Source organism: Euprymna scolopes, chromosome 26 (genome assembly GCF_053919585.1).
Source record: "Euprymna scolopes isolate OS-2025 chromosome 26, ASM5391958v1, whole genome shotgun sequence".
Lineage (NCBI taxonomy): Eukaryota > Metazoa > Mollusca > Cephalopoda > Sepiida > Sepiolidae > Euprymna > Euprymna scolopes.
This window is the reverse complement of record NC_136507.1, coordinates 57,154,342-57,226,430: the sequence shown is the minus strand read 5'-3', so window position 1 is coordinate 57,226,430 and position 72,089 is coordinate 57,154,342. Positions and strand designations below refer to the sequence as shown.

Sequence of the window (72,089 nt, the reverse complement as noted above, 5' to 3'; positions counted from 1 at the left end):
ACTGCAATATAAGAAACCGATAAAACTGTATTATTCCATAAATTTTACTTTTTCTGATAATTATTTTTTTTACTCAATAATTTTTTGGAATTTCTGGAATTTTTACTAATTTCGACATGACATAATTACATAATAGTGTTTTTTTACTTAAAATACATTTTTTTATATCTACGTATAATGCACAAGCACTCAGCATTCACCTAAGATTAGTTGAGCTGGCTCCAAACAAGTTTATAGAGTCCCATATCAAAGCAATCCACCCCCACCAATCGACAGCTAAGTCCTTGAAATACTTCAATCATTCTAAGTTCCAGCAATGAACACTAAAATCGAGGATGTCACTCACCAATTCCATGTCACATAGTCCATATTACCATGTCTTCGATTTATCACAACTGCATTTCCTCCAACCAGTGGGTGTGATCAAGGCTACTGACTTGCAGATGTTCAAGAAAGTGACTAAACCAGCAAAGTCTCCTTTTCAGAAGAGTCTCTTATGGCTGAACAACTGTATTGTGCATATCAGTGCTTGGTATATCTTCAACTTTGTGGAGAGTTTTATCTCTTCTGGGGACCACACTTTACCCTGGAAGTGTCAGAAGACTGTGCAAATACTAAGTCCCCATCATTCTAAAAGGCATCATAGTTAAGTCGAATAGTTCAAGTATCTAAGCTCAACCTTTATAGCCACAAGGTTAGGATGAGGTTGTCAATCTTTATAGCCACAAGGTAAGGATGAGGCTGTCTACCTCATCCTTACCTTGTGGCTATAAAGATTGAGCTTAGATACTTGAACTATTCGACTTAACTGTGATGCCTTTTAGAATGATGGGAACTCAGTATTTGGCTGACAGAACCATAAGTTTAGAGGGTGATCATAAGAGCCACGTTTGGTGTTGGTGTTGACCTTATTCAATGCTTGCTTGTTATCGAAGTATGTTTCACCAAGAATGGCAATGCCGTCTGTATAGTCCAGGTTAGAAATGGAACAATTGCATCCAACTTTGATGCCAGCAAAACAGGAAAATAACATAACCTTGGAGGAAGTGACTCTGTATACTAAAGAATTTTGATTCCCCTCCGTAACAACTGACTTTTATTTGAGTGTATGAAAGAAGGAAATTCGTCACGGCTCATTATCACTCAAAATGATTGAGCAATATATTTTCTTGGAAATTTTTACTTGATGAGTTTTATTTTTTAAAAGTTGGCAAAATTTGCTGTACATCCTTTATGACATCATTTATTTTCCAAATAAATACTTTTATTTTGGAAAAACCATGATTATCAATCGATGCCAAAATGAATAAATTCTATATTTAATAATATACTAAGTGTACTATTCTAGTAATATACATTTTTATATATATGTAGTAAAGATTTAGAAGGCTGTCACAATGCGAAGAATGAAATATAGTCATTGTTGGTAAAAGTAGACGAGAACAAGTGGCAATTTACAAATCAATAAGTACATACACATATGTTTATATATACATATATTTATTCAGTTGTATTAGGTACAAATGTCTTACTTGTTATGTTTGCGACAATATCCATTATTCATTATTGGAAAAAAATTCCCTTTTCAAATGGTGAACGTAACAGATTGATTCAAAGCATGCTAGATGGTGGAGCGGAATGTTTATATATAAATATATATATTATTTTGGGTTAATCTTATGTATATACAGATACATAAAAATGATAAAAGAATAACACTACTTCTAGATGATGAAGCAAAAGAAGAAGAAAACCCTTGAATGTGGATGCTTATGAGCCACTACTACAGAAGTAAAACACAAAGTAACACTACATGAAATCAAGGGAACTGAAACTGTATAATTGTAAGTTACCCCCTCTCCTGTCAAGAAAAATGTGTCAGTATCAACCAATACCACACCAAATAATTGAGGAGGTCGAGGAGCTTGGACTGAGGAGAGAAAGCACGAACCAGACCTCCACTGAATGAGTGCGATAAGAACTGGGACCCTGGGTAGGCTTATTGCCACCCAAAATCCATTGAAGGCGAATGGTTGCTAAAAACGAGAAATCAATGGTAAATGGCTGTTATGATAATGTAAATTAATGTGCAACTGTTATTGAAAGCTGTGGAGAGTACTGGAAATCTAGAAACACTTATCACTCAGACTCCAGGTAACACTACAGACTGTTCTCAAAGAGAAATCTTTGATGATAACCTGTGTGAAAACTCCTAGTGAGTGAATAATAATAATAATAATAATAGACTTATTTTAGTTATACAAGATGAATGTCTTAACAAATATGTCACAATTTCGAATGAAATAAAATTAGAATACATAGTGGGAGTGGTTATAACCAATGGATATATATATATATATATATATATATATATATATATATATATATATATATATATATATATATGAAAGTTGACTGCAAATGAGAAGTGGGAGGGTTCACTTTTGTTTGTATTGCTTCATTTACATTTATCACAATAATAAAAAAAAAAAACATGTCCCTGTGACTCAGTGTATGAAAATAGTAATTTGGGGCAATAAAAAACACACCTACAGACAAAAACAAAATGGTTGACTTAAAAAAAAAAAAAGAAAGAAAAAGCTTTCTAGAAAATGGAGAATATTTTATTTTCTAATGAATGTGATTTTCAGACAGGTTTGAAATCAGTAATGGACAAGTAAACATCTAGGTTTATACCTTAAAATTACACCAACTCCAATATATATATATATATATATATATATATATACACACACATGACATTATATATATATATATATATATATATAATGCTGTGTGTGTGTGTGTGTGTGTGTGTGTGTGTGTGTATATATATATCATCCACATACAGTACTGTACAGCACAATCATGTTGACACAGCGGTTCTCACCAGATCACCAAAGTTAAGCAATGTTGAGCCTGGCCAGTACCAGATGGGTGACCATTTGGGAAGGCTAGGCTGTATGTACCTTCTGGGAAGATTGGGCGTGGGGCCAGCACCCTAACCCTGTGAAAAGAACTCCTCGCTACAAAAACATCTACAAAGTTGTAGATGGCCTATGCCCATCCAGGGGCTCAAGGGCTATGGATGGACATACAGTACTGTTTCGCTGTTTCACAGCTCATCAATGCGGCTAGACAAGCAACTACTTCAAGCCAGGATCAAAACCCGACCACCCAAACGGCAGTCGGAGCATCTAACCATTGAGTTATTCAGCTGCTGCTATGCGGGCAGTGAATTAACAATGTTTTAACATTGTCCAAATACTTAAGCTTAATTTGTTTACACAAAAAGCATCGCTTAATATGCTAATGGTAATTTGTATATCACTTCCCAATATGCTCAACTCAAGATGGGGGGCATTATATATATATATATATATATATATATATATATATATATATATATATATTTAAAATGATGGTTGTGTAGTTCCAACGAGAGAAAAAAATGTATATTTAAAAGAGTGTAGCCATCAACAATTGTGTTTTTTTTTTTTAAAGGTTTTCATCATATTTTTATTTTAAAATATTTTTATAACGCGTTTTGAGCTTAGGGTGTGCCCTCTTCAGATGTTTTTGTAATAAGTTTTTCTTTAAAATGGGAGTTTGGAAAGTTATTTTTACCTCCGCTGATACTAAATGTGTTTTTCAGAGTGATGTGTGGTCTCAGACATTCTGTCTCCAACCGTAAGTGTTCAAAGTGTCCGGTCAAAGTTAGATTCAAAGAGGGCGCTTTTGGTCCATTTGGTGAAGGTTTTTATGTTTTTTTTATGTTTTTTTTTTAAAGACTTTCTTTCCCCATGTAAAGCACACACTCACACACAATCACACACGCATACATATACATACATGTTAGGCACACACACATACACAAACGCATATACATAGAAATATATGTAGGAGCATACATATATACATACCCACCTTCACACTCACACATTCACCACTAACACATCAGGCACATATTGGTTAATTATTTATTTATTTTTTTTATTTATTTATTTATTTTTATTTTTTTTTATTTATTTATTTTTTTTTTTCACCCAACCAAAACCCGCATGTATATATGCGCTTAATCATTCAGACATAAGTACATGCACACACACACACAAGAAAGATGGAGAATAGGTATATATATATACTAGCGGAGGTACGCCCGGCGTTGCCTGGGTTTTTAGAGGTGTGGGGTGGTAAATCAAAACAAAATGGAAAATAAAGAACAAGCAAATGTAATAACCCTTTTTAAATATTATCAAAAAAAAACAGCAAACGTGATGCAAAATAAAGAATAAGCAAACGATGTTAAAACTTCTTAAAAAAATCAGAAAAGCAAAAACAAAAAAAAACAGCGAACGTGATGGAAAAATAATTTAAAAAAAAAACAACGAAAAAGTGGCATAAATAACCCTGTTTCAATATTAAATTGTAAAAAAAAAATCTGATATCCAGGCTCGAACGTGCAATCTTAAAATAATGATGCTGCTAGTATACCAACTTGTCTATGACCGCGTGAGCAAAATAAGATTTTTTTTTTAATGTTTAAACTAATTCAAGAAAGAACATTTTTTGCGCACGTGTGTTTGGCTAAATTGTCATGAAGGAACAATTTTTTGATATCCCTCCCTGTAGGAAAGTGGCCAGTTGAGGGTGAAGGAATTAATGATTTAGCCAATTTTTTGATATTTGTTGTCTGAAGGGTCAAGCTTCAAAATGATACTGATCTCGTGAAAATCCGTTGCCTCTGTCAAAAGTTTTAGGCAAACATACAAACATATATATATATATATATATACATACATTTAAACAGATTAGCGAGGGTGCCTGACGTTGCCTGGGTGTTGGTGTGTGTGAAGGAAAAAAAAGTGGTAGGCTCGAACACGAACAGCAAAGGAGGAAAAGAACGTGAAAAAAAGAAAAAAAAAAAGTAGCCAGATAGGCTCGAACCCGAAGGCTTGTCAGCGAAGTTGGAAAAGAAAGTGAAAGAAAACGTGACATGTTACCGCTACGCTAAGAGGGCAGAGGAAGTGTGAATCGTTCAAATTAAACGATTAAAAAACGCAGGTGCATAAACGAACGTCTGCTTTTCTCGAGCGTTTAAATTTAACAAGGTCAAACATCGTGCCACAAAGAGGAGCATGTCGAAATGAATAGCATTGTCTGATACGAAGGGTTTTCCCTACATTGATCAAAACTGAACGTTCCTGGCACAAGTGGCAGGTAGATGCATTTGCTCTGGATTCAGTTTCGCTTTTATACGAAAAAGCCAAACAAACATGTGAGAGGAAGAAATAGCGTACATTTGGTAAAAGTCGCTCAAATAAAAGATAGAGACGACCTCCTTTTGTAAATCGGATATATTATAATCTAGCGAGGATATAAAAAGTTCTAAAACATAGTAACCTCTCCCCCCCTCCCGAGCCCCACCCCCTCAAGACTTTGCTGGACATACAAAAATGCGCGCACCACTTTTGCCTTTTATATAAATGACATATATCTATATATATAAAAGCGAAAATGTATGTGTGTATGTATGTTCGCTTTTCCTCGATGTTCACGAAAGGCTTCTTTCAAAGAAGCGCTTGCTCGCTTCACAACTTCTTTTTATATCATCTATAAATTGTAATATCTCAGAGTTATCCACGGAGCTCGCCTGTCTATTTAATTTTATTGACTTTCAAACGTTAATTATTCCACATTTCCCGCATCGGCACGCGTTACATTCGGTTTTCGGTATAAAAAAAAGCGAAACTCGACTCTAACCACAGGCCGAAAGCTAGTTGTCTCAAGAGAGCGAAGTAATGTTTGTTCAATGTCGACTTCGTCATATCAGACTGTAGCTTTCATTTCGCTCCTCCTAATAAACAGGGAGCAGTATTTTAAAAACAAACAAACTGATTTATTCAAAACTGTCCCGCACAAAATCGTAACTGCTAAAACCTATCACCGTCACGTCAATCAAAAACACGCATCTGTTTGTTTTTTTAACACTTTACTATTTTCCAACTGCGCGTCGTCAACGCTTTGGGTTTTTTTCACATACCCCGAAAAACACCCGGGCAACACCAGGTACCCCTTGCTAGTCTATAATATAAATCACCTGTCTCTTTAAATGTATGTATGTTTGTTTGTTTGTATGTCTGCCTAAAACTTTCGACAGAGGTGAAGGATTTTCACAAGATCAGCATCATTTTGAAGCCCAATGTCTTGGACAACCAATACCGAAAAATTGGCCAAAAACATTCATTCCTTCACCCTCAAATGGGCAGATTTCTACAAGGAGGGGTCGATTTTTTGCAAGTCATTTTTGCAAGTCATCGTATCAGTTGGATTGACTTTGTCTAATTTTAACTTTCCGAACTTCCGGTCGCGTCATGGAGTAATGGTAAGATGTCAAATTTTCTTTTACTTTCTTTTTCATCTTCATATCACGGGTTCGAACCTGCCTGCCTTTTTCTTTTTTTTTTTTACTCAACACAGACCTCCAAATACCTGGGCAATGCTGGGCACCCACACTAGTTATATATATGTCATCTATGTCACATACACACACACACACACACGTATATATATATATATATATATATACATATATATATATATATATATATATATATATATATATATGTATGTATGTAAAAGGGGATTCCTTCAGGCTTTGACAAACTATGGATACTCACGAAGGCATGCCTGCACATGAAATTTTTGTAGCAGGAGATGCACAATCTCCAACCACACCTCTCCTGAATCGACATGGTTAAATATCAGTGGCAATTGAAGTGTATGTACAGGACGACTGGAAACAAATGGCGAGATAAGCGGAGAGCACATACAGTGCCTAGAATTCCCAAATAGTCACCCATCTGGTATTAACCAGGCTAAACGTTCGCGTTGACACACTGGTTAAGCAACACTGAGCCTAGTTAGTACCAGATGGGCGACTAACAAGAATAACAAGAAATATTACGTAGGCATGCCTTCCTTAATTTAAAAACCCGATACTATGACCACAAAAGTACATTCAACAATAAAAAACACCGTATAAAACAACACTAGCGAATAAATACTGGGAACTTAAAGAAAGCGGACATTCGCCGGTAGTCGAACGGAAAATAATAAGACAAGCTACCACGTGTAGGCATTTAGACGACCCATGTAAATTATGCCTTCATGAAAAATTTGCTATCCTGTACTTTAAAGAACCCCAAAATCTATTAAACTGTAGAAGAGAAATAGCAAATAACTGTGTTCACAAAATAAAATTTACTCTAGGATAGCGATACAAAATAGTTTTAAAACAAACAAAAACAATAGAAAATAAACAAATAAATAAATTAAATAAACATGAATATACATAAACGATCACACATATATGTATGTATATATATATATATATATGTATATATATATGTGCATATATGTATGTACACATATTTATTTTTATATAAACAAACAAAAAAAAATGTCTGCCTTAAACCACTAACCTAGTTTTAAAACAGATCCTTTGATTGATAAAACGCATGCCCATTGGCTGATAGGAAGTGGCGTGGTGGATACTAGAAAGCTGATTGGCTAACTAAATCCTCAATAGAAGAGGACCATATAAAAACTAGAAACAACCACAGAATTTGCGCATAAGCCTGAGGAATCCTAGAGTGGATGAAACGCTGAATATTCAGTGTAGCTTAATCGCCATATATATTTTATAAATTACTATATATATATATATATATATATATATATATATATATATGTATCTTATATATATATATATGTATCATATATATATATATATATATATATATGTATCATATATATATATATATATATGTATCATATATATATATATATATGTATCTTATATATATATATCTTATATATATATATATCTTATATATATATATCTTATATATATATATATCTTATATGTATACATATATATCTTATATGTATATATCTATATATATATATATATCTTATATATATATCTTATATATATATCTTATATATATATATATCTTATATGTATATATATATATCTTATATATATATATCTTATATATATATCTTATATATATATATCTTATATATATATATATATATCTTATATGTATACATATATATCTTATATGTATATATCTATATATATGTATATATCCTATATATATCTTATATATATATATATATATATATTATATATATATCTTATATATATATATATATATCTTATATATATATATATCTTACATATATATATATATCTTATATATATAACTACTTCATTTACTCAGATAAAATTAATATACAAAAGTATAAATTTATGCGTAAACTTTAAGTATTTACTTCAAAAGTGCTCAATATGTAGGTAGAGCTAGTTAGTTATAAAATATATATAGCGATTAAGCTACACTGAATATTCCGCATTTCATCCACTCTAGGACTCTTCAGTGTAGCTTAATCGCCATATATATTTTATAACTAACTATCTTATATATATATATATATATATATATATATATATATATATATATATATGGTCATCCACATACAGTACTGTTTCGCTGTTTCACAGCTCATCAGTGGTGCTAGACAGGTAATTACCTCAAGCCAGGATTGAAACCCGACCGTCTGTACATCAGTCAAGGCACCTAACCATTACGCTATTGGCATCTTATATATATATATATATATATATATATATATATATATATATATATATATATATATATATATATATATATATTATTTATATATATATATATATATCTTATATATATATATCTTATATATATATATATCTTATATATATATATATATCTTATATATATATATATCTTATATATATATATATATATATCTTATATATCATATATATATCTATCTTAAATATCTTATATATATATACATATATATATATATCTTATATATATACATATATATATATATCTTATATATATATCTTATATATATACATATATATATATATCTTATATATATATACATATACATATATATCTTATATATATATACATATATATATATCTTATATATATATCTTATATATATATACATATATATATATATCTTATATATATATATATACATATATATATCTTATATATATATACATATATATATATATCTTATATATATATATATACATATATATATCTGATATATATATACATATATATATATATATAAAATACCAGCGGTGGTTTACGTTATGTTTTGAGAAAAAATAGAAAAACCGGATGAAATTATTAAAATAATCAACGTTTGTGTGTGGGAGAGAGTGAGTGAAGATGTCCTCTGAAATAAGGACGAAACGTTGATTATTTTAATAATTTCATTTGGTTTTTCTATTTTTTCTTAAAATATACATACATATATATCATATATATTCATATATATAAGATATATATATATATATATATCTTATACATATATATATCTCATATATATATATATTATTTATATATATATATTATTTATGTATATATATATATATCTTTATATATATATATCTCATATATATTATATATATATATCTTATATATATATTTATATATGTATATATGTATTATATATATATATATCTTTATATATATATATATCTTATATATATCATATATATATATCTTATATATATATTTATATATATATATACGTATATATGTATCTTATATATATATATATATATATATATATATATATATATATATATATATCTTTATATATATATATATCTTATATATATCATATATATATATATATATATATCTTATATATATATTTATTCATAACAGTTATATCTACTCAACATTGCTCAGAATTCATCAATGTAATTTTAGCATAAAATCTTTTTTGTTGCATACTTTTTAAGTTATAAAGTTAAAGTTGTGGTGGTTGTGCAGCTGCAAACTGGAAAAAATTTGGCATTATGAATGGCGTCTCAGATTGTTTTGCCATGTACAGCATGACACCACTTGAATCAATTTGATAGCATATCTGGATATGCCAGACACAAGAGAGCATGGCAGACTGATGAAAACGAGGCTTGAGTGCATAAGAAATGATCGGTTGCATTCAACCTTATTGATATGAACCCTTTGTATTAGACCGCACGGAGAATGGGTGTGGGACATTGCTTGGTTTTGGTCACTTTGGAGTCTGAGAACACTCGCAACTCCCTGCATACCAATACTGGATAAAAATAAGAATAATAATACAAAGAAAGAAGGGAAATTTAAATTTTTATTGCTTTATTATTTCTATATGTCAGTTTCTATATATCCGGCTAGCACCTGTGGCTCATATGCAGTAGTCTCTGCATTCAAGGGTTCTCCTTATTATTATTAATCCCAATAAAATTTAGATATTAAAAGTAAAAATAATAATGTAAGTCACGTATATATAAGAAGTATGTGTGTGAATCCTTCATATTTTTGATTACAGAATGGTATTAATATAAAGGAGAAAATGTATAACATCTTGAATAATAACTCAAATAATGTAAGGTAGATAAATAATATTTAAGCTGCAAATATTTATATCCCTTACATTATTTTTATTATTTAAAATTGCCACCATAGTAACAATCTTCCTAACATGATTTTTTTCTTCTTTTTTACAAACTAAACCAAAAGACATTTTTTTTAGTATATGAAAGAGACAGTTGAAAAGAAGAAAAAGACAAACTGGCTAGGAAGAATCAAATATTGATGTATCAGATACAATGTTATTAGGGTATAAATTCTAAAATCCATTTGGTTATTTTGCTTTACGACGTACCAACCCTCTTTGGGTTATTGATACTAGATCCAGTAAGTTTGGAAAAGTTTTTTTACGCTTCAAGATCTTTATATCTTTAAATATTCATTTATAGTGTTGTTTGGTTGTTTTTTAGATGAAAATTGTTTTTGCTTTAGACTTAGTAGAACATGATTGAGTTTTAAAAAGAGAAAGGGAAAAAAAATGACATCTTTTGTCAGGAAGTCAATATTTTCACAGCCTGATCTGGTAGCACTAATTAAAAAAATATGACAAGATAACTTTATGTAGTAAATTTTTTTTTTACAAAGGCATAACCACTTATCAAGGCCTAGAGGCCACTCGAGGATAAGGGTTAAAGAGTGTACAGTAATCAATTGGACAATAATAGTAATCGTTAGTAATGAACATTCGGTAAATTTGTTAACTTAAGTGGAACAGCCCATCAAAAACTTGTTTACGTTGGACTTGAAGACAACCATATTGTAGCCAGCTGGAAAGCAGGAAAACGGAAGACAATTCCATAGGTGTGCAGTTCTAAGAAAAGAAGCTTTGTTCATGGAATCTACGTTTAGGTTTAGGCACAGATAAAGAGTGTGGGAATTATTGATAGTGTTTTCAGCTAGACGTGTTTCTTATGAAAGTTTGGCGAGAGGGGACCATAGATTGAAACTCAGTCGAGCACTTGCCATGAAAATAACGATAAAGCAAAGACAAACTCGCAACATGAAATACAACATGATATACAATCAACATGAAATACAACATGATATACAATCAACATGAAATACAACATCATATACAATCAATATGAAATACAACATCATATACAATCAACATGAAATACAACATCATATACAATCAATATGAAATACAACATCATATACAATCAATATGAAATACAACATCATATACAATCAACATGAAATACAACATCATATACAATCAATATGAAATACAACATCATATACAATCAACATAAAATACAACATCATATACAATCAATATGAAATACAACATCATATACAATCAATATGAAATACAATATCATATACAATCAACATGAAATACAACATCATATACAATCAACATAAAATACAACATCATATACAATCAATATGAAATACAACATCATATACAATCAACATGAAATACAACATATACAATCAACATGAAATACAACATCATATACAATCAACATGAAATACAACATCATATACAATCAACATGAAATACAACATCATATACAATCAACATGAAATATCAACATATACAATCAACATGAAATACAACATCATATACAATCAATATGAAATACAACATCATATACAATCAATATGAAATACAACATCATATACAATCAACATGAAATACAACATCATATACAATCAACATGAAATACAACATATACAATCAACATGAAATACAACATCATATACAATCAACATGAAATACAACATCATATACAATCAACATGAAATACAACATCATATACAATCAATATGAAATACAACATCATATACAATCAACATGAAATACAACATCATATACAATCAATATGAAATACAATATCATATACAATCAACATGAAATACAACATCATATACAATCAACATAAAATACAACATCATATACAATCAACATGAAATACAACATCATATACAATCAACATAAAATATAACATCATATACAATCAACATGAAATACAACATCATATACAATCAATATGAAATACAATATCATATACAATCAACATTAAATACAACATCATATACAATCAACATAAAATACAACATCATATACAATCAACATAAAATACAACATCATATACAATCAACATGAAATACATCATATACAATCAATATGAAATACAACATCATATACAAGCAACAAGAAATACAATATCATATACAATCAACATGAAATACAACATCATATACAATCAACATAAAATATAACATCATATACAATCAACATGAAATACAACATCATATACAATCAATATGAAATACAATATCATATACAATCAACATGAAATACAACATCATATACAATCAATATTAAATACAACATCATATACAATCAATATGAAATACAACATCATATACAATCAACATGAAATACAACATCATATACAATCAATATGAAATACAATATCATATACAATCAACATGAAATACAACATCATATACAATCAACATAAAATATAACATCATATACAATCAACATGAAATACAACATCATATACAATCAATATGAAATACAATATCATATACAATCAACATGAAATACAACATCATATACAATCAACATAAAATACAACATCATATACAATCAACATGAAATACAACATCATATACAATCAACATGAAATACAACATCATATACAATCAACATGAAATACAACATATACAATCAACATGAAATACAACATCATATACAATCAACATGAAATACATCATATACAATCAATATGAAATACAACATCATATACAAGCAACAAGAAATACAATATCATATACAATCAACAAGAAAATTATTCATACATCAATTAAATATTTTTATTCATTCCTCACAAGTCAATACTTGTATGATTCAAGATGTTTGTTTAGTTAATAAAAACAGAATGCAAAACTTAACTTTCATAAACTAGATTAATATGATAGGTTAAATACAACTAATTTGACAGACAAATTATATAAAATGGGAAAAGACAAACTTATTTATATATTGCTTTAAATTGATTGGTTCATATAACTTATAAGTAAGTTACATAATTATTTTATCAGTGAAGCCATCTAGTACAGGGTTTCCCAAACTTCAGAACACCATGGAGTCCCTGAATAGGGCAAAGGTTTTTCATGGGGCACTAACAAGATAATTTCAAACTAATCATAATGTTTACAACCATTTTCTTGTTTTTGATTAATCAAAAATTGTTGAATTTTTTGTCAATTTATTTTATTTACTTTTTCATGAATCATCCTGAAACTTTACACCTGTAGTTAAAAAAGATCAATCATTAAATGTCTGCAGCTATTTGATTTTTTCATATAAAGTATTTGGTCCTCTTTAAGGAAAGGGCGTGCGGAGCCCATCAGCCTCAAGAAATAGTTACAGTCAATCCATCACAAGGAAATAAAGTACGTTTTGACATGATTAAAATCCGAAAATTGGAAGAGAAGCTGTAAATACCTTATATGTTTCCATTATGGCATTTTATTTCCTTCTGACGGATTGATTGTTACTATTTCTTCTGATGAGTTAAGGGCAAAATAGATTCACTGATTGATATGATAATTAAGCGATTGATTTTGAGCTACAAAACAGATACTGTCAAGAATTGTAAATGCCAACTGAATTAAAGGAATAAATTATAAGATGGTCAACATCATGAATTTTGGAATATAGTTTTTTGTCATTTATTCTCTATATTGCTCTGTAATTACATTGAGCTTCTTAAATAAGGATTGATATATATTATAAGAAAATATATTTCCACAACGGTTAGAAGCTCTGACTGTCGTTTGGGCGATCGGGTTTTGATCCTGGCTTGAGGTAGTTGCTTGTCTATCCCCACTGATGAATTGTGAAACAGCGAAACAGTACTGTATGTGGATGACATGTATATATAGATAGATAAATATAAATTTTGTTTCTTTTAAAACTTTTACACATTTTTTTTCTAGGAGGTGTCAGTGATAAAGTGGATACCAATTCTATATTTTATTTTTATTTTTTGGAATTCTTTGAAATGAGGCTTCATCATTTTTGTATTTATCCCTTTTTTTTGTGGATTGTTATCCTCATTTTCATAGTTGTTGTTTTATCACGTTTTGCCCAACTCATCCTCTGGCCTTCTTTAGCATTCCTATCCCGTTGCAGTTAACCACCTGAAGAAGGCGAGAGAATGAGTTGGCCGAAACAAAAACTATGAAAATGAGGATAACAGTTTGCAAAAAGACTAAATTGTGGACTACCAAGTTTGAATCCTATCGATTCCATAGCATTGCTTTTACTATGGATGTTGGCAACTTTCATGTAGTCTATGTAAGTACCTGATTCCAGAGAGAACTGAGGAAATCAATTTCTGAATGTTTTTTGAGATAAGTATTGGTTATTCTTATTATTTGGATTCTTTGAATTACTGTTCTCATCTTGAGTGTTATTTTCACAACGTTACGGTTGATGTAACATCCAACTTTCTTCAGATGTATCTTGTTGAACTCTGGAATGTTTTTGTCAAACTCGGGAATTTGGATGGAATTTCGAACAGAACCCATTATTTACTTCATGCAGATAGCATGCTTTTGTTCTGTCAGCCATGACTGGATAGAAGTCCCAAGTAATTTGCAATTGTATTTTTTGGTCATCCACACTGAAAATTGAACCTTCAACCTACAAAAAAATATTACTTTTACAACTGATTTTTCCAAGTACTCTAACCATGAAAAATACAATTGCTAATCATTTAGGACCTCTATCCAGTCATGGCTGATGGAACAAGAGCATGCTACCCCTATGAATGAAGGGTACCGTTTGAAATTCTGTCCAAATTCCTGATTTCAACAAAAACATTCCCGTGGAATCTCTACAGTTCTAGATGAGAATTGTCTGAAGATAACAGTTTCAATCATATCCAAAGCTGGTCAGAAGCTTACTTGGCCAAAACATGGTGAGATGACAACAACTATGGAAGGCAGTAATTGCTGTGGATGCAGTTAGGAGATTCGGAGTTCCTATCCGTCATGGTTACCACCTGACAAAGGCCAGAGGAATAGTTAGCCAAAACGTCGTGATGATGAGGATAATAGTCTGCAATAAATGAATTAATAATACTCATCTCAATAATGAATTGCAATTAAATTATGCATACGAGAATTCTTGTTGAACAGTATTTCTAAGTCTCTAATGGAGTAGTACTGAATAACACATGCGTTATTATGTGGTAAGAAAAGATGATTATCGAAAAGACCTCGGTACCTATTGACCTTAGTCTTGAAAAGACCAAGGTTATAGGCAGGAGAGTTTGACAAGCCCACGATTTTTGGAAAGAAGATACTGGAATAGGAAGCTGTTTACAATGATGTATCAAAACTGCAATTTGGTGATGACTACTAAACCAACATGTCAAACAAGCTGGAACAAATGAAGCAAGGAATAGATCATAAAATTCTGAAGAACATCTGCTATAATTATATTTATAGAAAATACTGAGACTAGCAACATCACGCCTGTGAGAGAGAGGATGCAGAAAAGAAAGAAAAGGTGGGGTTAAATTACAAATAACGTTTCAGCATCTTATCAAGTATGATCAAATGGGACAGAGATTCATCTCGTTGGTGTGAAAATTGTGTTGACACTCGACTTAGTGGCCTATGCGTTTTGTGCCCATCAAAGTTAAAACTGGCATTATATGCATTGTTCTAGTGAGCAGTGAGTGTCTGAGTATATTTGAGGGATCCGAAACTAGACAATTTTACATTTGTGATCGCATTTAAGTTCTAAATGTCGTGACTGTAGATAACAATCTTTGAAAATGGTAAGGTTACAGAGAAACGAAACATGCCCAACTAAAGATTCCCCTACGATCACGGGAGGATGAAATATAGTATGGTTTGTCAATTCTCATAATTTAAAAAAAATAAAGGGTTATGCCACACTTTGGAGAATTTTTACTTTTGTCTCATCCAGAGCATCTCTTTTGGAGGAGCTGAATATCTTTCACATTAAATTGAACTTGTGCCACATTCAGCCCTCGTAGGGAGGCAGTAAATAAGGGAAAAATAATATCAAAATTGTTATGTGCAAACATCGTTTCATAGAAATAAGAAAAATAATTTAAAAAAAAAAGAGCAAGAAATATTTTAAAGCATGTCGTACAGCTTTAGTTTATTTAAATGTTCATGGTGCGTGCCTAGACCACCTGTCTAAGTCATGTCTTTTCTCGTATTTGCTAAGCTCTTAATTTCTTCTGCTAGGAGGATGTCTAGAACTTTGTACCCACGACTTTTTTATTGGTTAAATTCTATTTTCATCATCCAAATTATTGAAAATAAATTTGGCTTAGGTGTATTTCATCACAATTCTCAAAAAAGTTATTTCATTCATAAATTAGTTTGTAAGCTGTTTTTTTTTTTTTTTTTTTTAAATAATTTATAAATGAAATGACTACAAAAGGAAAGTTTATAAAATGATCCATATTTCTATCCTGATTATCTAACTGGAAGCCGAAAGGAAATACGCAACATTTGCAAACAGCTAAAAAAACTTTATAATATTCAAACAAAGAAGCTCTTGAATAAAACCCACAAAACAGACGAATCGTCAAACATTTTCTTTCTCCTTTTCCATTTTTAATTTTGATAAGTGGTGACTTCTTTGTAAAAAAAAAAAATTTTTTTTAAATAAAAATAAGGGCTACATCATACCACCTCACATCTTCTAAGCCTGCTTGAAAGTCAACACAAATGTGTACCTGGATGTGCTGAAGAGAGCGATGGTCCCCTGGTGCAATCAGGTGGGCGCTGGCAGATCCTGAATGTGGCAGCAGGACTCATTAGCAACCCACAAGTCCAAAAAGACCCAAGCTTGGCTTCAGGAGTGCTACAACTTTGTACCCTTCTCTCACTGTCCCCGCCACCCCCGACCTGAACCTGCTGGACTACTTTGTTTGGTCATACGTCGAGAACATCACCAACATGACCTCCCACAACACCAAAGCCAGCCACCGAGTATTCACTGAATTCCCGCCACCACTTGTTAAAAAAGCATGCTCCCAGTTCAGGACCTGTATCAGGGCGATAATTGAGGCTGAAGGTGGCTACATTGAATAGATGTCAGCTCAACTACATAATCAAGTTACCTGAATTGATTTTTTCAATAAATTTTAAAATAAAGCTGTAGTGCTGTTTTCTTTAATGCAACAATTTTTATCGTTCCACCTTGTAGATTGATTTGATTGATTGCTTTCTCTTTACAAATGAAATAACTACAAAATGGCAACAAAATGATCCATATTTCTATCCTGATGACCTGACACTCACTGGAAGTCAAAAGGAAAACTTGACATTTGCAAACAGCTAAAAAGATGTTACAATATTTTTGGACTGTAATGGGGGCATGATCCCGCATAATCGGGAGATTTTATTTATAAACGATGCTGCTAGGAACTGACAGATCAAATTAATTCACGTTTTGCTACCAACCAATCAGAAACCAGAATTGCTCCATAAGTATTAAACCTTTCTGTAGCAATTTTGCATATGTTTTTTCTGTCTCAACTTTGTGGATTCCAATTCGAGAACTGCCTACTGCAAATCAGTCACCTCTCAGGCCTTGTGTAGAACAAGGAACCATCGGAAACTGTTCTGAAACTAAACATGGCTTACACTTCTAGAAAATAAGAAAAAAAAATTATATGCAAACCTACAATCTCTTGAATAAAACCCATGCAAAAGATAAATCATTAAGCTTTTTTGTCTTTTCTTTTCCATTCTAAATTCATATTGTAGCGTTTTTTATCCCTTTATTATCACATCTAACAAATAAATGACAAAATTTATATTCCAAATTTCATGACGTTGACCATCTTATAATTTTTTTTTTTTTTACATAGGCATCACCACTTATCAAGGCCAAGAGGCCACTCAAGGATAAGGGTTAAAGAGTGTACAGTAGACATTGGACAATATAGTAATCATTAGTAATGAAAATTTGGTAAATTTGATAACTTATATAGAACGGCTCATCAAGAACTTATTTACGTTAGACTTGAACACAACCATATTGTAGTCAGCCAGAAAGCAGGAAAACAGAAGACAATTCCACAGGCGTGCAGTTCTAAGAAAGAAGCTTTGTTCATGGAATCTACGTTTAGGTTTAGGCACAGATAAAGAGTGTGGAAATTATTGATAGTGTGTACAGCTAGATGAGTGTTTCTTGTGAAAGTTTGGCGAGGGGGGACCATAGATTGAAGCTCAGTTGAACACCTTCCATGAAAATAACGATACATCAGAGACAAACTCACAACATCTCTTCTGTGAGATAGAGGTTGCAAGGAAGAGAAAAGGACATCTCCTACGAGGCTACGAAGTCTATTTTGAACTCTATCAAGGCAGGACAAGTCCTTTCTAGCAGCTCTTGCCTAGATGTGGCAACAATATTCCATCCTTGGACGTACCTGGCTCTTATATAGATAGAGAATAGCATCAGCAGTGAGATATTTACCGGATAGATAGAAAGATCCCACCATTTTTCCAGCGGCCTTGGCAACAGATTTGATGTACATGTTCCATTTAAGATCAGGAGTAAAGGTCAAGCCCAGAAGCTTGTCAAAACTTGAGGCCTCCTGAGGACGAGAGCCATTCATTTCAATTGATGCCAGATGTGGATCAGAATGTTGATGATGTAAAGAGAGAAGCTTGGTTTTAGATGCATTAAAAGTAACCAGCCACTCCTTTCCCCATTATACTACGTGCTCAAGATCAGAGGAGAGAGAATTGGAGAGAACTTGGTCATTTACTGTCTTAGATGTGCTACCATAAATGGTAGTGTTGTCAGCATAAATGTCTACCAATGATGTAAGGATATGATTTGGAAGATCATTAATGTAAATCAGGAAAAGAGTTGGGCCCAGGATGGACCCCTGAGGGACACCGGCATTAATACTGTGAGCTCCTGATTTTTGTCTCTCAACTACTACTCTTATGAACCTATCAGAAAGAAATGATTTAATAATTGAGAAGACATTTCCAGCTATACCATAGCTAGAGATCTTATGAAGTAAACCTTTATGCCATACCCTATCAAAGGCCTTAGATATGTCAAGAGCAATTGCCCTAGAAAGGTGGCCTCCGTCGAGAGATTTGCTAATCCTATGAGATATAACTGTAAGCACATCTGCTGTAGATCTAGCAGAACGGAAACCTTTATTCCTTTAAGCACGTTGACATTCATAATTCTTGACAGCAACTGTTTCGCAGCGCAAAAATCATTCATTTAATTATTATATCAATCAATGAATCTTTCATCCATAACTCCTCAGAAGAAATGATTTTGCGCTACGAAACAGTTGCTGTCAAGAATAGTAAATGCCAACCTACTTAATGGAATAAATTGTAAGATGGTCAACATCCTGAAATTTGGAATATAAACTTTTGTCATTTATTTGTTATAAGCTCTGAAATTACATTGAGCTTCATAAAGTAAGAATTAGTATAAATAAAAGGTGGAATATAATTGAAAAAAAAAAAAGCATATTTCCACAGAAATATATATATATATATATATATATATATATATATATATATATATATATATAAATCTCATTCAGCATTTTGGTAACTCCTCTCCTCTGATGAGAAGGAAAGTATTTATTTTGGAAACTCAATGGACTAAGGACAATTCATTCGATTGGTATTTCCTTTCCGAAAAGTAAATGTTTTTAAAGTGTCTTTTAACATATTTTATTAATATGATAAGTTGTACATGATGAAACATGTGTCAGTGGATGATTATATTTTGAAAACAATATGTATGCCACTCCCCATATGGGGGTACTAAATTGATTAAAGGGAAAATTATTCCCAACTCGCATTTAGGCAAAAATGCACTTTTGTAAATAATTGAATTCATTCAAAACGTATCGCAAAAACAAAAACAAATAGCATCTACATAAATCGGGATATATCTGGTGGATGAGTGATAAAAGTTTAGGATTCTTACCATGGGGTCTCGATTTTGAATCTCGCTAGATTCAGCCACTCTGATGAGTTGTAGACGACAAAACACGTGTCAGTAGATAATTATATTTTAAAAACAAATTATATATATATATATATATATATATATACCCTACCCCCTCTTCTTCGGGGCCCGGGTCACATCCGTCGCTATCCTGGTTCATGGGAGCATACTTGTGATGTGGGAGCATACTTGTGATGTTCTGGCTGTGTTCGTCGCTCCCAGCTCACAGGACCATAGATGCAACCCAGCAGGGCTACATTCTTACTTGTCTAGTGGTGGACCCCTCAAGGGTGACAAGACTCTCACTAGTCACTGGAAAATATCTTCTGCTGCTTAGGGCACGCGAAATGTGCATGACCCTAAGTCCGGGGGGCAACATTGTCGATTTCGGCCGTCACTCTGGCTTTGTGCTGGATCCAGTCTGTCTCCTTCATCATCTGGCGTCAGGGGATATCTGAAACAAACTGTATCTTCATTCAGGCCGGCAATTCGAGAACAAGGAAAAACTCTGGGACATTTTTATACAACGAAATAAAATAATTATTCATAAATCGTTTTACACTTGTTTAGTCGAGTTCTTTGATTCAAGCTTCATGATGCAGGTTGCATACTTAAGTTCCACTAATCAATTCCCCAGCTAAGAACAAGAGCTTTCAACTTAGCTCTTATGAGGGTTTCACCCCCCCCCCCCACATTGTTTCTTTAATAATTTGAATCGTTGTTCTAACCTAAACCAGAAAACGACCCTGTATTGCTTTTTCTGCCAACTCGAGAATCTCATTATCATCTTTATTTATTTATTTCCCATCGAAATATTCACTATTTCTTCTCTCATTGAAATATTTACTCTTTTCTGTGGACAGGAATCTCATAAACATCTGTTTTTCCTCTCCCATCTTCTCTTCCTCTATTTGAAAAGCAAGATCATCTGGTGTCGTCAGGAATCTCGTCATATATATATATATATATATATATATATATATATATATATATATATATATATATATGTATGTATGTATAAACCATAGAGCTGTTTGCATAATTATGGCATCATTCTGACCAAATGTCACATTCCTAGGTTTCACAAACATAAAAAGTTCAGGTTAGGCGACACAGAATGATGTAATATGTTGATTTGAATTGAATCAGGAGTGTCAGGTCAGAATTGCTTGATTAAATTTGAAAAATTTCAAAATATTTTTTTTCAATTGATAATATCTAAAACTAAGATGGAGTGGCAAATGAAACATGAATAAATAAAATTGTTTCGTACTAGCCGTCTCGACCTGGCCTAAAAATGCCTTCACTGCATCCAAGCATTTTAGATTTTTTTTTTTTACATAGGCATCACCACATCAAGGCCAAGAGGCCACTCGAGGATAAGGGTTAAAGAGTGTACAGTAGAAATTGGACAATATAGTAATCGTTAATAATGGAAATTCGGTAAATTTGTTAACTTATATTGAACGGTTCATCAAAAACTTGTTTATGTTAGACTTGAAGACAACCATATTGTAGTCAGCTGGAAAAAATTTTAATTGTATTCCTACATTTAAAAACTCAAGTTAGACAACTCTTATTCTTTAATTTAATACAAGTTCTCCCTTTATTATCAGCATCATCACGTTGACACATCGGTTCTCGTCAGATCAAAGTTAAGTGAAATTAAGTCTGACTGATACAAGATGGATGACCATTTGGGAATATTACGTGCTATATTTAGCAAAGAGAGACGAATGTCCTTGCCTTGCACAGTTCCACGTTACCCTTGCACTAGGTGTAGCACCAGTTAGTCTCCACCTGATATTCTGGTGAGTTAAAATACAAGGTCTAGATGGAGTTCCTCAGGCATGGTGAAGGCAATACATCAATATAAATCAGCCAAAGAGAACCCATTAGACTTAGAAAGCAATCTTCCAATTCGTCATGAGCCAGCATGGAAGTAATAAGTCTCAGAAGACTTATGAGAATTCTTATGTCGGTGTGTAATCTGGTTTAATCAGAGATACTGAGACATAATATATCCCTTGGGTTATTTTTATTTTTAGGTGATTGTTTAAAATGTTTCATATTAGAAGTTCTCTGGACTGAGTAAGTTTTTATATAAATTATAACATGTTATTATGTTGCCAATAACATGGTACAACAAATGAGAATTGGTTAGTCACAAGCAAAGTTTGCTTTGTCAGCTTAAACGATATTTAGGTCTGATTTTGTAAATTCGACAAGATAACTTTATGTAACTATTTATGATGGTCTAAAAGCCACTCGAGGATAAGGGTTAATGAGATTATCAATTCAATGATACTATTGGAGGATTGGAAATGGACTGAATGGACAAAATTTGTATACTTAAGAGGATAACTGGACAAGATAACCATCTATAATATAAATTTCGCCGGTCTGTTTAAATGTATGTACATATGTATGTATGCCTAAAACTTTCGACAGCAGCGACGGATTTTCATGAGATCAGTATTGTTTTGAAGCTCGACCCTTCTGACAACAAATATCGGAAAATTGGCTAAAAACATTAATTCCTTCACCCTCAACTGGGCACTTTTCTACAGGGAAGGGTTACTTTTTTCGCTGATATTTTCAAAAGTCATCCCCTCTTTTTGATTGACAAGCCATAATTTAAACCTACATCACTTCCGGTTTGGCGATGGGGGCAACAGCAAACATGTCACGTTTTTTTTCACATTCTTTTCCTGCTTTGCGGTATGGGTTCAAGCCTGCCTGCTTACTACCACTTTCTCTTTTGCTCAACACACACCTCCAAACCCCCGGGCATCGAAATCGGTATCATTTTGAAGCTCGACCTTTTGGATGACAAATATAAAAAAATTGGCTAAAAACATTAATTCTTTCACCCTCAACTGGGCATTTTTCTACAGGGAGGGGATCACTTTTTTCGCTGATAGTTTCCAAAGTCATCCACTCTTTTCGATTGACTAGCCTTAATTTAAACCTTCGCCACTTCCAGTTTGGTGATGGATGCAACGGTAAAGACGTCACATTTTTTTTTTCACATTCTTTTCCTCCTTCGCGGTACAGGTTTGAACCTGCCTGCTTACTACCACATTTTTTTTTTTTTGCTCAACACCCACCTCCAAACACCCGGCCATCCAGGCTAGAATTGTATAAATTCAATAAATTCCATACTCCCTCTTTCTCACAGAAGAGACGTTGCAAGTCTGTCTCAGTTCTATCAATCCTTTTATGGTAAATGTTTGACTGAGAACCAATCTATGGTCCCTCCCCATAAAATGTTCGAAACAGCTAAAACAACCACCACCAACTTTTCTCATACCCTAACTGTACCTAAAACTAAATAAAAATTCAATGAGCAGAGTTTCTTTCCTATAGCTGTCCGTCTGTGAAACAATTCTGTTTGTCTGCTTCCCAGTTGACTATAACATGGTCATCTTCAAGTCTAATATGAATAAATTCCTAGAGATAATCTATTCCTACCAAAGTTCCACTGGGGGTGATCTTGTTTCACCATCTCCCAAACATTTAACCCTTATACTTGAGTAGTCTCCGAGACTTGATAAGTGGTAAGCTTCGAGAAAAAAAAAAAAAAAAAAAAAAATGAAATCATTTTCAATTGTTTGGTATCGTGCTTTCAATAAAAACTTTAGTATTGAACTGATGTATGTATCAATAAATTTTCTTGTGTATGTATGTGTGCGAGATTCTCGCCTATTTGTAACTTTGATAAATACAGTTTTTTTTTGTTTTTATTATCATTGGAATATTTATTGTAGGTAAGAGGAGCATGCAGTATTTAGGTTGAAAATGTAGAGTAGCTAACATATAATAGTAAAATCGAAATATGAAATAACTAGCGGGGGTACCCGGCGTTGCCCGAGTGTTTGTTTCCGGGACGGGGGGGGGGGTTAAAAAATGTTATGGTAGGTAAGTAGGAAGGATCAAACCCGGAGTCATGAGTAAAAGTAGGAAAATAAAGTGTGAAAAAAAAAAAAAAAAAAACATCTGCAACGTTAACAGTTCGGCCACCAAGAAAAGTCCATTCCAGTTGTTTAGGAAAAAAAACAAAAAAAAAAACGACTACGGTAGGTCGGCGCGAACGTGAAAATATAATGTGAATTGTCCAGCACACTAACCACTACGCCACAGAGCACTGCAGCTTAGTTTAGTGATTTTAAATAACTTCACATGAAAGAACTACGAAGCCAAACCGGTGTTCTCTTCTCAACTGTTCCTTGTGAACGATCCCCAAACGGTGTTAAGTGGTGGCAGGGGGAGGAGGAATTTATTAGAGAGAAAATATTTTACCACTTCCATTGATCTTAACCGATTTTGGCCGTGACTTCTCAGCAGAAAAAGTATAGAAATCTAAGATTATCGAGGAATTTGAGAAATAATAAGCCTATAACACACCTCAGATATTGTTCTGCCGTTTGTGCATATTATATTTGCATGAAATATCTTGATTTTTAATCCTATTAATGTCAAAATCAGACGAGAAAAAATGAGTTCATTTTATTTATATAGAGATTATCATTGGAATATTTATTGTAGGTAAGAGGAGCATGCAGTATTTAGGTTGAAAATGTAGAGTAGCTAACATATAATAGTAAAATCGAAATATGAAATAATGATAGTGCTATGAATATGTGTGCCCTATGAAGACGTCTTGCAAGTGAACATGTGTAGCAATGGAAGTAGATAGGAGTGTGAGAGTGAAGAGTTTTCTGACTTTCTGTATCAATGACCGTTTTTTTTTTTTTTTTTTATTACATTTTCACCCCAAACAAGGCACATTGCCACTTTGGTGTAGGGGGCTACTATCAGGGGAAACATCTACTGGGGTACTATGTAGGGATTTGGGCAGCAAGATGTTGGTTCACGTTGCATTTGAACTTATGCATGTCAGTACAGTTGGGGAAGCAGTGACCTGGAATGGAATTCCAAAGTCTAGCAGTTCTGGGGAAGAAACTACTGGAGTAGAAAGATCTTTTACATCTAGGGATCTCTACAGTGTGGGGGTGGGATTTTGCAGCTTGTCGAGGGTGTTCATGTCGTGGGGGCACAAGTGCTTGCAGTTCATCAGAGCATTCACCATTAAAATACTTGTAGAACAGGCAGAGGGATGCAACGTTTCGACGATGGGACAGAGGCTGAAGCTTAGATGCCAGTTTAGGGCCTATCAGATTTGCGACTCTCTTTTGAACCTTGTCAAGGAGCGAGAGACTAGTAGCCGATGCACCAGCCCAAATATGACAGCAATACTCCATACATGGGTGAATGGTGGCCTTATAGAGGTACAGGATACTTTCGGGTGTTAGAAGTTTTCTAGCACGGTAGAGAGAGCCCATCTTCCTCGCAGCGGCCCTGGCAATGCCCTTGATATAATTGTTACAACTCATGTTTCCTGTGAACGTTAGGCCAAGGAGCTTGAAAGACGTACTCTCAGATAAAGAGTCGTTGGCCATTGCTATAGGTGGTAGAGAAGGTTTCTTGTAACTATTGAATGAAACCAGTTTAGTCTTGGCGGCATTGAATGTGACCATCCATTTTTGTCCCCATTCCACTACTGATTGGAGGTCATCCTCTAGTGTTTCTGCCATTACTTTAGATATATGTTCATTTGTTTTCCTGTCGTGCCTGCTATAGAGTGTGGTGTCATCAGCATATATACCCATCTCAGAAGCAATTTTGTCGGGGAGGTCATTTATGAATATCAGGAACAGCAGAGGTCCAAGGGGCACTCCCGCATTTATATCATATTGTTTAGATGTGGAGCAGGATAAAATGTAAGAATAAATGAAATTGAATGAAGAAAACATAGCTTTTGGATAGAAAGCTATGTTTGTCAATGAAATGGGTAAAACAAAAAACAAACAAAAAAAACAAACTTAAAGCTAGTTAGCATGGCTACCTGGTGGCATGTATGGCAAAATAAAAAGGGCAAAAAGAATGAATCTCTTTCTCTCTCTTCTCTTATTACCCCATCCTTTTTTCTCTGGCAATTAGTTCAATCCATAAAAGTGAAAATGTGTGTGCGTGTGTGTTTGTACATTTCTCTACCAAATTACTCTTGTCAATTTTCAGTCTACAGACTCGAAATTTAATATAAGGGGTATTGAGATTTAGGAAAATCTTTTTAATTGGGTTTTGGTCAGAAATTTTGCTGTTAATGGGTCAAATTTTAACGATTTGACCTTTGAGAACTCTTCCAAACTCCTTCGCCAATTTTGGGTCTAAACACTTGAAATTTTAGATATAGGTTACTTGGACATGGATCTAACTTTATAATTTGATTGGAGCCAAAAACAATAAATGCTAAGGGGTCAAAGTTTTTTTAAAAATTGACCTCTGCAGTCTATATGAAATTACTCGGCCAATTTTTAGTCTAAACATTTGAAATTTTACATAAAGTATAATCAGACATAGGGCAAGCTTTTTAATCGTTTTTTGGCTGAAAAGTCAGCTGCCAAGGGGTCAAAGTTACAAAAAATTTGACCTTTGCGATCTCTAGCAAATTATTAAGCCAATTTTGAGTCTAAACATTTGAAATTTTACTTGCAGCAAGCTTTTTAATCAGTTTTTGGATGAAAATTTTGCTGCTAAGAGGTCAGAGTTGAAAGTGTTGACCTTTGCAGGCTCTACCAATTTTGGGTCTAAACACTTGAAATTTTAGAAGTAGGTTACTTGGGCATGGGTCAAACATTTTAATTTGATTTGAGCCCAAAACAATAAATGTTAAGGGAATCAAAATTGGGGTCAAAGTTAAAAAAAAATTTGACCTCTGTGTTCTCTACCAACTTTTCTCTATGGTAGTTAAGGAAGCCTATTATATAGAAAGGCATTATCGTACATATTCACACTTTTTAATATATACATATGCACAAAAAGTTATGAACAGTAGATAGGGCCTGAGCAAAGCTGGGTTGAACTGCTAGTATACAAGAAAGAAAAATTAATCTGACTGTTGTTTGACCCAATGTCAGTTTTTTTCTAAGAAAAAAAAACAAAACAACCAGTTACATTCATATATGGTAAAAAGTATATTACATTTTTAAATGCCAAGACAAAAAAAGAAGACCATTTTACAAAGATCAGTATAATAATAAAAAAAAAAAAAAATCAAACTCAAGTTCCCTCCCAACTAATTTTGTTTCTGTTGACCGCCCCAGAATGAACACAATAAAAAAAAAAACAAAAAAAAAATAATCATTTGGATTATTCGGACTATTGTTCTCATCTTGAGTGTTATTCTCACGACATTTCAGCTGATGTAACCTCCAACCTTCTTCAGATATATCTGGTCGAACTCGAGATAAAATACTTGATGGAATTCAGTTATAAGTGATATTCTAATGGCAATTGTGTGGTGATACTCGGAATACAATTGCAAATTACTTAGAACTCATACTCAGTCATGGCTGACAGAACTAGAGCATGTTGCCCCTGTAACATGCTCTCGGAATAATAAGTGCAGGACCTATCAGATTAGAGACTTGTTTTTCTTTTGCACCCAGTCAAAGAGGATGAGACAATCAGCTGGTGCACCAGTCCAAGTGTCTTGTCAAGTATGGTTATAATCGACTAACATACTTCCTAACTTCATGCCCATATCTCTCATGTACAGATCCTTTTGTTGTTACGTTTTTCTGTTTTTTTTGTTTTTTTTTTTAAATAATCACTGAAAAGTTTTTTCAGTTTTATTTTAATTAAGAATTATTGAAATTGGCAATAAGAATTATTGAAATTGGTTTTAAGAATTATTGAAAACACTTTGTGCTCTTTTTTTAAAAAGAATCATTGAAAACACTTATTAAAATCTTTCCAAACTGTTTTGGAAATATTATGTATTGAATACATTCTTTTATGATGTTTGAAATTTTATTTTGATTTCAATAATTCTAATTTTATACGTTCATAAGCATATTTATGATATAAATTAAAATAAAATAATTTTATTTTTAATAAAATTTTTTTTATAATTTCATAAACATATTACTTATAAAATTTAAGATAAACCGTTATTTTTTAATTTTGTTATTAAAAGTGCAAATAAATACTAATTGTTATTTTTATCTTTTTATAATTTTGTTAATTTTTATTGCATATTTTTCAATAAGATGTTTCTTATATTTCAATAAATCGCTTCACAATAGAAATACTGAAGAACAATAAAAGTGAAAGAACTGATTTGCCTTGTCACCACTTTCGGTAGTAGCCATGCCGGAAGTTAGGAAGTATGTTTATGACTATAACCGAATTATCAATCAATACAGAAACATTGATAAATATTGTCCATACAACACTGTTTGATACAATGCTGAAAAAAAAAAAAAATTTTTTAAATCAGATTGTGTCTATACAATAACATAAAATGATAAATATAAAAAAAGAAACCGTCCTTACAAAAATAAATGAAAAAAGCTTTCAATTAAATGAAAAATAAAATTAATAAAAATTTATTAAAAAATAAAAAGGTGATCTCATTCTTTCTCTTAATGTTATACAAAATTTTTTTAATGTCAAATAACTGTATGACCGGATTTTTTTTTTTCGTGCGTGCGTGTGTGTGTGTGTGTATGGGAGAAGGGGAAACTGTCCACATAATCACAGAATCACTTAAAAATAATGAAAAGTTGAAAATTATTTTCATACTTGCATTATAATGACGGGTAGTCTTGTTACTGTCAGTAATAGTAAATTCGTATTTTAGTCACGTAAATTATTTAATGAAATGGATTTGTTCACCAATAACTTAGCATTTCTTAAAACCATGTTTAGCAACAACAACAAAGTTTAAAAAATAAATAAGCTGAATCATGTAAAACGCTTGGAAATGACATCCATGTCTAAGCTGTAGTTTCAGAAAAATAACACAAGCCGAGCATATAGGATCCCCCTCCACAAGTGGACAATTTTATCCTTATAATGCCGCCTAGAGGGGGTAGAGGACCAGAGTTATCCTAGAAAATCTGTTTTGGCAAAAATTTACTTTCAGCATGACTGTGCAAAATTTCAGAAAAATCCAACGCGTGATTAATGAGAAAAGTGAATAAATGAGAGTGAATTACTAGTTTCAATCCCTCCTTTGTCAGACACAGACATACCAAAAATGTAATGTAGTTATCTCCCTTTTCTACCTCTCACATCAATTGCAGATGATCACTAATTTACTTACTTCCTTACAGAGTTAGATACAAGGCTTCTTTATAATATGGGGAAAATTCAGATCCCTAAAAGGGTTACTCTAGATTGAGCAAAATTTTAAATTGCCTCAGTCTAAAAGAATTTCTCCTTCACTGATTGAGGACAGAACAGGTGAAGTTAGCTCCTAGATAGTAGACCAAGTTTTGTAGGCATGTTAACTAGCTATGAATTACATTTTATTTAGTTTTGTTACAGAAAATGTTCAACACTTTAGTTATTTGATAAAATTATCACCTCTTCAGAAGGTTAAATACAAGATTAGGAGAGGTTTGGAAAAAACCAGCACATTCAAAGCACAGACTATGCCTGAGCAGTGCCGTCCACATTCCCCCGGTAGAGGCGCTTCAGGCAGTTAGCAATAAACTAACTCTTTCTCAAAGAGAAGGTAAGGTCTGGGAGTGAGGATCTCAGAACCCAACAGACTCATACCTCAATTCGCCAACAACAATGCCACAGAAAGTATCTGAACCCATTTCCCAGAATAATTTATATGACTAAAATAGAAAAAATACCTGATAATCTACAATTTTTGCTTTTTTTTTTTTTTTTTTTAAATTTGAAAAGTATCTAAAATGCTTTTTTTTTTTTGGGGGGGGGGGGGAATTTGAAAAGATAAAATAAAAAAATGAGGTGGTATCTATTTCGAAGTTCAGCGGAAATTCTTAAAAACAATTTTTTTTGTTTTTAATTTTTTTTTAAACTGAAAGTAAGAATTTATGATTTATTTTTGTACACATTTTATTTTTATGTGCAAATGTTGAAAATTACCAAAATCCACCAGGAAACAAGTTTATTGTTTAATTTCAGTGAGAAGGGTTGCACAAATCAGTAAATATTTTTTAGGCTTTTGTTGGGGTTCATTGGATTTTCTCATATCAAGATTTTGGATAAAATAGATTCTTGCCATACCGTTAGGTTCTATTTCTTGTTCTAAAATAAAATTTATATAATTAATGTCTTTACAGAACCTGCCTAGTTTTAATGTGTGCAAACAATTTGTAAGATTTTTTACTGGCAAAAGTACAGAATAGTTAGCACACAGAAACTTAAAGTCAAAACCGCTGTTTTACATTTTAACTAATTTGATGTTCGAATTGCTAGTTTTTGTTTGCTTGTATCAAAATATTTATTACTTTGTAGTATTCGGATTACTGTTTTTGTCGTCTTATGTTTATTTCCGCCGCTGTAACATCTCACTTCCAGAAGTCAGGTTACATCAGCGGAAACATTGCAAAAATAACCAAGACGAGAATAGTAAAAATTATAAACTCATTTAAAAACTTCCAAAACAATTGATTTTACCTTTTAAAAACTAATTAAAAACTCCTGAACATACTTTTCGCTTTCATGCCAAAAAGTTAAAAAAAAATCAGTCGAGAACGAATGAAAATGAAAGGAAAACACGTAATGCAGATGTTTCACATAAACTTCAAGTTTACACCCTTTAAAAAGGTAAATTAAAATCTGATTATATAAACAAAAATGTACAATTTCACAAGAATCGATTTTATCCAAGAATACCCAAGGAAAATTCAACGATCTTCAGAATACAACTTAACCAGAAATTACTTTCTTGTCGACAGTTTAAAGGCTTCAAAATCACTTTGGAACATTGGAGGGTGCATAAAGTATACCACCCCCTCTGAAGGTAGAATTAGACAAAGTTGGTTTTAAAGGTGAGGAAAATAACACTCCAAATTGAGACAAAAAATTAAAGTTATGTCAGCCTAGAATAATTTCTTTTGCTGACTAAATACAGAATATATAAAGTATAATACAAGAATACTTTGTTCCTGGTCAAGCCTCAGACTGGACTAAAACTACCAGATACATATACAAACCTTACATATTCGGATTCAAGGTGAAATTTACTTTTAACAGTCTGAAATATATATATATATATTACTATTATTCCAGAAGAGTAAACTTCATTTTGAATCCAAATATGTAACGTTTGTATATGTATCTGTGATAGTTTCTGATTTTTAGGCGGCTTTCAAGTCCAGTATCAGGCTATATATTTCATATTGACCTGAACTTGAGAACCAAAACAAAACATGCTCTTCATTAATCCAAAAAGAAACCGCTGATCCTACTCCTACAGCAGCATTTGAGTCTATAGTTACATATTCCAGAATGATACAGCATATTGTCTCACACTGACGTTTTGAATTTATCAAAAGTCAATTTCATAAGATACAATCTGACACTGAACAGATTATGGGCAAAAGTAAATTTTTTACATTCATTCGTTTCGGGTTACCAGAGTTGATCAGAAAGTAAAAAATAGAAACAAACAAAAACATCCATATATTTTAGTTTTTGGGGAGCTTTTTTTTTTGTCTTCATTTTTGAAGATTCCCACTCGGAATAAGGGGAGACAATTCAAGAAGTTTTTAAAGTTTTCCAATAATGTCTCCAAAAGTATTTTTAATGATTATTTTTTTATTTATTAGATTTAAGTTTTGTACAAAAATGTTCATGTTAAAAAAAAAAAAAAAAAAAAAATCGCACTTTCTAATATTAACTTCAAACCTATAAATTTTAATGCTCATTTTTCACTATAAAAATTTAGTTTAACAAAACAAAAAAAAAAAAATTCATACGTTTTCACATAAAAACATCAGGCATTCCAGCATATGTCTCTAGGCGGTGATAGACGATATGGCGTCCCTAATAAAACATCTTCCAACAGATATTATGCACAATAATTAGGGCTATGACAAGAGAATATTCTTTTCGTTATTTTGATTCTAGTGTATATCTTATGTTTTTAGATACAGAGCTGTGGTGGTTCTCAATTAACTGTGTTGGATATATACTCAAGAGTCAAAACAATAAGAATATTCTCTTGTCACAGCCCTAATATATAATATGTAATATTACAATATTTATTATTAACATTTTTATGTTAACAATTCTTACTTTTATTTTTTAAAAATTTCTTGTAACTGTTAACTTTCTTTTTATGTTGAAACATTCTTAAAAGTAAACAAAGATTTTTTTTACAGAAAAGTATTCTTACAAACTACTTGAGATAAATTTCTTCAATTAAAATAGTTTTGCTGGGGATGCCAAATCAACTGCCACTATCTAGAAAATGGGAAGTAATGCAAAAATTAAATGTCCAGAGATATATGCTATGCCGGGATACCAAATTTTAATTAAGAACTTCTTGAATTGTCTCCCTGTCCTGAGTGGAAGTCTTCAAATGTAAAAACAAAAAAGTCATCAAAAACTAAAATGCACAAGTGAAAAAACTTTACTGGTAGTTAGTCGACTATCCATTACATTTGGTATATATATATACTTTTTTTTTTACTCAATATTCACCCTTAAATTGACATCTTTTGAAGATTTTCAGGTATGCTGAAAACGAATATCACATTTAAATTTGGGGCAAACAAGTATTTTTCTGGATATTATGACCCTCATTACTTTCACTGGCTGCCATGTTTTTTCCCAACTGAATAAGTACTAATGCGGATGCGCATTACAAAACACCCTCACCTTGTTAAGAATGATGACGGCCACTGAAATTCATTAATACACTGGAGAAAAAAAAATGTCTTAATATTCAGAAAACTAGTAGTCTGCTCCAAATTTGGATATGATATTCGTTTTCAGCAGACTCGAAAACTTGGAAAAGTCGTTAATTCAAAGGGGAGTTAAAAATTAACTTTACTTTTTTCCTCTTTTGCCTACTATATTGAAGCAGTTGCAGAGGGGGGGGATAGGAGGGAGCAACCCTGTTCATAAAGTAACGATACTATTTTTCAGTGCTTGTTAAGACAGACTCGAGAAATCGTTTTTTTAAAAATATCGTTCAAAGCAAAACAATATTATGTACTTAATTATCGTGACGAAAATGGTAATATATCTAAAAGTTACGAAAATTCATTAAGTAGAACAACTGCTATTGTGTTGTGTTTTTAAAACAAAGTCTATCGCTATAGACAACAAATATTGCAGCCATGGAAAAGTAATCTTCAATATTCGTTTTGAGTTATGTTCAACTGTGTGTGAACTCTTTGCTGTCTACTTTAAAACCTAAGAAAAATGCAATTTTACCCATATTTCCGTAAAAATTACTTTTACCTATAAAGAACTTTGTATTCTGTGATTTTTCGTAATTTTTGGACACATTACTATTTTCGCCATGACAATTAAGTACATTATATTGTATTTGCTTAAAACGACAAAAAAGAAAAAAAAAAAACCAAAAAACGATCTGTTGACTATCCTTAACAAGCATCCTAGTTTCTTAACTTATAAAGGATGCCGGGCAACGACATGTAGTCTTGTTAGATTATATATATATAAGCATGTTAGTCACAATTTCTGTGGGCATGTGAAGTTTGAAAGTGATTTTGAAGCCTTTAAACTGTTGATTTGAAAGTAATTTCAGTTTTGTACTAATAAACAAAAGAATGCTAGTTTGTTTTTATCGCACTACTGTTGTAGAAATCAACTTTTTTCTTTCTCTTTTTTTGAAGTTAATTTTAGAGGAACATATAACCTGCGCCTGCAACCTTTTTTTTTTTGCAGTTGCTGGTATAAATCAACTCCCACGGCGGACAATATTTTCTTGGTATTCCACTTAAGGTGACTACACAAAAAAAAAAATCCATATTCCAAAAACGGGAAACAAACCCCAAAAGATGTGGATTTGTTTTACAGTAGACCAAGCTACGAAAAATTGATCAAAAAACAAATTTGTGCTCAATCAATATAAGGAAAACCCTTCTATACCAAGACCATTTTATTTTTGCTTACTGTCCTTTTTGGAGAGCTGGTTTTGCTCTCCCCTACCCCATTAAAAACGACCACTTGTGTCACATTGATCTCGTAGGGAAGCAATTACAGTAATCAAAAGGCAAGAGAAGTTACTCTTACCTAGCTGAATAGGTTTAGGGTTTTTACTTTAAAATGTTTATGCGGTTCGAAAAACAAGTAGTGTCAAGCGCTACATGGTCACAAAGTCTCGGCAATGGCTTAATAAAAAATTAAAAATATTGTTAGAAACTCACCCAATAAATGTTACTGTGACATTTATTGGCCGAGTTTCTAACAGTATTTTGTTTAATTTTTTTATTTTTAAATCATAGAGATTTCAACGATGTAAGAGACGTCATGGCCATTTGTTTCTTGTTCTAATGTAACACTCGACACTACTTATTTTTTAAACTGAATAAACCTTTTAAAGCAAGTAAAAAAAAACTAAAAAACATATCCGGCTAGGTAGAAGAGTAACTTTTTGCCTTTCATAACATTTGTTTTCGACCACTTTTTCGTAACTTGGTCTATTGTAAAATTAATCAAAATATGCTTATTTAGAATTAAACATTTAAAAATAAATAAATTGCAGAAAAATCTTCATGATATATGTACACGTCACTGAATGAAAATGGCATATTCCTAAAAGCAATTTAATTAATAAGTACTTTTACGATTTGGGTTTGTATACACACAGATTCGAAAAAGTTGTCAAAAAACAAATATATAACAAATAAATGTTATCAAAGGCAAGATAAGTAACTTTTCTACCTAACTGGATAATTTTCTAGTGTTTTTATTTAATGTAACGTGTTTATTCAGCTCGAAAAACAGTGTTTACCCATGTATTGGAAAATTTTAAATGGCGCTCGACTGAGATGGTAAGTTTTGGAAAAGGAGTTATAAATAAAAAACTAGACAAAATACTGTTAGAAACTGGCTCAATATATGTTACCGTAACATAGACTGACATATTCGGTGGGCTTTTAACAGTATTTTGCATATTTTTTATTTTTAACTCCTTTTCCCAAACTTACCATCTCAAAGAGAGAGTCGGGCGCCATTTTAAATTTTCCAATACATCGGTAAACACTGTAGGTTTTTCGAGCTAAATAAACATGTTACATTAAATAAAAACACTAGAAAATTATCGAGTTAGGTAGAAAAGTAACTTATTTTGCCTTTGATAACATTTATTTGTTATATATTTGTTTTTCGACAACTTTTTCGAATCTATGTGTACAAACAAACCCAATAAAACTAATTGACCAATTTATATGCTTTTTGGAATATGACAATTTCTTTCCGTGACGGGAACGTACAAAAGATTTTGCTGTTTATGTTTGATTTCAAATAAGCATTGAAAAACACTGATTTGTCTAAATTGTTGCATGTCGAGCGATTTATTAGATTTTGTGTGTGTGTGTGTGTGTGTGTGTGTGTGTGTGTGTGCGCTCGCGCGCACACAACAATGTTGAGTATATATATATATATATGTAACAATGTGGCGTTACGGAAGAATGGGCGACCCAAACCTGTATCAGTTAAAAAATCGCTTACTAATGTAAAACTGTCCCGCTTCCCAGACCGGACTTCCTGTCTTTAGTTTCATTTCGCTAGCATCCATGCTTAAGAGTTTTGTTTGCTTTTTAGTTACACCAAAAGTATTACTGCTTAAAAATTATGTTACACACACAAAAAAAATAATCTATGATGTAAAATTTTATGCTAGAGAATCTTTATCGAATTAAAATTTAATGTAAAATGATCATTTCTGACCATTTTAGGGCAGTTAACCTAAGTTTTCGGCACTAGTTCCTTTCCTTGCATCACACGAAATCTGCTTTTGTTAATTTAACTTCCGACAAAAAAAAAAAAAAAAAAAAAGTTAATTTTTACGACTTGCCCCAGCGTATTATAAACACCCCCAATCTTCCCATGTTAAAAACGGCCTTCGGAATAAACACCCCCTAAACCTCGAAAGCCGTTCTTAACATGGGAAGGTTGGAGTTATTTTTTTTTTTATTCCGAAAGCCGTTTTTAACATGGGGAGGTTGGGGTGTTTATAATAGGCTGGGGCAAGTCGTAAAAATTAACAAAAAAAATAAAAATAAAATCGTTGTATTCTATTTTTCTCATAAATTTAAAGAAATGAATTAGTAAAGTAATATAATACTAATGAAAAATTAAAAAAAAAAAAGAACAGCAATCGTCTTACACCGGTTAAAAGAATGCTATTGATTCGAATGCGAAATTATGACGTCATTTCATAAATAAAATGGAATAGTAAAATTGACAATATTAGAAAACAGATTTTTTTTTTTAAATTAATGATTTTTAAAACAATTTTTTAAACGTAATTTTTAAAATAGAATAATTAAAAATAAGAAATTATATTGCAATTGACAATATTAGAAAACGGATTTTTTTTGTACTTCAAGGAAAACGTTTTTTTTTATGGATGCTCCCTGAAAGCGCATGCCCAAAAGGTTTTCATTCATAAATACACATGCTTAAAAAAAAAAAAAAAAAAAAAAAAAAAAAAAAAGGGTTTACGAGATATATACGAAGAAAGTGCAAAAACGTTGCGCATTTCAGGGAGCAGCCAGTACGCAGGGTCCACGTTTCCTATGAAGTAGTTTTTTTATTTTTTTATTTTTATTTTTTTATTTTTACAAACAACAAAATAAAGATAATTAGAACGGATATTGTTCTGATACATATACGCGGAAATATTTGCACAGATTTCCTTTTTTTTTTTTTTTAATTTTTAAAATAAAGACAAATGGCCCATTGGCTCACTATAAATGGGCAATCGAATTGTGTAACTTAAATGTGACTAACTTTTTAAAAAATTATTTTACGGTATTATTTTTATATACCAATAATTATTAAATACTTAGTAATTAAAATTTTTTACAATAATTTCAACTGGTATAATTCTATCAATATTTTATAGTAACGACAGATCTAATTAACTTTTTAAATTAAAATAAAATGGCTCACTATAAATAGGCGATCGAATTGTTACTTAAATGACTTTAACTCTTTAAAAATTCTTTTACATTAATTATGTTTATACTATTATTAAATACTTATTAAATTATTTTACAATAATTTCAATTTTTAAATTCTATCTTAACTTAAAAAAAATGAAAAAATTCTTTTACAATATTTTTTATACTATTAATTATTAAATACTGTTTTAAATCTGTTTTCTAATATTGTCAATTGCAATATCATTTTTTATCATTTCTTTTTATAAAATTACGTTAAAAAAAAAAATTGTTTTAAAAATACCTTCATTCATAAAAGTAAAAAAAAAAAAAAATCTGTTTTCTAATATTGTCAATTTCATTATTCCATTTTATTTATAAAATGACATCAAAATTTCGCTATCCAATCAATGGCATTCTTTCAACCGGTGTAAAACGACTGCTGTTCCTTTTTTTTTTTTTTTTCATCCTATTTTAGTTTCCTTAAAATGCAAGAGGACCAATAATGTCACATGTAACAAAGAAGAATGATTATTGAGTTGGGAGATGTTCAATAGGGGTATCAAATTTAAATTCTTCCGGGAAAAGGGCTTCGGCCCGCGGATACATGAGCTTGTACGACTGTCGTATAGTGACTTCGGCCACACCAGTTACTTCACTAATTTCTTTTTGTGTTTTCTTGGTATCCGAGGCCTGAGAGGCCATGTAAATAGCCGCTGCGGCCACAGTTACGGGACTCCGACCAGGGACCAGATCCATATCCACGGCTTTCCTGGCAATGTGGTTCGCTGCTTTTTGGATCGAATTAGATAAACTGAGGTTGGAACAAAACCGCGACATGAAGTCGCCCGTCGTAATCAACTCCACATTGGTCGAGAGGGTCTTTAAAATCAGTTTAAAAGTCCGACCAATCTCCTTCTTGGAAACTTTGGAAACTGCACATATCTCTTTGAATGTCCTTGGTACTCCTTCCTGACGACAGGCGATGTACATACACGCCGATGCGATTGAATCGTTCGCCCGGCCCTTGAGAGATTTGCTCTCGTGGACCTGTTTGAATAACGTGTTGCCCTGATCGGCAATCATTTTGGGTAGATTGAGTCTCTCGGCCATTTGCCCAATTTCTCGGAATGCCGTCAACAGGGTTCGATCTGACACGCTCAAGTTTCTTCGACTATGGTACATGGGTTTTCCGCTCTCATCCAACAGGGTTTGTCCAGTCGACGTGCTGGCGATCATTGTAGAGAGGTCGCTCCCATCAAGTAGTGGGTTCTCGGCAGCACCGACACGAGATGCATCTTTTGTGTTTTTGTCATTGTTGAAGGTTCGCCACTCAGAACCAACATCAATGACTCGATCACCGACTACCAGACCGCATTCGGAGCAAATCATATCCCCGGCATGGTAATCCTCAATCAGGGACGATTCCGGATGAGCCGGGCAGTGCAACTGGGCCATTCGAGGCATTTTACCAGCCATACTTTCTTCAAGACGGAAATTTTAGCACACTTTTATTCGTTAAGACTGTTTTCAGTGTTTTCTAAATAATAATAATAATAATAATAATATTAAATTAAGTAGCCTCGAGAAAGGTTCAACGAAGGAGAAGTTCTAATGAATTGCGTCACACGTTCATTCACCTTATTATAGACAAGGCGATTTCCGTTGACGTAAATTCAGCCAATCAGAATCTTCCTTTCATAAACTAACAATGATCCCGCAGTTAACATATTAACAAAACAAAAATTTTAATATAAAATTTTAATATATATATTATTTAAACTCCTTTCATGTTATATTAACTTAATATAATAATAGTAGTAATAATAATGACAATAATAAATATATATTCGATGCGTATCCTTAAATATCAGCCAATCCTATTCTTCGTTTCAACAGTGACGCTTTCAGCAACTAATAATAATCCCGCGGTTAAAATATTATAAAAAAAATAAAAAGATAAAAATAAAATTTAGAACATTTAAACATGTTTTGGTCAGGTTATAATGTTTTAATAATAATAGGTAATGGTAATTGAGAAAAATAGAGGACACGAAGTCCGAGCAAACCGTGTATCAGATAAAAAATTATGTTATTTTTCGAAAAAAAATAATGAAATTAAAAAATATTTCATGAAGTAGTATAGTTTTTTTATAGTACTAATAAAAACAAATTCAAAACAAACATTTTATGTAATTATTTTACGCAAAAAATAATTAAGTATAATTGCGATCTTTTTTTGATCTGACACTGTTTGCTGCCGACTTCGAGTCGCCTCGCCTACTCCTTTGCATCAGTGCAGTCACCTACATATTTTATATACAATAGAAATGTTCGAGGCGAATCCTTAAACACGACGATATTTACAAATCCAATCAGCATTTTTGTTTTAACACTTTCATCAGCAACATAATAATCCTGTAGCTGACATTTTTGAAAATATTTAATATACAAGTAATTCTTTAATCTATTTTAAACTTTTGTTGTTCCGATTTACATGCCTCACCACGAGGGCAGAGTTAGACACAAGGTTGGTTTTTAATATGGGGATAATCTAGCTCCCCGAAATAGGGCATTCTTGATAGGAAAAAAATTGCCTCAATCATGAAGGATTTCTCATCCTCTGACCGAGGACTAAAAAGGTGAAGTGTCGCATCAGAACAGATACTAATTATGTTATCAAAAAGAGTAAACAAAGCAAAACTTATCAGAAATAAAAGCTCAACACTATTAAGAGGAGCAAACAATAAAATTAAATGAAAGATGAGGAGTAAAATTTATATCAAACTTTATTATATCATCAGAACAATAAGGAAAATTTAAGGGGAAAATCAAGAAAAAACTCTTTAGGTCATGGCATTTTGAAGCTAAATGCTTCTCAGCAGAATAAGAGAAGGACCAGAATTATACAAAATGCAAATACAAAAAACAAAAAAAAAACTACATCCACCTCTTACAGAAAAAAACTTGCTTAATGTCATTTAGATATGAAATGAGAATGAAGGATTTTTTTTTGTACTTAGTACAAAAAAAAAAAAAAAAATCCTACATATATACTACCCATCCTATTTACCCTTATAGTTTGTATCTACTTTTAATTATTATTTACCATTTTATCTTATTCCTTCATTCTCATTCATATCTGAATGTCATTAAACCAGTTTTTTCCTATATTTGCCTTTCGTTTAATTCTGGCCCTTTTCCTGTTCTGATGAGAAGCATTTAGCTTTGAAATGCCATTGCCTAGAAAGTTTTTTTCTTAATTTACCCATTAATGTTTCCTTATTGTTCTAATGATATAATAAAGTTATATATAACTTTTATTCTTCATCTTTCGTTTTAATTATATATATATATATATATATAATAAAAAAATGGACCCCCACTTATCAAGACCAAAATGCCACTCGAGGATAAAGGTAATGAGTTTGTCAGATGGATGGGTATATAACACCGTGATGACTGATAACGATGGTTCAAATTAGTCAGAATTTGATCAACGGCTCAACAAGAATTTATTTATATTGTACTTGAAAATGTCTGTTATAGTCAGCTGGGAAGTAGTTGTGTGGTATTATGTTCCACAAATAGTTTAGGTAGTTTTCAGAAAGAAACTCTGTTTATGGATTTCCATTTCGTTTTAGGTACACAGAGGGAGAAAGGGAATTATTGATAGGGGTTGAACGTAGATGAGTTTTTGTAAATTTTTACAAGAGAGAGCCATAGATTGGAGCTCAGTCGAGCACCTACCATGAAAGAAAAATGTAGAGAAAGACTAGCAACATCTCTCCTGTAAGAAAGTGGCTGTAGCGTAAAAAAAATGAGAGCACTCAAGGCAGGAAAGGGTGCATTGAATGGCACCTCTACAGATGTGTCAACAGTACTCCATCTTATGCCATTTTTTGACTCTTATACAAATAGAGGATGCGTCAGGCAGTAGAATGATCCAACCATTTTTTTTTTTAGCAATGAATTTTCATTTCAAGTGTGAAGTGAAGGTCAGTCTCAGAAGCTTATCATTTCGCTTTGGGCAAAGTGAGGATCCGAGCATTGGTAGTGAAAAGATAGAATCTTGGTTTTAGACACATTAAAAGCCACCATTCACCTTTATCCTCATTGCATCTCGTGCTCAAGATTGGAAATGGGAAAGATTTTGATCATTAATGCATTTCGAAGTGTTGCCATAGATAATTGCACAATTTGCATAAATGAATGATGTTAGAATGTGATTTTGGAGGTAATTGATAAATATCAGGAAGAAGGTTGGGTCCAGAATGGATCCTTGAAGCGTGGCAGCATTGATACTATGTGCTTCAGAGAGAAAGGATTTGATGACTGAGAAGACATTTCCAGATATGCCATACCTAGTAAGTTTGTAAAGTAGACCTTTTATGACAAGCTTTATCAAAGGATTTTGATATGTCAAGAGCTATTGCTTTATAAGTGAAGCCTCTATCTGGAGATTCACTGATTCTGTGTGATATCACAGTTAGGGCATCATCTGTTGAACTTACAGGACAAAATCCATATTGCTTGTCACTGAGTAGGCTGTTTCTGCTGTGGTGATTGACAACTTCTTCATTTATCATAGATTCAAAGAACTTACTCAAGTTGCACAGAAGACTAATTGGTCATTATTGAGATGTAAAGGACAAATTTCCAGTGTTTTTAAATGCTTGAGCAAACTGATGAAATTTTCCAAGGCGATGAAAAGCATTTCTCTTTTAAGCAACTGTTGAACAGTTTTGTAAGAACAGAAGCAAGTTCCAATTGTGTGTTTTATTTTTATTTATACAAATATATGTAAAACTACAAATCCATGGAAATGTTTCGATCATTAGTTTTGATAAGCTACAATCTCATCGAGCTAATAAAACATGTCCGTGTTTGAATTGCTTATACTCAATAAAGAAGATATTATGAGTGAACCAATGTGATATACCAATTTCTTATTACTATTTTATATATATAAATGCCCCCCCCCCCCATTCACATATAACAATCAAACACTACCGTGTTTGAATATATGCTTAAGTGTTAGTTTTACTCATTTGGAACTATTTTAATGCTTCACTGCTCACTCATTTTGCGATCAAATTGCAAACAATTTTTACAGTTTGTGGCTTACCTTGTCAGTTATATTTTGAAACAAAAATTTTCAATTTTCGTTTATTAAAACAAAAGTTATAATAAAATTACTGGTGTTCAAAAGTCTTCAGAATAAGTAAGGAACATGAGATACGGTTTCTTTTGATTGGCTGTTGGTTATCATAGCAATTTTTTTAACATTGAGGTTTTAGAGACGATTTCTTTTGATTGGCTGTTGATTACCCAAGAAACTTTTTTATTGTTGACACCTTCATAAATCATAGCGGGAATGTCGCTCACATGCCATCTTATTTGGGCTATATAGAGAGAGCTAACAAAAGTGATTCTTTTGCTGTTCTAGGGCTGATAATCTTTCACTTACGACATCGCCAATTAATTCTGTTTCTCTTGTCACGGTGTGCTTATGCCATGTTTTGTATTTCTACTACGACGGCCATTTTTTTTTAAGGGTAAACAATCTCACAATCACCACTTTGTGGCAAAACAAACAGAAATACTGATCTGTGCTAAAAATAGCAACATCCACTTCTCTTATTTTGAACTGAAGAGAAAGAAATCTAAATCCAACCCTTTCTCTATCAAGCAACAAGGAAAAGATTTTGATTCTGAGCTGAATCAAATATAAACACAATCAAGTTACGTTGGAAATCCTCTTTGTTGTGATTGATTCAGTGCGAAATTAATTCTATTCATTCGTTTTCTTACTGAGAGCAGTGACTGCTATAACAACCCTCTGTCATGAATACAGCACTTCGGCCAGGAAGCAGCAAGCTCCAGCCAACGACAGCAACAGCAGCCCAAGGTCCTCATCAGCAGCATTTTTCAAAGCCCTCTTCAACACCTTCCTGCAGCCTTTCAGCACCTGCTGTATCCTCCTAGGCTTCCAGTGCCTACCACACCTCCCTACAGCCTTCTAGCATCATCTACAGCATTCTAGTGCTGGTTGACATCTGGATACACACTCCAGAGCCTGTCAACGTCCGGCTACCCGTTCCAGTGCCGGTAGTCATCAAGCTACCTCTTCCAGTGTTGGTCGATATCAGGCTACCCAACACTAGAGCCTGTCAACGTCCAATTACTTATACCAGAGCCCACTAATGTCAGCAGTCTGGCAGCCCACTGACGCTTATCTTTCCAGCCCTCACTGACATCAAGCTCAGCAGCCCGCTGATGTTCACCTTCAGGAACCTATTGATGTCCAACTCAGCAGCCCACTGACCAAGCCTTCCAGTCATCTAAATATATATATATATATATATATATATATATATATATATATATATATATATATATATATATAATAAAAAATAAAAAGCGATAACCTGTGCACCAAAACCAACAAAGTCTAGTTGGTCACTATGTTGCTGATTCTGTGCAATTCTAGGAGGTACACACTCGTAGGCTTTGCTTTCTCCCTATCAGAAGAGGTTAGTTTATTGCTAATCGCCTGAGGCACTCTTACCGAGGAATGCTAACGGAGCTGCCTAGGCATTTTTAGCAGGCCAGAGTGCTCTTCCACTATCGTGCTGGCTCTTCAATATCATATTTCGACCCTTGTGTCACATCTCCTGTCGTGGGAGGAAGATAAATAAGCCCGGATTTTTATTTTGATGAGGGAATATTTGGTCGTTCACCGTCGGTTACTTTTTATGCACTTGTCGCGTGGGAGAGTTCTACCGTCTCCTTCAAAACGAACATGCCTTCTCTACGACTTTCACGATTAACGAAAGTTAATTTAGGGTGGTGAGTTTCCTATTTTTTTTTTTCTTTTGGTATTAAAAAAACAAATGTCTTTCATAAAGAAAATAAAAAATCCCGTTTTCTAAGCAATCAATTTAACATTTTTGTAATTCTATGGGTACTTGTGCAGTTTAACACCAGGATAGGAGAGGAGGCTCTATTAATTCTTACTTTGTGTGGATGGAATTCTACTAAAATTAAAACAATTGATTTTTATGGGGGATGGTAAACTGCTCTAGTGCCAAAATATAAATAATAATAATTATCGATTTTGGCCTGCCTTCTGAGTTTGTTGAATGAAATCAGAAAAATGAAAGTGAATGTGGAATGTCTGTTGTGGCGCGTCGCGCGTGGTTAACAAAAATAATCACGGGGCTGATAAAAATATAGTTTTTGTTTTATTTCAAGTTTTATTGAAAACAATTTAAGCGTCTAGCTGTTCCATTTCGAAAATTTAACCTAGATTTTCAAGCCTTCAGCTAAGAAAGATTTGCCGTTTAGTTGTACAAATATTCTCAAATCAGGTAATCACTAAAAGGGACTCTTAGAGGTCGACACCGGTATCTTAGCAGAAGCTTTTTTTTTTTTTACGTTTCACAAACGTTAAAATTGAAAATTTAATCATGTGATTAAATAGTGCTAATGCAGAGAGTGATCCGCGCTATTTTTTAAATCGTATTTCCAAGTTTGGGTTTGTATTACTGTACACATAGATTCGAAAAAGTTGTCAAAAAAACAAATATATAACAAATAAATGTTATCAAAGGCAAGATAAGCTACTTTTCTACCAAACTGGATATATTTTTCGTGTTTTTATTCAATGTAACATGTTTATTCAGCTCGAAAACCATACAGTGTTTACCGATGTATTGGAACATTCAAGATGGCGTCTGATTCTCGCTTTAACACGGGAAGTTTGGGAAAAGATGTTATAAATAAAAAACCGGATAAAATACTGTTAAAAACTCGCTCAATATATGTTATCGTGACATAGGTTGACATATATTCGGCGGGTTTTAATAGTATTTTGTATAGTTTTTTATTTATAACACCTTTTTTCAAACTTACGGTGTTAAAGAGGGTGTGAGACGCCATCTTGAATTTTCGAATACATCGGTAAACACTGTATGTTTTTCGAGCTGAATAAACATGTTACATTGAATAAAAACACAAAAAATATATCCAGTTTGGCAGAAAAATAACTTATCTTGCCTTTGATAACATTTATTTGTTATATATTTGTTTTTTGACAACTTTTTCGAATCTATGTGTACAGTAATACAAACCCGGTAAAACTCCCCATGTTAAGAATGGCTTTTTAAATAATAACGTTATTATTTCAGTACGGATCACTCTTTGCATGAGTACCGATTAAATTTAATTAAAATTAACCACTTTGTTTAACAAATAAAAAAAATAATGCAAGATGGAGTTTTAAAATGATTAAATATCATTTTATTTTATAATTTAAAATTAAAAACGTTGACCAATAAAATGAAAATTTGGGTACTTATGTATTTTGGTGCCTTGCTGAAATGATAACGTTATTATTTTTAAAAACATTTTTAGTGAGGAGGTAAGGGTGTTTTGTAACTATTCTGTACTTCTTCCACCTTACAATTTAAAAAAAAATTTTTTTAAATTGTAAGGTGGAAGTACAGAATAGTTACAAAACACCCTTACCTCCTCACTAAAAATGTTACAATAAAAAAAAATTTTTTTTAAAAATAGTGAAACTTTGATTTAACGCGAAAATAATATTTAAAAATAGCGTGATACCAAAAATGCATAAGCACCAAATTTGGTATCACGCTATTTTTAAATATTATTTTCGCGTTAAAGTTTCACTATTTAAAAAAAAAATTTTTTTTTATTGTAACATTTTTGTAACTATTCTGTACCTTACAATTTAAAAAAAAAGGGTATCGTGAAACTTGAATTTAAACTGGAAAGAAAAAAAACCAAAAAAACAACTATATAAAAATAGCGTGGTACCATCTGCCATCGTATGCATCCGAGAACAAAATCTACTGTAAAATTAAATAGAAATTTGGTGCTTATGCATTTTTGGTATCACGCTATTTTTAAATATTATTTTCGCGTTAAATTAAAGTTTCACTATTTTTTTTTTTTTTAATTGTAAGGTGGAAGCACAGAATAGTTTATATGTCGGAAATTTATCCTCTTTCAGATAAATTCGATGCGAAAGTAACTAGCTTGGAAAAAAAAACTACAAAGCATGAAATAAAAAGGGGGGGGGGTAAAGAATAAAATATGAAGGTCTTATTTCAAAACAAAGAAGAGATTTTATTTACAATAAAATTAGTTGCAAATTTTTCCCTTTGCGGGCATTAAATTCAAAGAACGCCAAGGTAACATATAATGAGAAAAAACAACAACTGGTTCTTATATTGAAAATGTCGCATCAATTAACAAACACTATTATGATTCAAAATAATAGTTCCTAATCACGCTCTCATATGTAATAAATTTTAGGAATGTACTCACACATTGAAAGCCAGTCAGGCATGTGCCTTTTTCTTTTTTTCTCGATTTAAAGTCCTTTTAAATCATTATACTCCTTCCAATTATGTGCAGACCGTAGCCACGTAAAATAAGGTCCTTTTTAAAAAATCCCACTCCTTCCAAATACGTGCAGACCGTAGCCACGTAAATAGTCTTCAGAAGCACGTCTCGTCGCATGTCTGGGGTATTCTTGCCGGGCCTTCTTCTTTGAAGGAGGCTTGTCAAAATTCCATTTTCAGTGCCGGGCAATGAAACGACATCCAATATCCTTGTTGCCGGAATTTCAAATGTGGCCGAATTTCGCGCTGGGCTCGTGACGTCATCAAGGAGCTAGCATTGCTTTTTTCTTCAAATTAATGGGAGTTTCGTACAAACCCAAAATATATGAAACTACGAATCATAAAGGATATGAAATACAGAAAATCAAATATAAGGACCAGAATAAAATAATAAAAGTAAACGGGGGGGGGGCACTATTATTGGTACAAAAAAATTCCAACATATAGGAGGGAAATGTTGTGCATTTCTCTCCTAATAATTTCTTAAATAAACACAAGGCCAAACGACATTGCTTTTAAGGCGAGATTGTATCTCAAACTGGAGAGAAAGTGTAAATGTCTATTTGAAGGTGTCGTCTGCCATCAGACTGCAGTCATCAACAAGTAGCAGTGGGAGGGGTGAGTGAGAGAGGTCTGTATAGGTCGCTTGCTGGCGTCTCTCTGACGATGGCAGCTGAGATCCCAAAGGGCTACAAAATAGTCCTTAAGGGGACAGCTCAAATCAATGCGCCCTACCAACCGATTGGTCAGTGTGGCCGAATTACTTTGGCACCGGGCATTGATCCCCTTATAGTAAATAGTTTAACTGCTACAAGTTACAAAAAACCTCCCCATATTAAGAATGGCTTTCAAAATAATAACATTATTATTTTAGCATAGTACCAAAAAATAGATAAGTACCCAAAGTGGGTTTGTTTTACTGTACACATAGATTCGAAAAAGTTGTCACAAAACAAATATAGAACAAATAAATGTTATTAAAGGCAAGATAAGTTACTTTTCCACCCAACTGGATATTTTTTTAGTGTTTATATTTAATGCAACATGTTTATTCAACTCGAAAAACATACAGTGTTTACCGATGTATTGGAAAATTCAAAATGGCGGCCAACTCTCTCGGAGATGGTAAGTTTGGGAAAAGGAGTTATAAATAAAAAAAGTCAAAATACTGTTAAAACCCCGCCGAATATATGTCAGCCTATGTCACGGTAACAAATATTGAGCGATTTTCTTACAGTATTTTGTCTGTTTTTTATTTATAACTCATTTTCTCAAACGTACCACCTCAAAGAGAGAGTTGGCTGCCGTTTTTAATTTTCCAATACATCGGTAAACACTTTTTTTTTTTTTTTTTTTAGCTGAATAAACATGTTACATTAAATATAAACACTAAAACATATCTAGTTGGGTAGAAAAGTAACTTATCTTGCCTTTGATAACATTTATTTGTTCTATATTTGTTTTGTGACAACTTTTTCGAATCTGTGTACAGTAACCCCCCCCCCCAAAGTTTTATTTTTATTGTTCCATGTTTTTAATGTTAAAATATAAAATAAAATATATTTAATCATTTTAAAACTTCATCTTGCATTATTTGTTAAACAAAGTGGTTAATTTAAATTAAATTTCTATACCATGATGATCGATCACATTTTCAATAAATTATGTGATTATATTGTACCCATTTAAAGTTTGGGAAACATGTAAAAAAAAAAAAAAAAAAAAAAAAAAGAAAGCTTCTGCTAAGATACCAGTGTCGACCTTTAAGTGTTCCTTTTAATGATTACCTGGTTTGAGGATATTTGTACAACTAAACGGCAAAACTCAGTTTAGTCCTGTTCAGTTTCGAAAAGTGATCCTCCCAGGCATTAACTCCTTCTGGAAAGAGTATTGTTTTAGCGCGAGTTTTCTGAAGCGAATCTACTGGGGAAATGCGGTCAATTTTTATAACCATCTTTGGTACCCATCCTTTTTTTTATTTTTATCTTTTTTAGGTGTGTCGGGAGGTGGATTCTTTATTATAAACTGATGTCATATTTATTTTTGTTTGGGGTGGGGCTGAGTATATTTGACCCAAATTTAGTTGAATCAGGGGCACATAGTGTATTCGTATTTATCTGCCTTCCCACGAGAGTAAAATAAACGCAAAGTCACTTTGGTGCTTTTTAAGATAGTCAACTGATGGATTTAAAAAAGAAAAAAAAGGTCAATGTCAAGTTTCTTCCCCCCCCCCCACAAAATTTAAAATGACGATTTGAGAGGTTTTTGGTGGTGCTGAAAACGAATAGCACATTTAAATATGGGGCAGATAAGTAGTTTTCATGATATGAAGAAATTACTTTTTCAAAAAGTGGGGGATCACTTTCCTATATAAATTTAATGTAAAATGAGCACCTACTTTCTGGCCACATAGTAATTTCGGTATTATTATACAAACACCGTGACAGGGTTAGGGTTTAGGGTTAGGGTTAGGGTTAGGGGTAGGGTTAATTCGCTGTCACGGTGTTTGTATAGTTTTACCGTAATTTCTTCATATAAAACAAATTTAACTCTCGTTTACAGCACCCCCAAAAACCGGTGCTGTTTTTTTTTGTTTTTTTTACTAAGAAATTCGTTCATATTTTTCATATAATTTAGAACGCTGATTATGCTGTCAGTAAGTTTACAAAAACATACTTTTGTTTTTTTTCATTATAGAACTTGTATAGTTGTTAACAGGTGCTTCTGCAGTTTAATATTTAACAAAAATTCTGTTTACATTAGGAGGCAGTGGAGGGGCAGGTGGTGTTGTGGCGACCACAGCCGCCACAACACTGCCCACCCCTCCACCACCTCCTAATGTAAGAATTTTTGTGAAATAGTAAATGATTCTTCTGATCAGTTAATGTCGCCATGTTACTTACCGAAAAATGGTTAACTAAACTACAGAAGCACCTGTTAAAAAGTATACAAGTTCTGTAATTGAATACCAACCTCAAAAAAAAAAAAAACGGAAAACAAGTGTATATTTTGTAAACCACTCATGCAAGCTTACTGACAGCATAATTAGCGTCCTAAATTATGAAAAAATGAACGAATCTCTTAGTAAAAAAACAGCGCCGGTTTTTGGGGGTGCTGAAAACGAATATCACAGTTAAATTTGTTTTATGATATTGTCTTGACAATGAGTTAAAAATAACTTCAAGTTTCATGATACATTTTATTTAATTGTTTGGTGAAAGTACCAAATAGTTAACAAAACCCCCTTCCTTCCGCATGTTAAGAATGGGTTTCTACATAATAACGTTATTATTTCAGCGTGTAGCATAAGGGCACAAGTACCTTTTATTTGTTATATATATATATATATATATTTTTTTTTTTACCACTAAAAAACACAATCGTACTTTAAGTAAGAATTTATAAATACAATGATAACAGAAACGCATGTACTTAGTATAACCCTCATGCCCTCTCTTGTCTGGGCTGGGGCCGGGCCACATCCGTTGCTAACCTGGTTTACGGGAGCTTACTTGTGATGTACTCTTGGCCGTGTTCATCGCTCCCGGCTCGCAGGACCATAGATACAACCCAACACGGCTACATTCTTACTTGTCTAGTGATGGACCCCTCAAGCATGACCAGACTCTCACTGGAAAATATCTTTCTGCTGCTCAGGGCACGTGAAATGTGCATGACCCTAAGTCCGTGTGGCAACATTGTCGATTTTGGTTGTCACTCTGGCTTCATGCTGGATCCAGTCTATCTCTTCATCATCTGGCATCAGGGCATACCTGAAACAGACTGCATCTTCATTCAGGCTGGCAATCGAGAAACAAAGAAAAACTCTGGTTCATTTTCGTATAAACCAAACAAAATAATTATTTATAAATTGTTTTACACTTGTTTAAAGTCGAGTTCTTTGATCTGAGCTTCGTGATGCAGGTTGTATAACTTTTCATCTAGTGGATTTCCCAGCTAAGAACAAGAGCTTTTCAACTTTACTCTTATGAGGGTTTCGCCCCCCCCCCCCAAGCCGGGGCAAGGGCAATGTGCACGTTCCAATGCCAGCCAGCAAAAAGACCCTAATTCTAAAAAGACAATTGTTTTTATAAAACCGGCCTCTTCCTCCCTCTGTCATTGGAAGATTACTTTTCTTTTTTTTTCCTCTGAACCTTGTTTTTTCTCTATCCCATTATCTTTCCTTTTCTTCTCTCGTGAACTTCTTTCTCTATCCCCCTTATTCTATATTCTTTTCATTTTCTCTTTTCTTGTGAACCTCTTCCTGCTCTTTCATGATCATATCTCTCCCTAGGTTCAATTTTATTTATTTATCTGTACAACTAACTTATCACTGGCTTGGTGGCCTGGTAGTTAAATACAACAGGTGGACCCAAATGACAACATCTCCCAGACACCAAGGCAGACATTTTGGACCCAAGTCATTGTTTCCACAATATTTGAATTGTTCTTTCAAAACTTAACCAGAAAACGATCCTGTATTGTTTTTCTGCCAAACTCAAGAATCTCATTATCATATTTATTTATTCCTTTTTTTCCATTGAAATATTTTATTTCTTATGGACATTTTTGCTTCTTCTTATTGCTACATAAGTACAAAATAGAAATTAAAACCGCTTAAAGAATAATTATTATCTATTATTTCCTTCTTGATAAAGTCCCAGGGACATTTTTCTTTTTTCTTAATCAAATATCACACCCCCTCTCCTACCTTCTCTTCCTCTATTTAAAAGCAAGACCATCTGGTATCGCCAGAGAGATACCTGGCGATACCAGATGTTCTTAGTACATTTTTTGTTTTTTAATGCTTTTAGTACATGTGTACTAAAAGCATTAAAAACGACAAAATAATATTATTTGAAAAACTGAAAATAATTTTTTTAAGTCAACAAACTCAGAATGAAAAATGAAACTGATTTTTCTGCTTTAGTTTTGAAAGCAGAAAAAACATTTTTTTTATTTTTTAAAAGAATACAACAAGATTGTTAATGCGCTGACTTTAGTTAGCTGAGTGCATAGTGAGCCGTTTTCCCCAAGCGGATTTGAATTTCTATAAAAGATAACATTTGAAAGAAATTTCTGCACAATTAATAATTATCAAATATTTACATATTATACATGAAAATAATTCTGAAACTATTATTTATATGAAAATGGATGATATATACCGAATTATTTTATCAATTTTGAAATATTCTTTGTCAACTTTGCTCGATCGTAATTTTGTTTCCTGCGGTCGTAAAAATATAAATCAAAGTCCAGTAGAGATGGACTTCGATGCTTATATAGCCTGTAAAATTTCAGCCGTATCCAATCAAATTTGACCTCGCGCATATGTATCCAAATGTAACGTATAAAATGTAAACATTGAAAAAACTGTTTCCATTTTTGCTGTCATAATTTTTTAGCGTTTTTTTCTTTTCATTTTTAACTTGGAGCATAAAAACATTGAACACATAAAAAAAAACTAAATTAACATCATTGGAATGCTTATTCTATTCTCTTTTCATCAATGTAATTCTTTTAAAAATTGACCCACAAATAAAAAAGATATAACTTGTTGAAGCACATTAGATATGTAATATTGCCGATGTTCATGAAAATACAGAATACGCTTGTAATACTAATACAAGATATGACACAAGTCCTATCTGTACAGGGAAGAGGAGGTGGGGACAGGACAGCCATCACAGGGGATAGTAGGAGGGTTCACAGATTGTTGTACTCCAGTTTTCCTTTGAGCTCTTTTTGTTTCTTCATTTTGTCTTCTGTTGCTTTCCAAGATTTTGGTGTTTTCATATATTTTTCTTCTCTCATTCACTTTGTTGGTTGCATTGACTTTTCAGTTGTTTGTGTCAATTTTGGTCACCTCAAAAGTGAATTTGAGCTGATCTTTAAAGCAGCATTTTGGTGCGCCATCGGGTCTGGTTCCAATGGTGAGTTCTGAGTAAAGGCCTTGCTTTGGTAGGCAGTTATTAAGCATTTGGGCAAGGTGTCTGACCCAGCATAGATCGTGTCTCATTATTATCATTTCTATGTTTTCTATCCCGGAGGAGAGGAGAACCTCAGTGTTCATGATGGTCTTGCCATAATATATAACGTTGAAACTACTCCCCCGACGAAATTTGAAATTTGGCTCAATTGATCCCCAAAGAATGAAAATTTTTTTAATTTTAAATATTATACATCTGGGACAATGCCAGTGAAGACAATACCAACTTTATAAAAGTTTGATTGAGATTGTTGGACTGACTTCCTCATCTTGGTTGTAATCGTCACAACGTTTTGGCCGTTTTGCCTTCCGGCCTTCATCGGGTGTTTTGTATCGAACTGGGGAACCGTTTGTTAGGAGTCTCGAACCCAACCCTTTATTATTATTACGGGGGTACCGTGTTTGGACTCCAGCTAGGCTCTGGGACATAGTTGCTGATTCTCTGTTTTGAATGTTACTTTTTACTGCCTTCGTTCAAGATTGAACTCAGCCGAAACGTTGTGACGATTACAACCAAGATGAGGAAGTCAGTCCGATAATCTCAATCAATGAAAACACCTTATCTCAAAAATACAGACAATTTATAAGAGTTTGTTTTATACTTTTGACTTTTAACTGTAGAAAGAACAGTTGGAAATAAGTCGTACACCATCCACTAAGATTATGCGATTCCTACAGCTACATACCTAGAAAACGGAGCTATTAAACCTGGCATAGTGATATAGGACAAAAAGGAGAAAGAAACAACCTTAGTAGAAGTTAGTGTCCCCCATTGATGTTGGGTTAAACAGAGCTGAGAGGAAAAAGATAACAAAATACTAAGGTTTTATGTACAACATGAAAAGAAACTGGAATCTTAGGAAGATCTCCATCATCCTAGTAATTATAGGAGCAATTGGATTCCTGTAAAAGAATATCAAAATCTATCTGGCAAATATACCCGGTGAATGAAGTGTAAGAAAGAGTCAAACAATTTCACTTCAAAAAGCAGTTAAAATCTTAAAAGATCTCTTGGTTGAAATGTATGAGATAACAGGTGAATGCTTCTTTCCCAGCTTGAACAAAATTAGAAAATTGAAAAGAAAAAAAAAAATGCCCGGATGTTTGCCCTTTATATAAAGTTATGAACAGTACATAGCCGGGCAGAACTGCAGACACACATGCAGACAGACATTTTCACTTTTATAGATATACTAGCAGTTCTGCCTGGCTTTGCTCGGGCCCTATGTATTGTTCATAACTTTATGTGCATGTGTATGTATTAAAAAGTTTAAATATGTAAAGTAATGCCTTTCTATATAATACGCTTCCTTAACTACTATAGAGAAAAGTGGGTAGAAACTGCGGAGGTCGAATTTTAAAAAACTTTGACCCTAATTTTAACCTAATTTTTTTTTACCCTAATTTTAACCTAATTTATTGTTTTGGGCTCAAATTAAATTAAAATGTTTGACCCATGTTAAAGTAACCTACATCTAAAATTTCAATTATTTAGAGACAAACAGCGGAGGAGTTTGGTAGAGTCTGCTGAGGTCAACTCTGTCAACTTTGATCTCTTGGCAGCAAAATTTTCGCCCAAAAACTGATTAAAAAGCTTGCTGAATGTCTGAATACCCTTTATGTACAATTTCAAATGTTTAGACCCAAAATTGGCTTAATAGTTTGCTAGAGACCGCAAAAGTAAAATCTTTTGAACTTTGACCTCCTTGGAAGTCAAATTTTCTGCAAAAAAAAAAAAAAGATTAAAAAGCTTGCCCTATGTCTGAATACAATTTATGTAAAATTTCAAATGTTTAGACCGAAAATTGGCTGAGTAATTTGGTAGAGACCATAGAGGTCAATTTTTTAAAAACTTTGACCTCAATTATGACCCATTAGCATTTATTATTTTGGGTTCAAATCAAATTAAAAAGTTTGATTCATGTCCAAGAAACCTATATCTAAAAGTTCAAGTGTTTAGACCCAAAATTGGCGGAGGAATTTGATCCCTTAACAGACAAATTTCTGGCCAAAAACCGATCAAAAAGATTTTCCCAAATCTCTATACCCCTTATGTCAAATCTTGAGTCTCTAGACTGAAAATTGACAGAGTAATTTGGTAGGGAAATGTATACAGACACACAGACATTTTCACTTTTATAGATATATAGATTGCTACAAACAGTGGCGGAGCATTATTATTACTTTTTTTTTTTTTTTTTTTTTTTTTTTCAGTCATTTTAGACGGAAATTATACATTAATAAAGCAAAATGAGTAAGGAAAATATATTTTCTGTCTGTAACCAAAACTATGTCACAGTTCACTAAGGTAATATTTTTAACTATTCTCACTTTCTGAATATTGAAGAATTTTTATATGAACAAATATATTTATGTTTTGGTGCATATTTTAATGTGATTTTTTTGTTCTAAAATTTAGATATATAATATCTGGGGCAACGCTGATCAAGACGATACCAACTTTTTCGTATTTTTGACTTTGCTGGATATACAAGCACACGTACACAAAACCTGTGGGTCGATGGGGCAGACTGCCGACTGTCAATGCGATAGTTCTTGGTTTAATCCTCGGCTTGGGAGAGGTGCTAGTCTAGCAGCATTGATAAGTTGTGATACAACGAAACAGTACTGTATGTCGGTAACTACAAATATAATTATATTTAAAAAAATTATTATTAGGAGATAAACTTGAATGCCTACTAGACATCACCCTCAGGTGTCTTCAGTCTCTCTGTATAGGGGTTTGTCAGGGTAAAGATACTGACATGAGGATACTTCTAGCAAGAAGTAAACCCTGACCAAATATGCAAAAAAGACAAAAGAATAAAAGTATGAACAAAAAAAAATGCTGGCAGGCTGGCACCCAGAATAAAAAGGGCCCCCTCAACTTGTTCACGCACTAGATGGGAAGAGGTAAGCAATGGTGCAGGCCTTCATTTCTCTGACAGTTACAATATTGAAATACCAGAGACAAACCAGGATCAGCCATCAGGCCTTGATAAAAAAGACCCCGACCCCCTACCACCAACAACTGCAGCAACCCAAAAAAGGAACACAAGAGGCTTAAAAGCCCACTATGGATTGTTGCTCAAAAGAAAGTACTGCTGTTTTGCTATTAAAGGCAAGATATGTGTGTGTGCATGCACATTTGTGTATGTGTGTGTGTGTGTGCGCGCGCGCATGTCTACGTGTGGTTGTGTGTGTGTGTGTGCATGTGTGTTTGTATGTCTGCCAAAACCTTTTGACACACATATGAGCACTGACAAAATTTGTATCGTTAGAAAGATCGATCTCTCGGATGACAAATCGTATCAGCCCAGAAAACTTCTAGGGTAAATGTGGTATTGTGGTGACTAAAACCTATCAATCACTAACTGTTTTAGTAGACAGGGCCACACAATTTGATTTAGGAACAATTCGTTTTAAAATGGGTAAAGTAGGACATTAGATTAATTGCCAATCACCATTTTTGCTAATCGGATGATCTCATTTTTAATGTGGGTGAAAGGTGATAACGTATGTACAAAAATGAAATTGCCTTAGCATATCTGTACTATTATATAAAAGGAATTTGTGCAGGTGTGTGTGTGTGTGTGTGTGTGTGTGTGTGTGTGTGTGTGTGTGTGAGTGAGTTCGTTCCCTATCGACTCCAAAACGGCTGGATCGATTGTTTATGAAATTTCACACAAATGTACTTTATGTATCTAGCAGTGTTCTTAGATAGGGTTTGTATCAGAATGTCTTTGAAAAGTGGATCAAAACATCGAATCAAATGTTACTCATGAGAGTTAAAAAAAACTAGAATATTAGGAAGATCTCTATCTTTCCAGTAATTGTAGGAGCAACTAGATTCCTGAAAAAGTATCGTAAAGGTACATTACCTGGCAAATATATTTATGTTCAAGTTGCATATTTTAACTTGTTTAAAGTGTAAAACGATTTAGTTCTTTATATTTCTTTAATAAATGGCTTTTTTAGGTTAACATTGTCTCATTTAATTTTCAGGAGTGTGGTGATTATAACGGGTCTGCTTAGTTTTGCTGTGGCACGGAAATCGATCCATGGCAAACGCTATGAAATTATGAAGAGTAAACAGAAAGTACGAGATGCTGCCAGGCTGGAGAACTCTTGACTGTTATGTCCATCCATAAAAGAAAAGATCAACCATTATTCAGATGAAATGCAAGGTTTGGTGTGAAATGTACGCTTATTTCATTTTCTTGAAATAGATATTTGTTTTACCTTTCATCAAGTCATGAAATCTGTCATGCTGAAAAAAATGAAAAAAAAAAAGGCATATATATATAAATAAACATTTAAATTGAAAAACAATTTAATTCCTCAAGAGAAAAATGATTTGTGGAAATTAGTTGACCCAATTAGGGATTGTTCAAGAAGAATTAAAAAAAAAAAAAAAATAATAATGTAAATAAATTTGAAAACTGAAATCATAAAAATGTTGTGTTTTCTTTTGTGTGTGTGTGTGGTGGGGGGGAATGAAAGGCTATCAGACATCTTATGTAAATAGTTTGCAATCTATAACATCAGCAACAGCAAGGGAGGTAATTTAGTGGGAAGAAGTGGAAGGCAGAAGAAGCGACCGTGACAGCTGTTAATATCATAGAACAGGTGAATACTATTAGTGCTGTACAGCAGGGTTTCCCAAATGTCAGGACACCATGGAGCCCTGAACAGCGCAAATGTTTTTTATGGAGCACTGACAAAATAATTTCTAAAACAAATATGGAAAACATTAATTTCAAATTTTGGCTTTTGTTCATGATTTTAACATATTTTCAGGTTTACAACAATTTTTTTTGTTTTTGACTAATAAAGAATTGCCAACGACTCTTTATCTGAGAGTACGTCTTTCAAGCTCCTTGGCCTAACGTTCACAGGAAACATGAGTTGGAACAATTACATCGAGGGCATTGCCAGGGCCACTGCAAGGAAGGTGGGCTCTCTCTACCGTGCTAGAAAACTACTAACACCCGAAAGTATCCTGTACCTCTATAAGGCAACCATTCGCCCATGTATGGAGTATTGCTGTCATATTTGGGCTTGTGCATCGGCTACTAGTCTCTCGCTCCTTGACAAGGTTCAAAAGAGAGTCGTAAATCTGATAGGCCCTGAACTGGCATCTAAACTTCAGCCTCTGTCTCATCAACGAAACGTTGCATCCCTCTCCCTGTTCTACAAGTATTATAATGGTGAATGCTCTGACGAACTGCAAGCACTTGTGCCCCCACGACGTGAACACCCTCGATAGACTCGACAGGCTGCAAAATCCCACCCCCACACTGTAGAAATCCCTAGATGTAAAAGATCTTTCTACTCCAGTAGTTTCTTTCCTAGAACCGCTAGACTTTGGAATTCCATTCCAGGTCCCTGCTTCCCCAACTGTACTGACGTGCAGAAGTTCAAGTGCAACGTGAACCAACATCTTGCTGCCCAAATCCCTACATAGTACCCCAGTAGTTGTTGCCTCTGTTAGTAGCCCCCTACACCAAAGTGGCAATGTGCCTTGTATGGGGTGAAAATGTAATAAAAAAAAATTTTTTTTTTTAAAAATCACTTTTTCCATAGCTACCAACGTAATAGATGTACTGAAACTAAAGCTGCTTTCAGGACTGCCAGCAATCACTGTAAAAGAGTAATAAAAATGCTATATGCTCATTCCGTTAAATCCAAAAGTAGCTGAGCAGCGGCTTGGTTCCCACCAGTTTTGGCAAATAGCAAACAGGATCCTGAACAGAAGCATGCATTCTATCCCAACGATCATCACTGGACCTGAGGTCATCTCGTCATCATCAGACAAGGCCAAACTATTTGCCAAGAACTTTGCAGCTAATTCTACTCTATGCAACGAAGGTCATCAACTCCCCCGTATTTCCTCCTATAACAGACAGCACGCTATGCAACATACAAATATCTGTGCGTGATGTTGCCTAAAGCAACTAGCTCTGATTATTCCAATTATAGTGCTGAAAAAGCTCCAACCAGAACTTGCCCCCATACTTACAAAACTGTTTAAGCATTGCCTTAAGGAGAAGTGCTTTCCAACACCATGGAAAACCTCATCAGTATGCCCTGTATTTAAGAATTCAGGTGATAAGTCATCTCCCTCTCAGTACAGACCAATAAGTCTCCTGTGTGTCATGCGTAAGCTGCTGGAATCCATATTAAATAGAGAAGTAGTCAACCACCTCAGCAGAAATAACCTTCTTAGTGACATGCAATATGATTTCCGTTCTGCTAGATCTACAGCAGATGTGATAAGTTATATGTAATAGGATTAGAGAATCTCTCAACAAAGGCTTCCTTTCTAAGGCAATTGCTCTTGACATATCAAAGGCCTTCAATAAGGTATGGCATAAGGGCCTACTTCACAAGATTTCCAGCTACGGTATAACTGGAAATGTTTTCTCAATTATTAAATTATTTCTCTCTGATAGGCTCATAAGAGTAGTGGTTGATGGGCAGAAATCGGAGATGCTGGAGTTCCTCAGGGGTCCATCCTGAGCCTAACTCTCTTTCTGATCTACATCAATGATCTCCCAAAACACATACTTAAATCATTCGTTGACGTCTATGCTGATGACACGACCATCTATGGCAATACATCAAAAGCCGTAAATGACAAAGTTCTCTCTGATTCTCTCTCCTCTGATCTTGAGCGTGTGATACAGTGGGGGAAAAGGTCGCTGGTTACTTTTAATGCATCTAAAACCAAGCTCCTATCTTTACATCATAAGTGTCTGATCTCTATCTGGCATCAATTGAAATGGATGGCTCTCATCTTGGGGAGGCTCCATGTTTTGACAAGCTTCTGGGTTTGACCTTTACTCTCGATCTAAAATGGAACACGTACATCAGGTCTGTTGTCAAGGTCATTTGGAGGATGGTGGGATCCTTCTACCGCTCCAGAAGATATCTCACTACTGATGCAATTCTCTATCTGTGTAAAAGCCAAGTACGTCCAAAGATGGAGTACTGCTGCCACATCCGGGCAGAAACTGCTAAAAACAGCCTATCCTGCCTTGACGGAGTACAAAATAGACTTCGTGGCTTAGTGGGGGATGCCCTTTTCTCTTCCCTGCGGCCTCTCCCCCACAGAAGAGACGTTGCGAGCCTGTCTTTGTTTTATCATTATTTCCATGGAAAGTGCTCGTCTGAGCTCCAATCTCTGGTCCTCCCCCCTTGCCAATCTTTCACAAAAAACACCCATCTAGCTGAAACCACTGTCATTCAATTTCCCTACTCTTTATCTGTGCCTAAATCCAAACATAGATTCCATGAGCAGAGCTTCTTTCTCAGAAGTGCACGACTGCGGAACTCTCTTACATTTGCCTGTTTCCCACCTGATTACAACTTGGATATCTTCAAGTCCAAACAAACAAATTCTTGACAAACCGCCCCCTTAAGTAAGACACTTTATCAAGTCTCCAATACTATTCCATTGATTACTATACATCCAATAACCCTTATCCCCAAGTGACTTCCGGGCCTTGATAAGTGGTGACCTCCATGTAAAAAAAAAAAAAAAGAAAAAAAAGAAGCTAACTACAACGTGGTTTTCAAGTCCAAGACTAACATGTTATTGAGTTGTCGCCTTAAAAATAACCAAACTCTGCCTAGTTTCAATCTTCAAAGTGTTTCACCGACCTCCTGAAAAACTCATTAATCCTTATCCTCGAGTAGCCTTTGGGCCTTGGTAAATGGTGACCCATTACAAAAAGAAAAATATGCTACCCTTAACCAGTAACACAAAACATGTCCTTTTAGTTTAGTTATTTTTAAAACCACTGAAGCTATATTGAGGAAAAAAAAAAAAATTAAAGAAATAAAATTGAAACCCCACAATTAAAAAATAGCACAAAATCATTATACCATCTTTAGACAGAACAGATACTACTCTTGTATCCTAGCCAGAAGACCAAGAAGGTACATTTTAGTTTCACATGTCCAGAAAGTGACATTTTTCTTTTTTGTTACATTGCATTGTATTCAGTGATCGGGAGATCCTACTTATTAAATTAATGTATTTATACATTTTACTGATTTAATGTTCGTAGTATGTTATCACTCATCCTTCCTTTTCAATAAATAGTATCTCCCGATCAAATAATTTATAATCTGGAAACTGACATGTTAGAAGGTACGTATTAATATATAGACGAGTCATTTAGCACGGCTGAAAACCCATTCATGGTTAAAGGTTATCGAGACAGATGAGTGGTGACAAATCTATTATATAAAATGTCACCTGTCTGTTTAAATGTATGTACGTACGTACGTATGTCTGCTTAAAACTTTTGACAGAGGCAACGGATTTTCATGAGATCGGTATTGTTTTGAAGCTCAACCCTTTCAACGACAATTATTGAAAAATTGGCTAAAACATTAATTCCTTCACCCTCAACTGGATACTCTTCTAGCCGATATTTTCGGAAGTCGTCCTCTCTTTTCAATTGACTAGCTTTAATTTAAACCTTTGCCACTTCCAGTTTGGCGATGGACGCAACAGCAAAGACGTCACTTTTTTTTTTTTTTTCATTCTTTTCCTCCTTCATGGTACAAGTTCGAGCCTGCATGGCGACTACCACTTTTTAATTTTTTTTGCTCAACACACCTCCAAACATCCGGGCAACACCAGGCACCCAGGCTAGTACTATAGAAGAGATGCAGGAAATATGAGGGGATTGGAAATGTTCACATTTGCCATTCTTCCACCTTTGTTAGAAAGGTCACTCATGGAATGCGATGATGAAATAAGGAAGCAAGAGTTAGGAAGCTGCTGAAAGTAAAACTAAAGTTCATTTTATGTTAACTATTATATATAATATAAATCTCACCTGTATTTAAATGTATGTATTGCAAAAACTTTCGACAGAGGCGATGGATTTTCATGAGATCGGTATCGTTTTGGAGCTCGACTCTTCAGACAAAAAATAAAAATTGGCCAAAAACATTAATTCCTTCACCCTCAACTGGGAGGAATCGCTTTTTTTTTTTTTTTTTTCAAAAGTCATTGCTTCTTTTCGGTTGTCTAGCCTTAATTTAAGCCTGCATCGCTTCCGGTTTGGCGACGAGCGCACCAGCTAACGCGTTTTTTTTCTTTCACTTTTCCTCCTTTGTAGTACGTGTTCGAGCCTGCCTACTATCACCCCCCGCCCCCGATGTCCTGGTAGAAAAATTGCTACTGTACAAACGCAGAGGTTATTCACACGGTTTATTTTCTAGTATTGATGGCTATCGATACAATTAAATATGTGTGAAATAAATAAATGAACTATTTAAATGGATGACTAAGTTATCAACCATTATAGATACAATTGAAGAGAATCTTGTTAAAAAAAAAAAAAATAAATAAATCGTTGGACCTAACTTTAAATGCAGGACCAGCCGAGATGAGGGTAAACTTAAAGATACAGCTGACAACAGCAGTTTTTTTTTTTTTTTCAAAACTACTAAATGTAGTTAACGAACTTCCATCATAAAACAAACTAATCAAATCTATAAATATAAAAAAAAAAAAAAAAAAAAAAAATCACAAGGAAATGGAGTTACCTCCCTTGCAGAGTTCTCTCCCCTTATAGATCAAATTAAAATCGGAACTTAGAGACATTTAAACGGAACTGTGTAGGTGTGTTCCCTATAGACTCCACAATAGCCAGGTCGACTTATAAAAATTCAAAGGTATTGCATTTATCTGGCAGTGTTCTTAGGTTTTTATGAAAACAATCTGATGCAACAAGGAACAACCTAAGAAAAAAAAAAAGTCCTTTGACAGGGGGCACATTTGAAATGTTTAATTGAAACACTCGACTTTTTAAATTTTATAAAGTTCTATAGTGCAATGTAGACTACATTGTATTGGGGACTAAGTCACTATGAGGAGGCATGTGACGCTTCATCCCAGTGTATTGTTGTGGGGGTCAACAATGAGAGCAGACGATCTGATTGGGAAAAAAAAAAATAAATAAAAATAAGTTTGATGATAAAAATAGGAGTGAAACATTGGATCATTCAATCCAAGGCAACTCTAGTCTCCCTGCTAGTTTACATTAAAATCGAAATTACCATATGTAATAAGTCCCTAGCTCATAAAAGAACTTTTAGGCAAAAATTCATCTTTATCAACAATCACTTAGAAGGATTTATCTTTGGCTCCAATACATCTGTTTTCAATATCACTTCGAAACCAAATCTTTCCTTGGGACATTTTAAGATTAGTCACTGTAGGCCAGATCTAGAGAATAGGGTTGATGTGGAAGTAATTTTGCAGCACAATTGATGTTTTGTGATGGACTTGTGACAGTGCAGCGTTTTAGTGAAAGCTTTCTTCAATTAGAACTTGCAAGTTAAAACAATACAAAAAAAAAAAAAATTTTTAATTCAAAAATTAATAACCGTTTCAACGATCAGACATGGAACCTTTCTTGGATTTTTCTGACACTATGTTAAAGTCCGTGTAGTCTTAAAAGTGATTTTTTTTCAAAATGTTCCAATTGGGAGGATCACTCATGGCTTCCATGAAATGAGTTAGAGAGTCCTCTTCGGTGTAAGCATTGTGTGAATTTAAATTCAGTCATTGTAATGCAGATTTAAAACCTGCATTAATTTGAAAATTAAAAACTCGGTTTCCATGATATACATATTCATCAGGCATGGACTCCCTGGTGACAATGGTGTGAGGAAAGAAAGAAAACAGTATATTGACAAATTTTAATTGTTAAAAATTTTGCATTATATTAGCTTTTATAAATTTTAATTCCCTGCTTCAAAGGTCTTGTTTTTTCAGTTGCAAGATTTCCTTCAAACACTAAATGCTATACAATAGTATCAATGGTTCTTCCTTTCAAGGTAGTTGATGGACAAGATCTACGAGGGGCGTGCAATAAGTAATGCTCCTGACCCACTTCCCATAGCAGTAGAGCAACGAAACTTGGCACAGTTATTAGTCTTTCTCTACATAGGAACCACACAGAGTTATGCATTTCTCCCATCGTTTGATGCAGCTCTGGAGACTGTTTTTGTAGAACACCCCAGGTTGGTCCTCCAACCACGACGTGACCAGAAATCAAGGCTGCATCATCTGGGAAACGCTTTCCTTTCAAAAACAACTTCATGGCTGGGAAGAGGTGAAAGGTCAGGTGAGTAGGGAGGATTTCATAACCATGCGCCCATGCTTCTGATCTGGTGACATGCAAGTTGTGGAACGGAGTGTTGTCTTGCAGGAGGAGGGTACCTTTGCTGATCTTGCCCCGCCTCTGGATTTTGATCGCTTCCCTTAATTTCCTCAAAAATGAAGCATAATAGGCTCCTGTAATTGTGGTACCCTTTGCCATGAAATCTCATCACTACTCCGTTCTGGTCCCAGAAGACTGAGCATGACCTTGCCAGCAGAAGGCTGCACCCTTGCCTTCTTTGGAGGTGGTGAGTCCAAGTGCTTCCACTGCATTGACTGGGCTTTGGTCTCTGGATCATAGTGATGGACCCAGGTTTCATCCTGTGTAATCAGTCTTTTGAAAAACTGACTCATCTTGGCACATCTCCAAATTCATCCTCAAGCACTTGAGGCATTCGCTTCTGGAATGGTGTGAGCAACCTCAGAATCCATCTGGCAGACAACTTATGCATATGGTCATGAATGAGTTTCCACAGACCCTGTACTAATCTTGACATCTTGGGCTATTTGGCGAATAGTAATGCACCGATCTTCCAAAATGGCAGCCTCAACTTGGACAAATGCCTCATCAATAGCAGAAGGGGTGGGGGCGACCAGGTCTGGTAGCCATTTCCACAGACTTCCGGCCATATTTGAATTCACGATACCAGCGTTTTACAAGGTCATATGATAGGGCATTATCACCATAAATTTCTTTCATTTCATCAAAATGATGTGGTGTGCATCCTTTCAAATAAAAACCAGATCACTCCTCGACATTCAACAGGCCCCATTTCACACCTGACTCGGGTCAAACACCTGTAAAACTGAAACGACAATTAGTTTAGAGCTGTAATTTGCCACATAACCCATAGAGATATAAATCTTTGTACCTGCAAAATTTCAGCTAGATCAGACAACTGGAAGTGTGTCAGGAGCATTACTTATTGCACACCCCCTCGTAGATGAGGTGACTAATGACAAGTGTGTCAAGGTAATCTTCCAATGACAAGGAGTTGATAGCATTCTTAGCTTACAGATAAAGTGAAGCTGCTGTTGTAAATTTAAAAAAAATGGAGGGGGGGGGAAGTTGATTCACTTTATGTAAAAATTTATTAGCTTAAGTTTGAACTTTTCCAGGACAACAGCAAAATTTGAAAGGTCATCATTTGTGTTTGTACAACTTTTAAGTAAGTATATCACCTCAATCATGGTTTCTGATGGAGCAAAGCTCAGATAACACTTAAACTATTGATCTGCTTGGATAGTATTCTTCCATGATCCAAGACTAAAGCATGCATGAATCACCACTAAAATCAATGACAAAACGAGCAACAACTGGTTTAGGCAGATACTAGATTACACAAGGATTATAAGGTCTAAAGTATAAGCTGATAAGAATTTAGATTTGTAAATTAAATATAGGAGTTGAGGCCAGCCTTCACAATTTGAAGATATGTACTTTTCAGAGCAAAAATGCCAAAGGTCAGTTTAACTCAAAATCTAGCTAGATCAGGCATCAGTATCTCAGTGGGCATAATAGATAATCGACCAGAAACTATTCTTGTGTAAAGGTACTAAAAAAAAAAAAAAAAAAAAAAAAAAAAAAAAAAAAAAAAGGGGGGGGGAGATAATTACATTCCAGAAGTTCCCAAGTCAAAATAGTATTCAACACAATTGCATTAAAAGTTAACATCTTTATGGTCTAATGTTTGCACTGAAAGAACTAGAAAGCAAGAGATTAGATACTATTAACAGATTTCATCTTCCAAATCTGCAGATTTACAATCATCCTTTAATGAGAAATAGGAAAATAGTTATCTTCCTGGCAACAGAAACCAGTAATCCAAGAGAATAATGCAATTTACAAATTTAATAACTGGAAAAATAAACTTTATTAAATTTCAATACTGTACAATCTTATAAACAAAAATAGAAGTTTTGTCATAAATCATCTGAAAGAGGAAAACAAATTGTGACTGAGGAAAAAAAAATGTTGCCTAGAAATGAGTAAATATTTAAATTCCATTGAGGAATCATTTTTATCAATTTGATGGCAAATGAATAGTTTTTGCTAACATGAATTTAATTTTTTTTTTTATATAAAAAAGTTTCTTTAATGTATTAAAAAATTCAGACCCAACCGAAACAAATACATTAAGTTTGTCTTAAAGTTACCTTAGTTATCTACATACATTTGCTTATATTAATTTTAAAATTTAGCATTTTTTTACTACACAAGTTTGGTTAGGATATAATTTTCCATTATGTATTATTGCGTAGAAATTCATTTAAGATTTAAGTGTATTCTCTAGAATAAAGAAAAAAACTGTTTTCATTAAAATTATTTTATCTTAATAGAAATGTGAAAATCTTTTCCAATTATTTCAATTTGCATTTCCGAGCAAAGTTTTTCTCTTAAAAAAAAAAGAAAAAAAAAAAAAATTAAAAACTGGACCTAAATTTTAAGTTAAATTCTACCAGAAATTATTTTAGGCATAAATGAAAGTAATCTAGATATCTAGATAAAAACATTTCAATAAAATTATTGAAAATGTTGACAAAGTGTTTTAATCAGTAAGTGTACTGAATATTTTTCATTCAAGTAAAACAAATGAGAGGAGTTTACTGTATTTTTGATTATATAATCAAAATGGTCTATTTCAGCCCAATTTAAGATGTAGGACCAGATGACTACTTTCAGCTTCAGAGTTTACACTGAAACCAAGAACTTACCATGAAATCTATTTTCTAACTAGAAAAAAAAAAAAAAAAAAAAAACTTTCTAGCCACTTCTACATAATATTTAACAAAAACCTCCATGTTGAATTTAAAAAATTGAATAACACCTAATATTTGCTAAGTAGGAAACTAAAAGTTATGCGATTGTTAGAATGTAATTTAAAGCCATTTTACTTTTAGTGACTACCTTAGAAATCATTTAAGCACACTTATTAGATTTGTTGTATTTGTTAACGGAATGGACAAAGTTTCATACTTTATTTCTAGTCATCCTTATTTAGTCTTATTTTGATTCTTTGGACTGTTCTTATCAAGTTTCAGTTGATGTAGCCTCTGACCTTCCAACTCGGGAGTCTACATGAAATCCTTTATTTAATCCATGTGAGCAACATTCTTATTCTGTCAGCCATTAATAGAAGTCCAGAGTAATTCACAATTGTATTAGTGTGTCGCCTGCACGGATGGACTAAAACTTCAATTCCCAGAAGAGAACTTTACAACTGAATTTTACAGAGACCTTTATCTTGCAGACAACTTTAGTATTAAAATTAAGTTTTACCCCTTTATCGCCAGAATTGTTTATGCAATGAATTTTAGTCTTGAAACCCACATTTAACGGAAGTTAGAGTGCAACTAACAAACAAACCCCTCATTTCACGTATTGAACCATGCATAGACCTGTACTTTGAAGACCAGTTGTCTGACAGACCATAAGAGTAAGAAATAGTTTTGAAAGGCAACTTGAAAGTACAATTCGGCAGTAGAAAGGTTAAACCTATTAATAGATGGACAATCTCACCATTTATGTCACATATACACACACACATATAAATATAAATATATAAATATATATAAATTTCCTACTATATGGGAACAAAATTATAAATGGATTATATATATATATATATATATATATATATATATATATATAAAATCCATTTATAATTTTGTTCCCATATAGTAGGAAATTCTATACTTAGTAGACTCAGTTATTATTGCCCAGCATATGTGCCGCTTCGAATCTTTACTCTTCTGTGTAATTTTTACTCTCCCATAAGATTAAGAGTTTCCTTTTTCCCCTCCATATGTGGTCAGCTATACAAGACTTCAATGTATTCACATATGGCTTTTTGGAGTTCTAACTTTATTGAACAGGTCTCATTTGTTGAGTTTCCACATTTACTTTAATGTTAAAACATTACTGGACCATGTGAAGTACCCATTTATACAGTTCAATGGTATCAAGTGAAGAAAATCTGGACCAAGCATCAAAAGAATATGAACCCCAAAACTCAGTTTGTACACTATGTGAAGGGCTTGTTAGAAAATATTCAAATATGTAATCCATGACATTAGGACAGTATTCAGGATGGACTAGACCCCTTAGAAGTATTTTGTGCAAAAAAAACGAGCGACTGAAATGTACGAGGTTCTGTGTAAATGTTGAAAACTACAAAAGGGAGACAGGTTATCAACTAAAAGTAATGTTAGAACATTGAAAATCCGTAATACATGCAGATAAGAGAAAAAAGGGTATGATTTACCCTTATGGGAGGAAGTAAAAAATTATAACCAGAAAAACTTGTGCTAGACAAGTCAAAGCAGCAATCAACTACTAAGCAAACCTAGTGTAGAGTTTAATATAGGAGCCATTAGATATCTAGTAATAAGTAGAAGGTAATATATTCATATACATTCACTCGATGAGTAGCAAGATTGTACTTATATTGTTTCTAGGAGTAAGGCTCTAAAGTTCATACTAGAATTGTCTGCAAAGACAAGTGGCATAGTGGATAGAGTTCTTTGTAAAATCCAATTGTAATCAGATTTTGAAACAAATCAAATCCGATGTCAAAGTTATATTTTAAGATTTTAAGCTTTGTAAGAAAATCCAAATGGCTCAGATTTAAAAAAGAATTCCGTTTCCATTATTTGATGGGAATTTATTAATGCAATATTCTCCATTTATAAAAGTAATGTGATAAATTCTATAGTGTATTCTCTTAAAACAAAATTTGACAGACTAATCTAATAAGATTATATTTTATAGAAATTTTATTCATAAAAATAAAAAAAATTCACTAGGTCACCAGTTTAATCTCATGAATTTAAGACTTAATTTTGTTCGATCTGGTGAACTGTATCCAATTCATTTAATTAGAGGATTAAAGACAATGTTGTTTCCTAAATGAACATGTTGCTAGAAACATTTTAAATTTTATTCATTTCAAATGGTTTAATTCAAAATAAGACTTAAAAATGCATGTATATTTATTTTCATAAAATTAAAAAAATTAACACTGGTTTGGCCGGAGAAATTTTAATCAGTAATGAAAACCTTTGATAAAATTCATTCTAAAATTTAGATAAAATTTACTTTATTCTTTTAAGAATATAAGGAAGAAAATGCCCATAAAATACATTTTTTTTTAATTTTATTTTTAAGATTAAGAATTTTAGATAATGACTAACGCCAGAATTTTTTAATGAGAGAAAAAAAAAAAAATGCTCTAAATGGTAACAATAAAATCGAGAAAATACAAAACGCTGTTTTTGTAACAATATACATATCTTTAAGGAACCTACAAAATATAAGAGAAAAAAAAATTAAAGTTTATTTCTTGGATTGGAACTTTTAAAGAAATATGCTAATATTTATCTGTATGAATTTGGAATTAAAACGTAATAAATATTTAAAGAAAATATACAGCTTGCAAACAGGTCATTAAAATGTTTGATTAAATAAGGATGGAATGAGAGCCTCTTCAGTGAAAGCTAGCAGGGGGAGATAAGCGAGGTCTCCTGAAACAGAGGGTCATGGGGAACACGAATTTGACAGAGGATTTCTTCCAGTTTTGAGAGCAAAAAGTTACGACACCATAACATGTGAACCAATTCAGAATTATCACTCCCTCTTATGCATGCAATCAACTCCAATGAGTAATTCGGATATAAACCTTTAATAAGGGGTGCCAGTTGCTTTAGAAGGATTCGATTTTGAACTTTCAGTGTCAAAGGAACACTTCGAAGCTCACTAAAAATACGCCCCCCTTGGCCTTCAGTCAAAATAGTCTGCTTCTGTTCCGACTGAGATTTGGAGCTTTCTCCCTGAATCGTAGAGAAGAGGTCGTCACCGAGCAAGTGACGTTCTGCAGGCATCTCTATTGCCTGGTCGATCGATTCTAGACTGTCTTTAGCACATAATGGTTGTTTTAACTGGCCTACCATAAGCGCCGTATGAGTTTCGATGACACGTACATTGAGACAATCAAAACAATGGAGTAAATGTAAGATGGTGGAGTTCTCAAGGTGGGACAGCTTAGCTGTGACCATTTCTGCATCTTCAGGACAGAGATCATGGACAGCAGCCAACAACTGAGCCTTCAGGAGCTTATTTAATGGTTGACGCTCAACAAGGATAGAGTGGGGAATGTCACCTGCAAGACACAAATGATTTTCGCAAAGCTTAATGACTGTTAGGACTTCATCCAATCTCATTTTGAAGAACTGATTACAAGTGAGCATGTGGAAGAGTTCAGACTGATGACACATGTGGAACATGACGCTGGCCACTCGTTGAGAGAGTTCAGGGTACAAAGCATAGATACAAGGAAATAGCATTTGACTCAACTTCAGCTTTTGTTTGGTTGGAGAGGAACCAACAAGGGAGTTGATAAATTGTTTGTTTTTGCCGATTGCTATTTCAGAAGAAATTCGCCATTTTGGTTGGATTTGCGCTTCAGCCATTTTGAAGGGTGACGTCTTAAAGGATTGTGCACAAATTCGACTGTCAATCGGCTCTAAGGTTGCAGAGTCTGAAATAGAGAAAAAAAAATGCAGTTATAAAAACTAGTATCATTACTAGGACAACATATTCTTTTCATTGTTTTGACTCAAATGTGTATCTTGATATTTTATATGCTTTTATATAGAGTGATGTGGTTCTTGGTTGATTAACTGTCTCATATATATACTCGAATCAAAACAATGAATGTTCTATTGTAATAGCCCTAACCATTTTGTCAATTTTTAAATTGAAATGCAGTAACCTTAATTTTTTGTGCCAAGGACTTAAACCTTAGCTACAAAGAGGCATTATATATATATATATATATATATATATATATATATATATATATATATATAGTAGCATTGCAGGCATTTAATTCGACCTAGCCAATTTTTATGTAAAGAAAAAATAGGTTAAATTTTTTACAACAGCAACAATACAAAGGTAAACGTATTATATACGATACATATTCCATCATGCAAAGTAATGAGTAAATAGTGCCTTCTCTAATGCCTGAACAAGGCCACTTTAAGTGGCAAGAGGAAAAAAGAAAAAAAAAATTAAGTCAGGCAACCATCCAAAGTGAATATAACAATAAATCTTCCACTAGGCAAATTAATGTTTTTATTTGGTTAAATCAAATTTATGAAACAAATAGTGATGTAAATTTATCACTATATTAATATAGCAAGTGCAACTTTAACAAAGCACGTTTTTCAGTCAAGTACTAAATGCAAGGGAGAAATCTTTGCAACTTAATGACATGGCTCTTAAATCGTTCTAACATTTTCCATCTTTATCTTAAGACTAGCAGGGATGGGGAGTACTTGGCTTTGCTCGGTCATAAAATTTTATCTTAATTTCTCCAGATTTCATAGTCGCGATTCCAAAAGTAAAGTTATTTGGGAGCCATCAGCTAGAATTGAAAACCTAAAGCAAAACTAGCATTCAAAGCTGGTGACGTTACCACAGTACCAACATGACATGCATTTGAACTGAGTATGTACAAAATGTATAACTTTTCAATTTTGACTCCTAAAAACTATTTTAATCGGCTAAAGACTCATAAGAGAATGGTCCATAACAAAATCCAATCATTTGAGGCCCATAGCACCACTGTCGGGTTAGTTTCAGAAGAGAAACTTTAAAAATATAGAGGCAGCCTTTTTATATATTAGATTTGACCATTTAGCAAGTTTCTCAGCTAGGACAGATGAAGAACAATCTGGTGCTGTGGAGTACCCCGCCTGCACAAGGGAAGGTTTACTTTCACCATGACTAATGTTTGTGCAAACTTTATAATTCCAAGACATGGTTGAGAAAAGTGCGAACAAACGCTTGTGGGGCAATTTTACACCTATAAGGGCCCCCTGAAGGTGGGGCGGGGGGCAACCAGAGTTATCCCAGAAAATATGTTCTGGCCAAAATTTATTTTCACCAGGACTAACGTTTGTGCAAAATTTAAAAT

The 72,089-nt window shown here is 33.3% G+C and overlaps 3 protein-coding genes and 1 long non-coding RNA gene across 4 annotated transcripts in view; 2 read left to right on the top strand and 2 right to left on the bottom strand.

Annotated features, from left to right (window-relative positions):
- Positions 1 to 734, top strand: part of LOC145248078 (histone-lysine N-methyltransferase SMYD3-like) — a 100,778-nt gene extending 100,044 nt beyond the window's left edge. Inside the window, exon 13 of the mRNA XM_080109857.1 lies at positions 1 to 734. This exon is cut by the window's left edge and continues 1,879 nt beyond it. The gene's annotated coding sequence lies outside the window, so the exon portion shown is untranslated.
- A 28,211-nt stretch (positions 735 to 28,945) lies between these two features.
- On the bottom strand, positions 28,946 to 39,148 carry LOC145248077 (transcription initiation factor IIB-like). The gene has a single exon (XM_080109856.1). It carries the CDS (start codon positions 38,970 to 38,972, stop codon positions 38,025 to 38,027), a length of 948 nt encoding a protein of 315 aa, XP_079965982.1. The 5' UTR covers positions 38,973 to 39,148; the 3' UTR covers positions 28,946 to 38,024.
- A 5,041-nt stretch (positions 39,149 to 44,189) lies between these two features.
- LOC145248076 (uncharacterized) lies at positions 44,190 to 57,767 on the top strand. Its single transcript, XR_013863324.1, has 2 exons — positions 44,190 to 44,345; positions 56,925 to 57,767. It is a non-coding gene; the product is annotated as an uncharacterized LOC145248076 (long non-coding RNA).
- Positions 57,768 to 68,788: 11,021 nt separating this feature from the next.
- LOC145247872 (uncharacterized) overlaps positions 68,789 to 72,089 on the bottom strand; it is a 12,058-nt gene continuing 8,757 nt past the window's right edge. Inside the window, exon 2 of the mRNA XM_080109488.1 lies at positions 68,789 to 70,646. Within this exon, the coding sequence (XP_079965614.1) occupies positions 69,607 to 70,578 (972 nt within the window). The 5' untranslated portion in view covers positions 70,579 to 70,646 and the 3' untranslated portion in view covers positions 68,789 to 69,606. The remainder of the gene's footprint in view (positions 70,647 to 72,089) is intronic.

Bases quoted from the DNA above. Each gene is read 5' to 3' on its own strand.
- LOC145248077 (XM_080109856.1), bottom strand. From the start codon at position 38,972: ATGGCTGGTAAAATGCCTCGAATGGCCCAGTTGCACTGCCCGGCTCAT.